The sequence below is a fragment of the Cavia porcellus genome, unplaced genomic scaffold, assembly GCF_034190915.1.
Source record: "Cavia porcellus strain 051 isolate PalLab524CR breed Dunkin Hartley unplaced genomic scaffold, mCavPor4.1 scaffold_13, whole genome shotgun sequence".
NCBI classification, from domain to species: Eukaryota; Metazoa; Chordata; class Mammalia; order Rodentia; family Caviidae; genus Cavia; species Cavia porcellus.
This window is the reverse complement of record NW_026947496.1, coordinates 19,456,468-19,517,415: the sequence shown is the minus strand read 5'-3', so window position 1 is coordinate 19,517,415 and position 60,948 is coordinate 19,456,468. Positions and strand designations below refer to the sequence as shown.

General features: G+C 44.4%; 1 long non-coding RNA gene across 2 annotated transcripts; it reads left to right on the top strand.

The window, feature by feature from the left end:
- The first annotated feature begins 4,595 nt into the window (after positions 1-4,595).
- LOC134478507 (uncharacterized) lies at positions 4,596-24,207 on the top strand. Of its 2 annotated transcripts, none has more exons than XR_010051151.1 (3): positions 4,596-4,733; positions 6,749-6,897; positions 17,313-24,207. It is a non-coding gene; the product is annotated as an uncharacterized LOC134478507 (long non-coding RNA). The 2 variants fall into 2 exon arrangements; XR_010051150.1 differs by lacking the exon at positions 4,596-4,733 and adding an exon at positions 5,898-6,009.
- Positions 24,208-60,948: the final 36,741 nt, after the last annotated feature.

The following is a 60,948-nucleotide window of genomic DNA, read 5'->3' as shown; positions in this document are numbered from 1 at the left end:
TCTTGTCGTACTGAGAGCTGAGCCCTGGGAGTGCTGAGCCACATCTGAGCCCTTGTTATGTTGAGACAAGGTCTCACTAAGTTTCCCACACTGGCCTTGAACTTGTGGAATTGAGTGTCTGGGATTACAGGTGTGTGACACTGTGGCAAGCATTGACTGAATCTTAGAAAATGTAAGTTTAACTGAAGGAAGCATCACAGAAGATTACAGCTAGGAAGTAAAGAACAGGTAGAACTCAGGGGGCAGAAATCACAGTGGTAGCTGGATGTGGTGGCATACGTGTCTGGATTCCCAGCAGCCTGGGAGGCTGAGGAGGAAGATCACAAGACTCTGCCTCAAAATAAAAATTAAAAAAGGGCTAGGGCTAGGGGTCAGTGTGAAGGGCCTGGGTGTGGATTTAGTCCCCAGTACCACAAAAAGAAAAGAATTGGTGATTGCCTGTGATCATAGAAGTAGATTTACAAGAAAAAGAGTTGAGGACTTGATTTGCGATACTGTTATACAACACTATAGGCAGCTGGGCATTGTGATTTAGGTCTGTAATCTCAATACTCTGGGAGGCTGAGGTGGGGATATCTCAACTTCTAGCTTAGCCCAGCCTAGCCTGGCCAACTGATTTATTGTTTTTTTGGGGGGGTACAGGGAATCGAACTCAGGTTCTTGAGCTTGCCAGGCAGGCGCTGTGCCACTGAACTAAATCCCCGGCCCCTAGCCCGGCCAATTTAATGATTTAGTGTCTCAAAACAAAAAATAAAAATGGCAGGGGATACAGCTCAGTGTGATGGCCCTGTGTTTACCTCTGCACCAGAAAATAAATGAATAAACAAATCAATACATACATATTTATCAAAACTCAAATTATATACCTAAATTTGGCTTCTTCGGGGCTGGGGTCATATAGCTCATTAATTGCATGTTTGAGGCCCTAGGTCTGATCACCAGCACTGCAGGGAAAAATAATGTGTGGACTTTATGCAAATAGTACATTAATTCCATCTGATGTGGTGGCCGTGCTTATAACTTTATCTCACTACTGAGAAGCTGAGGGAAGCAGATGGCAAACTTGAGATCAGCTTGGACAATTTAGTGCCCTGTCTCAAAAAATAAAATGGGCTGGGGGTGTAACTCAGTGGTAGAGTGTTTGCCTGTACTGGGGGATATATATATATGTATGTATAGTGCTTAGAAAAAAAATTAAAAGAAGAAAAAAAATTTCAACATTTTTACAACCCAAAGAAAATCATATGACATTTTGGCATTATTCCTTGTAGTTTTTTCAAATGTCATATATGCTGGTTTTGGAACTAGGGTCCCAGTCATACTGCCATGTAATATTTTCTTCCGTTTACAGTGAATATGTTCCATGCTTCCCACGGTTCCGTATCCCATCTGTAGGAATCCCACAGCTTACTTATTGTCGACTTTTTTTTTCCTCCTCTGTCACTGGAGATTGAGCTCAGGGCCTTATATATGCTGGGCAAACACTCTACCCCTGAGCTGCACCCCTGCCCTGTCATTTCTTTTGTGTGTGTGTGTGTGTGTGTGTGTGTGTGTGTGTGGCACTGTGTCAACCAAATGGTGTCTAGGATCCTACCGGAGCCACTGAACTATTACCTTGGGACAAAGTCCCAGAGGTAGAATGAACAGGTCAAAATGAATGAGTGCTGTTATGCTTCTGGATACCTGTGAATATGAACATTGGTCTTGGTGATACAGGAAGATTACGGTGACTGTGCACAGAGTTAGAGCAGTGAGTGCCAGGCCATTTTGCAGCTCTTAAAATGACTTTTTCTGTATTAACCATAAACCCAAATTAACTTCTGGTCCCCAGATCTCTACTTTGCTATGTTGTAACAAGAGGAAAAATGGTAACAATTTAGTTAAAGATCTTCACTGACTTTATTTTCAGATCTAGAATTGGGCAATACTTCATGCCATAAAATAGAATATATAAAATAGCCTATTCAGATAGGCTGAAAATAGAGTTTGGTTTAGAGGCAGAAAAAGGCTGAAGGAAGCAGAAACAAAAAATAATTTTGGGCTGCTTTAGGTCACCTTGGTTTTTGTGAGAGGATTAAGACTGAGGGAACTTCATTATCGTGTCAACTGAAACTTGCCTGTTCGGAAAATTTGGTTGTTATCTCTCTATAGCTAACATTTCAAAAGCTGGATAAGCAGTTTATTTTCACAGTTTGGCCATGTGGAACTTTAGCATGAATGACTCCATTTTGACTTTTAGCCTTTTATGTCGGGGCCCAGAGCAGGAGCCACGTTCAAACAATGGTTTCTGTAACATCTATTTAGTAGTGTCTGTAGCCAGGTGTGGTTGTGCATACCTGTAATCCCAGCTCTTAGCAGGCAGACGTGAGAAGATCGATGTAAGTTTGAGGCCAGTCTAGGCTACATAATGAGTTCAAGGCCAGGCGAACTACATCATGAGACCCTATCTCAAAAAACCCCCCAAACAAACAAACAAACAAACAAACAAATTCCCCTTCTGAGTATTTCCTCAGAGAAATTGAAAATGTCATAGCACAGTGATATATGTGCCCCCATGCTTATAGCAGCACAATTTGTAATAGCTAAATCTTGGAAGCAACCCAAATGCCCATCACCTGCAGAATGGATGAAAAAGATGTGGTATTTTTATGCAATGGAATATAACTCAGCTTTAAAAAGGATAATCTTAGGCTTTTATAGGTAAATGGAGATTATAGGTAAACTCACATAAATGCATGTATCTATATGCATACAGGATAGATAACTATACTACCAATCTGTGTTAATTCATCAAAAAGAACAGTTTGTGCTGTCATTGTTTGATCATTTTTTTATGCTTGGATCTTGTAACCTGACCAACTACTTCTAAAATAACAATATGCAATATAGAGCCGGGTGTGGAGGCTCATGCCTATAATCCCATGCCTATAATCCTTGGGAGGCTGAGGCAGGAAGATCATTATGAGTGCAAAAGTGAGCTCAAGGCCAGTCTGAACTGCATAGAGAGCCTGTCTCAAAAAGACAAAACAAAACAAAACAAACAAACAAAAAAACCAATATGCAATCTATCATTGTGTTGATTTCCTATTTTGTTTGAAATTTTGTATCATTTTTTCTATTTTGCTTTTTAAAATAAAAAAAAATACTGTCTGTAATGGAGTCACATTCACAGGGAGGAAAATTATTCATTGGTATATTTGGGGATTGTTTCAGTGTACTCACAATGTAGCAGAAAATGCTACCCCAGCCAGTATGCTTCAGTTTGTTAGTTACCTAGGTAACAGTTCCTGTTACAGTTCCTGTTACTTTTGTTTCTTAGAAACAGTTGGTCACTCTGATGCATAGCTGGTCACTATGATGCATATTGTAAGAACCAATCCCTAATTGACAAGCCATTCTGCCTCTGTATTTCTTGCTTGCTTATCCCATAGAAGCCCTAGGCAACCAAAGATCAGGGCCTGATATTTTGGGCAAGGTCCCATTCAGTGCCTGCTGACATAAATAAATCTGTCACCAAATCCTGGGTGTTGTTCCAGTGTTTCTCTTTGCTGTAGCAATAACTGATTCCAATCTAATTTTAATTTGCAGCATTAAAAAACATATATATGTCAAAGTTGTTAAATTCACATTCATGAGTCCCTACTTGCTTAAAAGCTCCACTTAGTATTTCAATCTATTCCTCTTTTTATTTGGTACCAGGAATCAAATTCATGACCTCACACTTGGCAAGCAGGTGCTGGGCTGCTGAGCTCTTTCCCTGACCCTCAGTTCCCTTCTCACTGAGATGGACTTACCCCGCCCACGACGGGAAAAGCTGTGACCTTGAACCTGGCCCTTTTTTCTTTGCTTGCTCAGCTTCTCAGCATCAGTCTTTCTGACTCTTGGGACGCCTTCTTCATTATCATCTATAGCACAGGTTATGGGCGAAGCCAGAAAGAGAAAAAGCTGATGTACCTGTGTCACTCTACGTAAGTGTCATCATTTAATTATCCCCACTACCTTTTGGTATGGATATTGTCATTTCTGTTTTATAGATGACATAACTGAGACCTAGAGAATTCAGTAACCAGCTTGTCAGGGAATTGGCTATCTAAATACTAGATCTATCATCTGAAAATATAAAAATGAGTCAGATCTGAGGCTTATTCCCCACCCTAGCAGCCCCGCCTTGGGAAGGTTGAGGGCTGGGTGCGGCAGATAAGGGTAACAGTTTCCAGGAATGGGCCGAGGTAACTGGCTGGGCCGCATGGTGCATCTGGTGGGTGGCAATGGAGAAGGGGTACTGGAGGACTAGTGGGAATCGGCAGTCACGCTCCTGCAGCACACATTGTGCTCCGGCTCCAGCCACACTGTGGGTTCAGTGGGATAGATGGATGTCTGCTTCGTCTCTCTAAGTGAGAAAAGAGAGGTGAGAAAGTGTGGCTCAGTGGTCCAGTGTGTGCTTAGCCTGTGCAAGGCCTGGGTTCCTTCCCTGACACCAATGAAACGAAACCCAAAACAAACTCCCCACTGATTGACTCGTGCAGCAAATGCTGCTGTGTTTCCTTTTGCAAGGGAGGGAGTTTTGTTTAAACCAGGAAGTCAGTGTTGTTGGGGAGGCACTCTAGAACAGTGGTGGTGAACCTGTGGCACTGCTCTGGGCTGCAGTGTCAATGAAAGCTCTTCAGGGTTCTCCATGACTACTCTAGAATACTGTTTGTCTCCAAGAGGGGAAGGGACACACAAGGAGTTTGGTGAGTTCCACACCTCTTTTTTGGAATCTTGAATCCCATATTTTTCTGAGGGAAGGATTAAGTATCAATAACCTATCTGGACAACTTGGGTCTTTGAGGATATGTTTCAAGCGATGTTTGGCTAAATGTTTTTTTGTTTTTTTGATTAATGTCTTTCCCCCACCTTGAGACAAGCGGAGCCTCCAAACTTTCTCATGTGCAATTTCACACAGGAAATGAAAACACTGGTGAGGGCTGCTGAGGGCTAAAGGCAATAAACCCAGGGACTCTGGTCACCCTGGCACCAGCTGCCCTGAGGTTTAGGAGATTAGTATCTTTACTGTGCCTCATGACCTTGGGACCCTCGATTAGGTGCTAAAGTACCAGCAGAAACTTGCCAGCACTACCTTAAACTTAGCAGCATAAAACCCAAGCTTCCTGAGGTAGAGAGATCTGTCCTTATTTTCTCCCTATCTCTTTTCCTATTTTCTCTGTCTAGTACATTAAATAGAAAAAAAGTTCGAAATAACATCTTGGTTTACAATCTCGTCTTTATGAGGATGGGAAGACTATCCAGTGGGGGGTGGGGAAGGGGACAGAGAGACAGAAATAGAAAGAGGAAGACAGATGGAGAGAGAAATTGCATTTCACCAGTAATATTCAGAGTCACTCATCCACGGCTCGTAAATTGTTGAAAAACTTCCTTGAAATTGTTCAGCCTTAAATAATGTTCTGGGTAGTATTATTACAATTGCGGTATTTAAGTTGATTATGAAAATAGGTAACAATATGAAACTGCATGTAGAAGGGACTTGGCATCAATGAGATCTGGACATGAATCCCGGTTCTGCTGTTGACTGGTTCTGTGAACATGGGCGTGGTTGAACCTTTTGGTACAGTGAGGGTGATGGAACCTTACGAGGCTGCTTGATTAATGGAGTGAGATAAGGCATGTGAAAGTATGAAGTGCATATATTTAATTGGCTACTCTACCCACATCAATTCTCTGCGTGGTAGAGAATTTGTTCTAATATGGTCTTTTGCTGCAGCACCAACTCACAGGGAGTTTCTCTGGGTACTTGGTAATCACCGCTGTCCTTAAACAGTATCTGGAATGGATCCACGTCGCACGAATTTTATGGTTTAACAATCAGTGTTTCAGTAAAGTCCAATTGGACAGTGTAAGGAGGAAGGAGGTAAAGGTGCCTTTGTAAATGTAGATAAAACGCAGCTGTTCATGCTGTGTATTCATTCAAGAAAGGAAAAGGGCCCTTCACTCTCACCATCATTCTGTGAGGTAGGTATCAGTTACTTCCATGTTAACAGTTGGAGAAACTGAGGCTGGAAGATCACGTATCCGACGTGATTTAGCTAGTAAGTAGCAGAGCCAAAATTCTAAGTTAGGACTAGTTCTCCTGACTCTGAAACCTTTCCGTTTCTCAGGCTTATGGACACACGGTTCAAACATAACAAGTTAGTGTAGGTGATCCTTATATTTTATTATAAAGGTAAGTGACATTGTTTTGGGGTCAGATGCTAACATTCTTTGTTCAGTCTCTTTGAGTGCAATACTTGGCTTGCAATTTGAGTATGCAAAACAGTTCTGTGGTATAAATTAAAATGGAGGGTTGGGATGTAGCTGAGTGAAAAAGTGCTTACCTGGAATGCATGATACCTTAGGCTAGAGCCTCAGTGCTGAAAAAACGAACAAATAAACAAACCCAACCCTCTCACGCCCCAAATTAAAATGGAGCCCTCATACAATAAGGAAGAAGAAGAAAGTGAATGACATCACTCAGCTAACACCACTATTACCATTCTGGTTCACATAGATTTTTATTTTATTTTATTTTTTATCGGTACCGGGGATCGAACTCACAACCCCTGCTTGCAAGGCAGGTTCTTATGCCGCTGAGCTAAATCCCCAGCCCCAGATTTTTATTTTTCAAAAATTTTCTTTGCTTAAGCGGTAACCTTATTGTGTATAATTGTAAGAGCTGGGAGAAAGAAGAAACTCTTTTCTTATTCCTTTCTAGGTTCGTGGCTGGGGCCAGTATAACAAAAGACGGATCGAAGAGAGAAAAGCATGGACATTTGTTTCATGTCAGTGCTGTGTGACACGAAGGCCTGCAGAAACAGGGATGCCTGTGTATTCTTGTGCTTGGGTCTGATGGAGAGTGGGCAGGTTGGTTGGAATATGATTGGACAGAGTCTGATCTGATGGTAATGAAGGGAGGAGAACGGAGCAAGGCCTGTTTGGTTGGATTCCTCTCGGTGTCCCTGTCTGCCTCAGTCTGGAGAGATAAGGCTGTGTCTTTCCCCTGGGCGCAGGGAGCATCTCTCATGAGAAGGTCTTAGGACCTGCTTGGGGGTGGGGGTGAGGGGAAGGTGGGAGAGGCCTTCGTTCTCCAGCTGAGCGTTCAGGTAACAAGGTGCCATAGCATGTCCCCGGCCACAGCCACACCAAGGAGAAGTGGGATGAGATATATAGATATACAAAATCATATAATGTTTTTAGTTTTCTTTCTTGTTGTTGAGACAGGGTTTTTCTGAGTAGTCCAGGCTAGCCTTGAACTTGTGTTGATCTTTCTGTCTCAGCCTCCTCAGTACCAGGATTACAAGTGTGCACTGTACTGTGCCAAGCTGTTTTTCTTTTTTTTCTTTTTCTTTCTTTCTCTCTTTCTTTCTTTCTTTCTTTCTTTCTTTCTTTCTTTCTTTCTTTCTTTCTTTCTTTCTTTCTTTCTTTCTTTCTCTCTTCCTCTTTCTTTTTTTCCAGTCCTAGAGATGCAACCTAGGCCTCATATTTGCTGGGGCAAGCTCTACCACACCCCCAAACCCATTGTTAACTTCTTGGTCCATGGGTGATTTCAGTTGTGGTGACTGAAACCTTCCTAGTGCTTTCTTTTATTCCACTGTGTGGACTTTACCAAACCACCCACCCTAAGCCCTCTGACCTTCCCTCTGGTGGCTGTCTCTGGACAGTGCCCATACAGCAGGCAAATGGCAGTCTTGGCTCACCAGATACCCTTTCCGTGGCATCTCTACGACCTGGAGGCTGGAATTCTTGCCTGCTCAGTATCATTCCTCTGTGCATTTCCACAGATGTTTCTCTTTTGGAAGCCGTGGAACCGTGCAATGTATATTAGAAAAATTCCATTTCAAATGAATTAAAAATTCAAGAAGATTTGGCTTTCAAAGGATTGGTTTTAACTATCTGAAATGTTTACTTACATGGAACATCTCGTTCCCTGGGAAAGAGGCCTTGCTGCACTCATTCATGAAAATGGAAACAATCCACTGGGTGTGGTAGCCCACATCTGTAATTCCAGCACTCTGGAGGCTGAGGCGGGAGGATCAAGGATTCGAGGCCGGCCTGGGCAACTTGGCAAAACTCTGTCTCAATGGAAAAGGAGAAAGAAAGAAAGAAAGAAAGAAAGACAGACAGACAATGGGAAAATAGAAATGATCAGAGCTTTGTGTTCCAGGGGGAGCTTTGGAATCTTTAAGAGACCAAGTACGGAGTCCTGTTGCAGGCTGGTCTCTTTTCGTTCATCTTCAAGGGTCTTGGGAGGGTTGTGAGAAATATGCGAGATGGTAAATGCAGAACCCTTCTTATAGCATCACTTCTACAACTGCTCAAACAATAGCTTTTGTTTTTTTAGCTAGACCATGCTTAATCAGAGCAAGTACTTCAGAAGATCAGACTGGCCAATGCCCTTTGATAGGAAGCACTGTACTTGGGTCTAAGTGTCTGAAGTGATAATTATTCACTATTTAGTTCTTCTTGGAGTAGTAGTCTTACATTTGTCCTGCAGAACAGACTCGGAAGAGTTAAGCAGAGACACAATTCTTGCACCATTTGGGATTCTTTTTCCCTCTTTGTGCGACATCAAAGTGGCCTGTAGTCCATTTTTCCAGTTCATACATATTGTTGTACTCACAGCAGGGCCGGAGGAGCTGGGTTGGCTGCTTGCTTAGCTGTGACTCCCTTCTAGGCTGGCTTAGGAGGCTGAATGGGTTCTGCTCCTTTAAGGTTTTAATGATAAGGGGGTGGGGGGAGAGAAGACGCTCCCTTCCTTTCTGAACAAGACTTTGTGGAGGCCCCCAGATAATAAATCATTTGTTCCTTCTAAATGCACTCTGGCGTTCACACAGCTCACACTCACATGGCTCCCACTTGAAATTGCTCATCAAGTACAAATAGCTCCCAGCTCGGCTGGTTGAGCGGCTCTCCAGCTTTCTGTGAGTGGAGCCAGGAGGCTTCCGCGTGTGACCAGCCCGGACCTGTGGGTGTAGGAAGCCTGTGCAGCACAGGAAGCAAAATTCAGGGTCTCCTTTTGTCTCCACATTATCCTAGCTGCCTTTCCCTAAACTCAGAATCCCATGCGAGCAGAAAAGCAGCCACGTACTGGATGTGGGCATCCAACCTGTTTGCGCACTGGTGACAGGATCCCAGGACCTGCCTGGGTTCACCCAGAAGTGTCCCTTGTGGGAAAGTTGCTCCACCTGTGGCTCAGCAGGTGTGTCCAGCATTGCAGGCAGGAGGCGCAGCAGGAAGGAACTTGGCTGGAGAAGCTGGGTGGCAGGACCTTGCAGGAGCCCAGTTCTGCGCCTCGTCTATGGGCCTGGCTTAGGATGGCAGAGACTGCCACGTGGCCACGACCAGGCTGGGCTCTCTTTGGCCTGCATCCCTGTTCTTCCCGCTGGCTAGCGCTGTCAGCTGGCTGGCTCTGTGCACTAGGCTCCCCTCTCCATACAGGTGTGCAGCTGGGATAACCAATGATTAATGTGCGTGTCTACCAGGGCCTTCAGGGTAATTTGATTTGCTTGATATCTAGAGTGATCACCCCTCTTTCTTTTCTCCTCCCTTCTTTCCCGGAGTTAGTGGCAGTGTTTACCTTAGTTGGTGTTTTAAGTTGATGAATGACACTTGTTTCTGGGTGTTCATTTCCACTCGAGTTTTAATTAAATCTTGCACACAGCTTCTGTAATTATGGATCTGAGTCTGCCTCTCTCATTTTACCTCTCAAAAGTTTTTCAGCGTTCACAACTTTCTGTAGTTTCTCTCTTCCCCTCCATTAGATCCGTATGCTGATGGCCTGTGGGAGGCTGCTGACACTGTAGCCATTTCCTCTGTTTTGTTTTTTTTTTTTTCGTCTATGATGACAAAAGTCACATCCTGCTCCTGACAAAATCCATCAGGCCAAGAAGGAAAAGATTTCCAGAAAGATGAGCTTGTGCAGGGGGAGCTGTGTGTGCTTTGGGTACTGGGACATTTGCAAAATAACCATACCAATTAGATGATGTGGGACTGCCCAGGAGGCTCTGTATGCGGGTGTGTGGGCATGCAAAGTGTTTGCTTTCTTTTCTTTTTTTCCTCTTCTTTCTTTTCAAAAACAGCTATGTGGAGGAAGAAGCTGCCTGTGTATGTTCCAACTGAAAGAATGCCCACGTGGCCGAGACAGCAAGAGCAATGGATTAATGGAGTAGGAAATAGACGAACTGAACCAACCCTGGGTTACAATCTGCCTGCAAAGTTGAGATAAAATTAGACCAAGTATGCTTGGTTCGATTTATGGTGGGACTGTGATTAGGTCCACGAAGTAAATGGAGCGTGTTTCTGAGGTTTCAAAGATTGGCTAAGTTTCTTCAAGTGTATTATCTACCTCTGTTTGTTTTGGTTTGCCTAAGCACTCTTAGAAAACTCACTCATAAGGAAGCTTATTTTGAATCTAAGAGGAGGAATTATTTTATTTTATTTTTCTTCTAGTGCTTGGGATCCATCTCAGGGCCTGGTACATGATAGGCGTGAGCTCTATGATTGACTGAGCAAGGTGGCACATGCTTATAATCCCAGGACTCTGGAGGCTGAGGCAAGAGGATCACTGGGAGTTCAAGCCAGCCTGGGCTACAAAGTGAGTTCAAGGCCAGCCTGAACTCTGTAGCAAAATCCTGTCTCAAGGAAAGAGAGGGGGGGGGGGGGAGAGAGAGAGAGACAGAGAGAGAGACAGAGACAGAGAGAGAGAGACAGAGAGAGAGACAGAGAGAGACAGAGAGAGAGACAGAGACAGAGACAGAGACAGAGCAAGCTGTACCACTGAGCTACACTCCAAGCCCCAAACTATTTTCATTTCATAGTACTGGAAATTTTAAATTTTGAGACAAAGTTGAGACAAATTTTGAGACTTAAAACACCGGACTAGGATGGAATTTGTGATCCTCCCGCCCCAGCCTTCTTAGTAGCAGGGATTACAAGTGTGCCCTGGTATACTTGGCCAAAAGACATTTTTCTCAAGAAATTGTTGAGAGAAATTTCAGGATAAGAGATGACCCAGAAGCACACTCAAGAGTTTCAACATGGACTTAAGATAATGTTGGATGCAGAGAGGGGATAAATGACATGTGACGTGGTGTTTTCCTGCTCTAAGACAGCATCTAATCTGGGATAGCAAGGCTCACATATGTACCATAGCTAAACAGAGAAAAACTGGTGTTATAAGAGGAGAATACAGTAGAAATCAAGACATTGATTTGATTCTTTCCTCTGCTGGGACCTGGGCCAAGTGATTGTGCAAATGTGACTTTGTCATTGCAAATTAAGAGAGCCCAACAAAATAATGTCTTACAGTTCCATAGAACCTTAATCTTCAGAATCAACACCCTCAGTAAATCTATTGTGTAACCAAGAAACAAAGAGACTGAAGCAGAGGGCACAGGCAAGGAGACAGAGTACAGGAAGGACATGAGTCACCATGAACAGGAACGGCTTTAGGTGGACCCTAGGGGCTGGGGCTGACTGGACTTGGGAAGATGGGCAGCAGACCCAGGAAAGTGTGACAGCAAGGTATCTTGGGAGGACAGTGAGCTGGCCAGGCAGTCAGAGCAGTTGTAGGGGTAGATGGACAGAGCAGTTAGAAAATTGGACTGGGGCAGATAGAGACGTCTTGAATTCCGGTTAAAGGATTTAAAATTTAAGCTTGGAGGCAAAAGGCAGCAGCTGTTGAAGTGTGATGTCACAGAAGGAGGCTGGCCCAGGTGTGTCTGTGGACAGTGTGGAAACGGACAGGCCTTCATGTGGTGGAAGGGCTGGCCTACAGTGGTTATGGATGCTTTGCTTTCCCACAGTCCTTTGCTCTTGGATTTGGCTCTTCCTGTTCAATCCAGGGGGTTGGGTAAGAAGACAAATAATAGCTTCTGAGACAGTTATAATGATTATAGAGTTATAGTAAAGCACACATAATATAGAAGTTAGTATTGTAGGGCTAGAATGTAGCTCAGTGGTGGAGCATTTGCCTAACATGCTTAAGGCCCTGGGTTTAATCCTGACTACTACAAAATAACAAAAGGGAGTAACTTCTTTTGTGTATGTTTGCTGGCAATCAAAGCCAGGGTCTAAGACTGTGCAGCTGCTCTGCCACTGGACTCTATCCGCAGCCCCTCACACGTGGACAATCTCGTGGCATAAATATGCCCACAGCGTTGTGCAACAATCGTCACTGTCCGTTTCCTGAATTTTTTCATCTGGTCAACTGAAAGTTTGTACCGGTTAAATAATGACTCCCCTTTCTGTGTTACTCCCTGCCTCTGGCAACCACTGTTCTATTTTCTGTCTTTATGAATTGGGCTACTCTAGGTACTTCTTAGAAGTAGAGTCATAAAGTATTTGTGTCTGGCTTGTTTCATTTAGTACAATGTCCTGAAGGTTCATTCCTTTTATAGCGCATGACAGGATTTCCTGTGTGTGTGTGTCTGTGTCTGTGTGTGTATCTGTGTGTGTGTTGTGTGTGTGTGTTAGCAGGACTATGGATTGAACCCAGGGTCTTTATCCTGAGTTATCTCCCCAGCCCTTTTTATTTTTTATTTAGAGTCAAGGTTTTGCTGAGTCGCCCAAGCTGGGCTTGAAGTTGTGATCTCCTGCCTTGGTCTCCCAGAGTGAAGGGATCACAGTCATGTGCCATGTTTCCTCTTTAAGGCCGAACAGTACGGTTCCACTGTATGCGTAAACCATGGTTTGCTTACCTATTCTCATTAGACTCTTGGGTGTTACCAGGTTTTGGCTATTGTGAATAATAGTTGGATTTAAATTTGGAATTTGACTGAGAAAAGTCTTGCTTTTTTTGTAGGCATGCAAATATATACACTGATGTTGCTGTTTTGTTTTTGTTTTCCTGCAGAGGACTTTGTGCAGGTGAGGTGCAGTGGACTTGGGTTGGTTAGATGAACGGGACTAGGGTCTGAGAGCTGCACAGGGTGTGGTCCTAGGATCACTTTCCTGACAGCTGTTCTCACAGCCAGTGATCAAGAGGGAGGTCTTGGCTATCCTGGAAGGAAGTAGAGAGCCAGCCCTTGGCCCTCGTAGCTGCCCCTAGGCGTCTCTGCTTCCTCCCCTACGCCACCAAACCTGTTCTTAGAGAAGGGTTTTGTATCTAGCAGAACAAGTACTGCCTGACCCTAAACCAATTTGTTTTCTCCCAGGGATATTTGCATTTTAAATTACATCTCTGGAAGGGACTAAATGTTGACCTTGATCACTGTCAGATGGTGTCCAGTGCTGGAGGACACTGAGAGGAACTGTGTTGGGAGAAAGAGGTGTGGGGAAGTCTTCCCTCCACACCACGACGTCCGACCGCCAGGGTTGAGGAAGAAGAGCGTGTTGGTGCTTTGGGAGCCCCTGCTGTCCCATGAGGAGTCTGCAGCTAGGAGCTGTGCCCTCTGCTTTCCCTTCCTAGAGCTCCTTTGCTAGAAAGAATCAGGCCCTGGGTCTGTGGGGAGCCTCTCATGTTCTAGGCCTGGCTGAGATGGGGCAGTTGAGGGTATGCCTTTCTTGTCTTTGGGAATTCTGCAGATTTCAGCACTGAGGCTGTGTCCCTTACGAGGTTTGAGTGATCTATCTGGGGACATCTCAGGAGTCTGCATGCACAAGTATGGAGGATTTCTTTTCTTCCTTTCTTTCCTATCTCTCTCTCTTTCTTTTTTCCCTGCCTCCCTTCCTCCTTCCCTCCCTCATTTTGGATACTGGGGCTTGAACCCTGGGCCTTCACCCATAACTACATTCCCTGTCTTTAAAAAAAAAATTATATATATATATATCTTCAAGGCAGGACCTGCTAAGTCTCTAAATTGCTCAGACTGAGCTTGAAGTTGAATTGCTCAGACTGAGCTCTTGCCTGAGGCTTCCAGAATGCTGAGATCATGTGGGGTCCTATGGAGAATTTTAGGGAACAGCTTCTGTAAAACTCTGAACACCAATGTAGCTTTCTGAAGGTGAGAATAACCTCCCCAACTTTCCTCCAGCTGCTCAACCCTTGTGTCCAGAGGCTTGTACAATTCCAGGAAGCCTTGCATAGCAATGGTGACAGGGGCTGTGTTTTCTGTGCCTCACCATGGTGGAAAAGAGAGAGAAGGTTGGCTGAGTGGGCAGGTCCTGGCAGGGTCTGCAGGGGATTTTGCAAAGGATCCCTTCTTTTCCAATACCTACTAATGAAGACAGAGTTTGTAATATGGCTATAACAAATCCAGCCAGCCAGTCAGTCAGCAAACATGAAGTATTTATTGTGCACTTGGCATAGAAGGGAGGAAGGTCTATGTTTTCTGCGAGCCCACAGTCATTGAGGAGAAGGGGAGAGAGCGGACAGTGAGTGTCAGAGTGCAGAAGACTATTTCCCTGAGATGGCCATGGTAACTACTCTAAAATATCATTTATTAGTAGGAAGTTTGGGGCACAAACAGATGAAGAGACAACTGCTGTTGAGAAGACAGGGTACTACTTACAGAACCAAGGGAGAGGCCCATGGGAATCGCCCAGGCAAACCCCTGGATCAATCAGGAGTAGCAGAAGTTGGGATGCTCCTGTATGGCTCTCCAGATGTGCAGGGCAGGGCGAGCAGGCAGGCCTCCCTGGGGCTGGCAGGAGGAAGGTTGCCGAGCTTAGGGCCCCGGGGAGGGGCCGAGCTGCTTGGCGTAGGCCTGCAGGACCATGGCTGGACTGTGGTAGAGCAAAACTGGAGGTAGCTGGGGTGTGGGCCCTGGGTTGGTTGGTTTGTATTTGTCTTTCTTCTGCTTTTTGAGACAGGGTCTCACTATGTAGTTCAGGCTGGCCTCGAACTCGAGGTTTGGGGATAGATCCAGTGCCATGGGCATACTGTCATGTGTTCTTCATAGAGCTGCTGTCCTGGCCAGAATCACTGTTCCCAGTCTTAGTCTTGGATGGTTTGTGACCTATAGTAGCCAACCAGGACACAAGATGATAAGATGACACTGGCAGAGATTGGGGGCAACGCAGGATGTCTGGGGTGTAGCTGGGGAGGATGGAGGGGAGGGATATGCCTGGAGACAGATCATAAAGTAATTCCAGAGATTACAAAAGCTCTATTTCGAGAGCTTACTTTAGGTCCAGGCCATGTTTCTAGCACTTTGTGTTGACTCGTTGGATTACTGCAAGGACCCCATGCTGTTAGTTTTGCCCTACTTAGATGAAACCAAGCTCTGGAGGCTGGGAACTCAGGAATGCAGGCAGGGTAGAGCTCAGGACTGGGATTTGGGGGTGAAGTGCAGTGGCAGAGCACTTGTTTACTGTGTGTGAGCCCTAGGCTCCATCCCTAGTGCCACAAAAGGAAAAAAAATTGTGCCTAGAAGTCAGGCTGCCTGACTGAAATCTCAGGATTTTCCCCCCAGGGCTCTGATAGAATCCAGGGCCTTGTACATAGTACATGCTGAGCAAGTACATTCCCGGTTCCTGCCAAGGTACACCCTGAGTCCTAGGTGCATAACTTTGTGTGTGTGGGATTGTGTGAGGGGTGATTAAAACAGGGTCTCTTTGTGTAATTCAGCCTGGACCTGAATTCCCTATGTAGCTCTGGCTTCTTGAATTTGGGGGAATCCTCCTGCCTCAGCCTCTTGAGTGTTGGGATTACAGATGTGTACAACCACGCCCAGCGCTTCCTGTGTACATGCTTTTATTATTTATCTAATTTAGATGCATGCTTTTAATGACTAAATTATGTTGGTGTATTAATGTAACAGCCTCTTTATCGCAGAAATAACAGGATTGTTCATTCACCCATTCAACAACTGTTTACTGACGGCCTTCTTTTTGCTGAACAATGATAAGTGAGTTGAATTTGAAGGAGGAAGAAGGTTTACAACATATATGCACATGAGAAGCCAGGCATGGTGGCAGGGGAGGCTGAGGCAGGAGGATTGCAAGTTTGAGCACCATCTGGGTACTTCAATGACAGTGAAAACCTCTCTCTCTCTTAAATACATACATACATACATACATACATACATACACACATACATAAAAAGAAATAGGGATGTAGCTCAATGTCAAGGCCCCCAGTGTCAATCCCCTGTACCACCACTACTGCCACCAAAAAAGTTATGTGTAATACTAATTAATGTTCTCAGAAAGCAAGAAGGATATGAGAAAACCCGGCCTATTTTATTTTAAAAGCAATGGGATTCACAGGAAGTTGTAAAAAAGCCAAGAAACAGGTCCTGTGCACCTGTTAGCTCTCTTCTTTCGGTGTGTGCTAGTGTTTCACACAGTTGTCCCATGGTATCGACACCATGGAAAGTGACCTCAGTGCCATGGCTGAGCCTCATTCACCCCCCTCTAGTGACCCCTGCACTCTGGGCGAGGCTGTACGTGTAGTCTTAGTCCCTTCCTGTCCCCACCATCATGGCCACGACGCAAGCCTGGCACCGTCAGTGTGGCTGCAGCATAGATAGCGGTGGTGTCCAGGAAGATGCGCGGGAAGGGGCACAAGCAGAGGCTGAATGCTGGAGGATGGGTGCTCTCCCACTGGGGGCGTCAATTTCCTCCTGCAGGTTCCATGAGCTTAACGTGGAAAGTTTTTTTGGGAGAGGAAATGGAGTGCTTCACATTCACCCTGAGGTTTAAGGACTTCTGCAGGCTCTTTCCTAAGTATCAGAAGGGGTTTGTGCGTAGATGTGGGTGGGGTGCAGGTGACAGCCACCTTGACTATGGGTGGCCCTGTGGCAGCCTCTCTTGCCCTCTATTTGGCAACTCTCCCTGGAGCCGTCCTCTGATTATCAGCCCCTCACCACTGCTACTTCCTTCCCTCCGCCCACCCTCTGGCCCATCTGACACTTTGGAACAATAGCAAAGGATTATCGCTTTGGGTTTATAGCACCTGGAATGAAATATGGAGTGCACCTTTATAGTTTGTCTAATTTTCTTCCTGTCGCCAAAACAAAGTGTTAGGAAAGGTAAGTCATTTTGTAGTTGCCACAGCTACTACTGAATACAGATTGGAAAGATGATTTGCTGGAATAAAGTGATCAGATAAAGCTCATGAATTTGTCTCTTAAAAAAATGTGTTGCAAAACGGGAGGGCTGCTGGCTGGTCCTTTGCAGGCGTAGGGTCTGGAGACCTCAGCTTCATTGGGAAGTTTCATTGGCTTGAGACTGTGGATTTAAGAGAACCAAGGAATAATAAGAATTATGTGTGGGGATGTTGCTTAGTGGTAGAGTGATTGCTTAGTACGTACAAGGCCCTGGGTTTGATCTGCAGCACTCAGAAAAAAAAAAAATTACAGGGCCTTTGCATCTGATAAACCCCTCTCCTTTTTCAGGATCTCATTTAATCTGCACAGACAACACAGAGGTGTGTCGGGGAGGGCAGGCACTATATCTTCTCCAATCCATAAATGAGAGGATGAGAGATGAACCTGCAGCTGATAAAGGAGAAGCCAGGCACCTGTCAACTGCTGAGCCACACGATGACCTGTGATTTTGGTGGATGCATTTGATTATACGGGGTCGAACTGATTTTCAGGTGAAAGATGGTTGCCATTTGTTTTGTGGTCATTTTGTGCCGGGGACCCCTTTTTTATGAGGTGGCCTAATTTTGTTTTCTCCTTTAATCCAAGATTTGAGAGCACTTAAACCAGCATTAAGGAAACAACCGTTCTCTAGGGCTGGCTTTTAATCCAACAAGACATGGTTGCAGTGGTTTTCAGTAGCCTGGGGATTGAACTCACAACCTCATGCTTGCCAGGAAGGCACTGTGCCACTGAATCATATCCCTGGCTCCAGGGGCTTCTCTTTTTTTTTTTTTAATTTTTTTTTTTTTTTGTCTTTTTCCTTTTTATTGGTACCGGGGATCAAACTCACGACTGCCTGCTTGCAAGGCAGGTGCTTATGCCGCTGAGCTAAACCTCCAGCCCCAAGGGGCTTCTCTTTTTTGTGCAGCATCTTGTGTGATCCGAGGAGAGAGCTCTGTTTTGTTTTGCTTTGTTTCTCTTATTTCATTTTGTTTTGTTTTATTTTGAGACAAGATCTCCATATGTAGCCCAGGCTGGACTCAAATTTGCAGTGATCCCCCTGCCTCAGCCTCCCATATGCTAGGATTAGAGGTTTGTTCCACAGCTCTGTTTTTTTTCCCACTGTATCTATTATACATTTTGCTCCTTATTAGACTTTTGGTTTCTCACACACCAAAGAAACAATGCGTTATTTACGTATGCATCTTTATTTATTTATTTTTTTTAGTCTTTTTCCTTTTTATCGGTACCAGGGATCGAACTCACGACTGCCTGCTTGCAAGGCAGGTGCTTATGCTGCTGAGCTAAATCCCCAGCCCTGGTGCTCTGTTCTTAATGCTGTGTATTCACTTGGGCCCAGTGGCAAGGTCTAAGTAAGCCATTGCCTGCACCCTGCGGGTTTTAGGTCCGCACGCTTCCGCAGTCCAGCGTAGACATGGAGTCTGTGCTGCAGCAGCTTCTCAGGTGTGGTGGGCACAGCCCTCACAGTGCCCAGGTCCCCTGGCTCCTGAGCTGTCTTCACTGGGTGTCTCTGAGAAGGCTCCAGGCTGCCCTACGACACCACCAGCAAGCCCATCCCCACCCTGAGATGCTCTGCCTCATCCTCCTTGAATGCCAAAGCCCTGGGATGGCTGAGCGGTACACTGCGAGTGGAGGTGGTGGAGGCAGATGTCTGCTGTCTCCACTCTGTGTCCCACTGCAGGTGCCTGGGCTGCAGCTGCTTTCTCAAGACTTGAGTGCAAAGTTCTCTCTGCTCCTTATAGAGCTCCTGGTCTTCTTGGGCCACAGGTAGGCGGGTCAGATTCCTGAGTGACCACAGCGCCCCCAAGGTATTCTGATCAGCCCTTCTGGATGGACAGCTGTGGCCTGCTCACTGGGTGAAGTTCAAGGCTTTTGCACTGGGTAGATTCTTGCCAAGAGTAACCGATAAGGGGACTGTCAGTTACTTACTACCCCTAGCCGGCACTTGCATACTAAAATGTGAGTGACTGATAAAAAGCATTTCGCTATTGTTGATTATCACCACTGTGCCAGCCATGATGCCAGGAGCTCTACTTATGTTATTTCCTCCTGATCCCCACAGCAGCTCTGACGGGGCACAGTTTAACAGCTCATGGGATCAGAGGTCAGTGAAAAGCAGGGAGCAGATACTGCCCGGCGTAAGTGATTCTCTTACTGTGTGTTGGTTCTTCATCTCTGAAATAAAACAGTTAGACCAAATAGTCCTAAATCCTTTCTGACTCTTAAAATTCAGATCTGTCACCTTTCTTAGGAATATGTATTTGCAACCCAACAAAAGTCAACACTCAGTGACCCCAAAGATGGTGTACTAATGATGGGAACGTGTGTATATCTCTCGATTTCTGGGCCAGTAATCTAAGCAGGGATTTGTTTAAAATTGTCACTTAATGTTATTATTTCCTGGTGTGAAGGATGACTACAGGCTCTTGTGCATGCTAGGCAAGTGCTCTCTCTGGTTTATCCCCAGCCCTAGGATATTTTTAAAATATAACTTTAGAAAAAAAAAAAAAAAAAAAACAACAACCCCATCTGGGGCTGGGGTTTTAGCTCAGCGGCATAAAACGCCTGCCTTGCAAGCAGGCAGTCGTGAGTTCGATCCCTGGTACCGATAAAAAGGAAAAAGACAAAAAAAAAAAAAAAAAAAAAACAAAACTTTAGCAGTAGACTCTTCAGACTAGCTTAGAGAATAAGGGAGGCTCACTGGCTGAACTCCAGGAGGCCCAGAGCTGACTACAGGCTTCAGACAGGGCTCTGTAGGTCTACAATTTTCAGGTTTTGCCCCTGATCTTCACCTTTGTTCTCAGGCTAACTTTCTTTGTGTGCAACACAGCACCGTAGCACCAGGGTCCCCTCCACCAAGGGGCAGAAAGCTCCACTGTCAGTCATCACACGGCTTTCCTTCCACACCGATTAGCTCATTGCTGAACATCCATAAGCAAATCCTGATAGTTATTTGGCTTGGCCTAAATTGTCAGCCATGCTTAAACCAATCACCGTGGCAGAGGAGATGGCATTATATGAGTTGATATGTGCAAGCAGGGCCTGCCTCTTGGAGCTGGAGTAGACAGAGTCCTACTCAAGGCTATGTGCAGGATGGCATCCTGGGAGGCAGGCTAGCTGGAAGACAGTGATACTCTGCCCCAGACCTCCTCTGTTTTATGCCTGATAGTGGGGCCGCTGGAAGAGTGTAAGATCGATGGGAACCCCACGGACCCAGGACAGCAGCCTGGCATACAGATGCATACCCACTTTTGGAGGGTGAAGCAATCGGTGAGGCCAGTAACATGGATGCGTCTAAAGCAGTAGTGAGGAGACGGCATTTGGAGCCTGGAGAACTCCACCAATAGAAGACCAGTCCCAGCGCCCACATCCAGAGGCCAAGATGGGCTCCATATCCAGCACATCTCTGGGATGTAACAGGGACACTATCACAGAACTGCAAATACCAGAAGAAAGTAGGTTCTTGCTATAGCTCTAAAGAATCAACCACATCTGGAGGACACCCCTGAGGGAAGGACATCTTTCCTCGTTGAGAGAGGCCTCAATGCTAGTGGTAGAGTTATGTATCATGGAAGGTTGGTGGGTGTCAACACTGGAGACAAAACATTAGAAAAAAGAGAAGATGGAGAATTGCAACACACAGAGGTGGGTGCGACCCCAGATCCCCAGCCCACCCAGGGCAGGCCTGGAACTCAACATGATGAATGAAGTTTGAAGTCAAACACTGGAACTTCCTGAAATGGTAACAATAGAGGTAAAAAAAAAACAAGTGGAAAAGACTATAGAGAGAATGATCTCTCAGATACAAAAAGATATGATGCTTAAAGAAGACACAAATAATAGATGAGCTTAGAAAAAGATAGAAATAAAAAATGCCCAACATAGGAATCCATGAAACAGATCCAAACAGAGATCCAGGAGATTAAAACCTCCATTGCAAGTGTATGCAACAGATTGAATGAAAGAAAGGATAGAACTTCAGATCCTGAAGACAGAATTGCAGCTAATGATCATGAAAATAAAGATATCTTTTTTTTCCCCCTTTGTACTGGTAATTGAACTCAGGACTGCACTTGCCAGGCATCTATATCCCCTGCCTGAAGAATGGTATCTTTAAAATAGCAAGAAACCATGAGAAGTCAATGCAACAGCTACAAGATAAAGTGAAGAATAACACAAGATTGACTGGGTCAATGAGAAAGCTAGAGACAGCACAAATGTCATAACAATCATAAATACATATGCACCTACTACAGGAGCACCTAACTGTATAAGGACAGTTATTTGTAGATATAGAATCAAATAAGCAATAACAGTTGTTATGGGAGACCTTAGTACGCCATGGTCACAGAGAGACAGATCAACTAGACAGAAAACCAGCAAAGAAATACCAGAGCTGAACCAAACCTGCAAACAAATGGACTTAATAGGAAGAAGCCACACCCCAAGGCCCTGCACGTGGAGAGATCCAGTGAGCCCAGCACAGGCCCAGAGAAGAAGACACGTCTCGAAGCCCCACTCAGATTGGGGCAGCATTGGTGAACCATTGCCTCCTGCCTCCTCATCACTGCAGGAACCCCAGATCAGAGGAATCCTGTATCTAGTCCAATCCACTGTAACAGGGGACTGGCAGTCAGTACAGGAATCACCCGGCATGTAGCAGTGGGCTGATTCAGAGGAATGTGGGAAAATGTCAAGATGAAGGAGCAAAACAGAGTCTCCGACCTCAGCCCACCCAGGACAAGTTCAGGAGACACAGACATAGTAGAAATTAGAAGTCAAATACCTGAGATTTCTAAAAGATAGCAACTGAAGTAAAGAAGCAACTTTGTTTTTGTATTGTTTGGTTAATTTTACGTGCTTATGTCTGAGGGTCTGCACAGCTGTTTTGAAGATAACAAGAGGCATTGTGGTAACCATTGTTAATTTCCTGTTATCATATTTTGAAGTCCTGTATCGTTTTCTTTGTTTTGTTTGGTTTTATTCTATTTTGTTTTGTTTGATTGTATTAGGGATGATGGTATGGGCAGATATTGTGAACACAGTGATGCCTTGTGGTAGCCGTTGTTGGTTTCCTGTTATCTTATTTCAAAGTTCTGTATCACTTTCAATGTTTTGTTTTGATTGGCTTTATTCTGTTTGGCTTTATTCTCTTTAAACAAAAGACTATATGTAGAACTTCTCAGTAGTGTGTTGGTCGGGTGAGAATAGGTTATACTGTAGTACAAACAAGTCCAGTGTCTCAGTGGTTCAAACAGTAAATGGGTGCTTCTTTTTGGAGACAAGCTCTTGCTGTGTAGTTCAGGCTAGTTTTGAACACACTGCATAGCCTAGCTAGCCTCAAATTCATGGTGATCCTCCTGCCTCAGCTTCTCGAGTACAGGAATTACAGGCGTGTACCACCATGGCTGGTCTTGCTCATGTTTGATGTGGGCCAACAGGAAAGTTCAGCTCATGAATATCACTCCTGGGATGAGGCTGAAGGCGGCTGTATCTCATTATGTGCCTCGCTAGTCCCCTGGCAGGAAAGAGGGCAGGAGAGGACAGCGCCAGCAGTTAAATGTTCCCGCCTGGAAGACACACAGCGCTCTGCCCTCATTGCACTGGTAAAAGCGAGGCCCGATGGCTGTGCTCCACTTGAGAAAATGCAAACTTCTGGGGTAAACTTCTCCTCTCTGTCTGTTGCTCTCTTCAGGCCTTGAATAGACTGGATGAGGCTCAGCCACGTTGGGGAAGGCGGCTCATGTCACTCAGCCCACTGATGCAAGTGCTAATCTTATCCAGACACACCCTGAAGTAATATTTAATCCAGACCCCCTGTGCTGCAGTCAAATTGAAACTTAGAATTAACCATCAAGGTACAAAGCCTTGAGCAACATCCCGATCATTGGACTTCCAGGAAGGAGTATTTGCCACTGCACCTTGTCCTGGTCCACCTGCACCCCTTTTGCAGTTCAGGAAAGGGCTGGGGTGTAGCTCAGAGGTACAATGACTGCCTGTCTCTCGGGCATGAGGCCCTGGGTCCCACCTCCCGTACAGAAAAATCCCAAATCATATTACCAGAATCTTTTTCTGTTGTTTTCAAGAGAGCGTCTTGCCATGTAGTTGAGGGTAGCTTGAACTCATTGTGCAGCCCGGATACTCCTGCCCCAGCTCCTGAGTGCTGGAGTCCAGGCAGGCACCACCTTGCCTGGCTATCACATGGGCAGAATCTCAGCGAGAGTGAAGCATGTATAAAGCTGAAGACCATTGGCACCAGGGTAAAATAAAAACACAAGTGAAAGATAGGGGCATTTTTTCCCAAAAGATTATTTGAGAGATCATAATCATTTCTGTCTTCTGTCTATATTTTGGGATAGGTGAAGGACAGAATGATGGTCAGTGATTGCCTTCTCAGAGATTGACAGGGTGGATATAAATTAGTTCCTACATAGGGGAGAGTAAAAGGGTAGCTAAGAAAGAGTGAAAATAACTCTTTAAAAATAACTCTTAAGGGGCTGGGGATTTAGCTCAGCGGCATAAGCACCTGCCTTGCAAGCAGGCAGTCGTGAGTTCGATCCCCAGTACCGATAAAAAGAAAAAAAAAAAAAAAAAAAAGAAAGAAAAAGAAAAAAAACCTCTTAAATAGCACACAATAATTACAAAGACATGGTCTAATAAAAAGTACAGTGAATGTTTAACCGATTTATGGCTGGGTGTGATGACACATGCCTGTAATCCCAGCACTAGGGAGGCTGAGACAGGAGGATTGCAGTGAGTTCAAGGCCAGCCTGAACTATATAGCAAGAACTTGTCTCAAAAAATTTTTTGTTATTACAGTGAAACACACTTGCCATTAGTCCCTCTTAAATCCTCCCCCTTGCTTGACTTTGTCCTTGACGCTTTCCTAAAGCAGTTCTAGAAGTTCTCTTTTGTGAGTGTCCTTAGTTGTGCTGCCATCATGGCTACACTGATGTCCTGAATCCATTCAAAACAGTTTTGATGGCCATTTTGACTTTGGGGAAGAGCCAGGAGTCTCACAGGACCAGAGCTGAGAGGAGGGGAGACACTGTGGTGATTTACAAGCCTGCCTTGCTGCTGGTAAATCAGTTGGCAGCAGCTTTCACCATTGTTTTGATCACACCTTTCTTGAGTGTGAAGCCACTCATGAAAGAGGATTTCCAGAACTGCTTCAGAAAGTGACAAGGACGGGTGGGGGTGTGGGGGGGGGTGTGGGGGGGTGGGGAGTGTGAAGGAAGTAAGAGGGAGAATGGCAAAGGAGATTAATGTGTTTTTCATTGTAAAAACTTTTTTTTTTTTTTGGTCTTTTTTGAGATGGGGTCTTGCTATGCTGGCCTTGAGCTCACTTTGTAGCCCAGGCTGGTCTTGAACTTGCAACAATCCTCCTACCTCAGCTTCCCTAGTGCTGGGATTATAGGCATGAGCCACCACGCCGGGCTCTGTAATAACTTTTTAAAATTAAAAACTTTAAAATTTTAATCTTCACCACGTATTTCCATCACACCTCATATACCATGTACTTTATGTAGATTGTTTTATTAAACCATATAATGACCCTGCATGATAAGTATTATTAATTTACTGGCTTTTTTGAAACAGGGCCTCATGTATAGTTCAGGCTGGCCTTGAGCTCACTGTGTAGCCTAGGCCGGCCTTGAATTTGTGGCAATCTTCCTGCCTCAGCCTCCTGAGTGCAGAGATGACAGTATGTGTAACTTGGTTCTTTACTTATTTTTAAATTTTTCTTTGTTGCGGTATTGGAGACTGAATTAAGGGCCTGATACATGCTAAGCAAGTGCTTTCCTGTGTGAAGCTATATTCCCAGTCTTTTTATTTTTCTTTTGAACACAAGATCTCACTAACTTGCCCAAGCTGGCCTTGAACTTGCAGTCCTCCTCCCTGTGCCTTCCGGGTAGCTGAGGTGACAGGCAAGTACCACTGTGCTTGACTCCTAATTTTTAAATTTATTTTATTATTTTTGGTGCTGGAAATTGAAGCTAGGTCCTCATGCATGTGAAGCACTTAATCTATCACAGAGCTGCACTCTTGGCCCTTATTTCTTTTTTATTTATTTTGTTTCTTTTTTTTTTTTGGAGACAGGATCCCACTATGTAGTTCAGGCTGGCCTTGAACTCACTCTGTAGCCCTCAAACTGCGACAATCCTCCTGCCTTAGCCTCCTGAGTGCTGGGATCACAGGCATGTGCCCACCAGGCCCAGCTAGCTCCCCATTCCTTTAGAGAAGATATTCTTACCTCCTCATGGCACTGCCCAATGTGTAATCCCTGTCTTGGCTCCAAGCTTGTAGATCACATACCAGGGCTGAAAGCCTTGCCAAAGGAGGCCAGCTTTTCTGAGCTGTCCACAGCCCTTCCTGCCCTGGCCCCAGGGCTGCAGGTAGGCACCATGCTTTGCCAGAGACACCACACCCCACACCATGGATAATGCAGGGAGAGGGCCCATCTCCGAGGAGCTGCAAGCTGTGTGAGCATCATCTAATTAGCCCATGAACATCCCAGGGAGGTGAGCGGAAGCTCTGCTTCAGCAAAGCCACAGGGGACAAGCACAGCACTGAGGGACAGAGGTATTTTGAGGGCTCTCCGCAGGTAAAGGTACAGCGCCTAGCTGGAGGTGGGAGGTGGAGTGCTGCCAGCAAGTGACAAGACGATTGTACCAGTGACTGGTGATGACATCTGGCCGGCAAGGATGGATGTGCACAGGTCATCGCCAGCACGTGACACACTTGTGAAGTCAATTCAAGAATGGCAAGGGTTGAGATGAGCTGTGAGACCACCTCTGTCTGGTCAGGGTCTAGGGTGGAATAAGATTGAAATTTGCTACCTATGTATGTTCAGGCGAGGGCTTTTTGAAGCATGCATTTCCTGAACTATAAAAACTGGGAAAGCATCACACCTGTAATCCCAGTGTTACGGCCAAATGAGTTAGAAATATGATAGGCAGTCAGATAGGGCTGGGCCCTGGAAAAAAATCAGTGCAGAAGACCAACTGTGGAGGAGACAGACACCTCCTGCTGTGGGCCAGATTTCAAGGCAAAAGATCAAACAAATGCACCCTAAGGATATAACATCAGGGATTGATATTCTAAACAGCTCTCTATCACCCTGAGGAAGCCAGGAGTCACTAACCCAAACCTCTCCAGCCAAAGGCCCTGTTCTATATTCACACTTGCTTACTATGTGACTCGCTTCCCCGTTTGTCCCTGATTTAATCAGTTTTACCTGAGCAGTTACACTCGAAATCTTATTGGTTGGCCATAGTTCTGTCCCACCTCATGCCCACCTTGCAAGTTCCCATTTTTCCCCAACTTGGACCTGCCTCACCTTATGGTTTTTTTCTATAAAAACCTCTGAGAAAAAAGAGTCTTTGGCAACCTACATAGTACCCCTTCTGTCTCTCTGAGACAGACACTTTCCTTCAATAAGTATATTCTACTCTTATTTCTTCCAATAAATATATTCTACTGTTGTTTCTAAAATGCATTCTTTAATTTCAGAGAACATGAACTTGTACTGGACATCTAGTAGATTGGGAGTTTCATTCCCCTATAGCACCAGCACTTGGGAGACTGAGACAGGAGGATCTCTGCCAGTTCAAGCCCAGCCTGGGCTGCACAGAGAGTTCAAGGCCAGCCTGAACATCATAGTGAGACCCTGTTTCAAAAAAGAGAAACAGGAAGTGTGGCACAGAGCAGTTCTTTTCAGACCAGTCCATGGCAAGCTGTGGGAGCCCACAGGAGAAACCTGTGAGCTGAGTCCCAGGCTGATTTCCTTTCTGGGGGTCGTTTCCAACCAAGGGGACCATGTTAGCCTCCCTAACTTATCTGGCTAGGATCTCTGTGATAGCTGTGCTGGCTGCCAGCTCTGTTTCCTGAGCAGGTAGGGGATTGACCTTCCCAGTTAATCCTTTCTCTGGTGTACAGGTTTGGGGAGTGCCTCAGGCAGTTTTGTACCAAAGGAGCGGGTCATCAGGGGACTAATCCAGGAGTGTCTCATGTGGATTAGTGGCTGTGACACTTCCCCTAGAGGCTTTAATTCTTGAACCTCTGTCCCTGTTCTCAAGCTGTGGCTGCTAGGTAGTTGTGGACAGGCAGCTGTCACTCAAAAGATAACTGAGGGCTGCTATGCACTGAGCGTTTATGGTCCTGCCCCTTCCTGGTAAAGGCCTAACTACCAAAGTGATGGGATTTGCAGAAATTAGATTTAGATGAGGTCATGAAGGAGGGATCCTCTTCATAGGGTATGTCCTTTTTTAAGGAGACCCCAGGGAGCTCACTGTATTACATGTGGACATAGTGAGAAGGTGACCTTTTGCAAGTCATGAAGAGAGCCTACACTAGACACTAACTGCCCTGCTTGATTTTGAGCTTTCTAGGCTGCATGACTGTGAGAAGATGGATTTCTGTTGTGTCAGCCACCTGGTTTGGTTCTGATTGAGTATCCCTAATCCCAAAACATCAAATCTGAAATGTTCCCAAATGTGAAAGTCTTTAATCACCAACACGATGCCACAAGCACACAGTTCCACACCATGACACTTTGTTTCATGCACTAACATGAAAAATGCCATAAAGAATCACATGCATCCTGTGGTAACAAGGTATATGTGAAATGTAAATGAGCTTTGTGTTTATATTTGGGTGCCCTTCCCCAAGTATTTTGTTATATATAGGCAAATATTCTAAAATAGGAAAAATTCTGAAACGTTGAACACTTGTGGCTGCAAGCCTTGTGAAACTTATATATAAATCAGGCTTCTTTTCCCCCTTGTGCACTCAAGACAAGTGTACCATTGAGCCACACCCTCAGACCCGAAAGCACTCTGGCTAAAACTCACTCAACCTGAATTTTGTTCTGGAAGCCCAACCTGACATAACAAAGTCCTACCTCTGGTGGCTCATAAAGTGACTTTATTTGAATATGGAGTTGTTGCCAATGTGATTTGTTAAGATGAGGTCATACTGAGTAGGGTGGGCTCCTAATCCAATATGGCTGTGATCTTGTAAGAAGAGAAGGGACAGGGAGAGAGACAAGTACAGAGGGACATGTGAGGCCATGGGAAATGGGCCATGTGGTGACAGGAAGGGGCCAGAGTGATGCATCCCCCAGCCAAAGGTCTGAAGCACTGCTGCCAACACCAGAGCTTAGCAGACATGGGCTGCGGGTGGAGCACAGTGGGAAAGCGCTTGCCTAGCGTGTGCCGGGGCCTGGGTTTGATCCCCAGCACAGGATGGCAAACAGACCAACAAATCAACACTGCATGACTGAGTCTCCCCCAGTGCCTTCAGAGTGAGCAGAGTCCTGCCAACACCTTGATTTTCCGCTTCTAGTCTTCAGGATTGCACAAGGACAGGTTCCTGTTGTTTTAAAGTGTCTGGTTTGGGGACTTTGTTACAGAAGCCTGTCGGGTCTCAGGGTTCTTGATTGTCTTTTCGGGCCGAGGCACCCTCGCCACTGAGGAGAAAGCCAGCTTGGCGCTCTCAGGAAATTTGTGCACTTGAGCTCCCAAGTTCTTTCATTGAGACCAGGCCTGCTGCTGCCAAGTTCACACACAGAAATGTCCAGAGATGGAGGCTTCCCAGGTAGCGGGAAAGCCAAGCCACTTTCCTGGTTAGGGAAAAGACAAGCGTTTCTGTATTAAAAATCACAAGTCCTAGTTTCTCCTTTGTGAATCATCAGGTGACATTTTTATTAGAGGACACTCGGGCTCATCAAGAGGTTGGTCCTATAAATTATCAGAGGGTTTAAGTGCAGGTTGGTCAAAAACTCCACACATTGTGATCCGGGAAGTGCTGGCACTGAAACATCTTTGTTGTCCCCGTCCGTTGCCCACTGGCTCTGGGGAGGGAGAGGTAGACACTTAGAGATCCACTAGTGTCACCTGCCCCCCCTCCCCCCAGTAATTCCCGATCATACGGCCTAAGATCGGTAACTTTGAGGTGTATAAATTTTGGCTTCTGTGAGTCATACGTATGAACAAGCCCAGTGAAATATATCACGTTGCCCAAGCCAGTTGTACCCTGTTATTTAAACCAGTAATTAAGAGTCTTAAAGTTGGCTTTTCTGCAGCCGCCTAACCACCAGCGTTCCCTTCCTGGTTCTGGGTGGAGGAGAGGCACCGTTGGGGGATGTTGGCCCCCAACCTGGCACTATCTGAAGTTAGATCGACTTTCAGAATAAGTAGTCACCTCCAGTGACCTGGAGGCCAGAAGCAACCTCTGGAAGGCTGGTTCAAAGTAGCGCCCAGGGCTGTGCCTCTAGGGAATGCTCTCCGTGCTGGCTGGTGTGTTTCTGCAGCTGGGAGGGGCCGTGGCACTGGCCCAGGAAACGAAGGCTTCTTTCTTTGTGTCAGTTAGTATGCCCTGTTGCCTCAAAGCATCCGGGGTTTTCTGCCTCTCAGTGTTAAGAGCCAGTGCAATTCAGTTGGAGAGATACAGAAAATTGTGAGGAGTAACTAATTTTTCAGTTTGGGCTACAAAATGAAAATGAATGGTCCTAACGGCTTCTGCTTATTAAAAGTGTTCTTGGAGAGGGGGACAGGTGTGTGTAGCTCAGTGGCACAGCACTTACCTAGCGCGGGAGGTCCTGCATTTTATCCCTACCTCCAAAGAACCCAAAAAACTTCTCAGGGTCTGTAGGTGCCCATGCCAACCCAGAGCTGGCATCTCTGTTCAGAACCATTTCTGCTGGGAGTTAATGTGGGTAGATAAAGATTTTCTCCAGAACAGGGAGCCTGCTAGGGTTTTGCTGGTGCAGGCATTTGAAGCATTAGGTGGTTGCTCTATAGGGCCAGCCCTCAGAAAACTCAGAGTGGGTTTAGTAGGATGTGGCTGCAGTGGGCAGGGCCCTGCATCAGGAGCACAAATGAAGACTCTTACTAAGGGTAAGGAAAGAAAATGCACACCGGTGATTATTTTACTTCTGTTTCAGTTATTATAAAAAGTAACAGACACAGAGTAATATATAAAGTATAAATTAGTGTCTATGTGTGTGAGGTTCTGGGTTCTTTGTTTTAAGGTTCAGGAGGCTGGGGACAGGAACTAGATAACTTGGATCTCTTTTCCTCTTCTTGTAAAGCCACTAATGGCCCCATCTCATGACCTCATCCAAGACTAACCACCTCCAAAGCCCCCACCTTCAAACACCTTCAGCAAATGAATTGGGGGATTAAATTTCTAGCATGTAGAATTTTTTGAGGGGGAACACATTCAAGCTGTGACAGTGGTGTGCCTGTTTGCACAGAGGACATTCTATTGACATTCTCTGAGTTCTCTCCCATTGAGAGCTACTGGGAAAGCCTAGACTGGAAATTGAGTCCAAGCCTTCTGACTTCCGAAGGCCAGGACCTGTGCTACGCCCCGTGCCAATTAGATGGTCATAACTGGTCTAGAGCCGTCTGAAGAAAGCTCGGAAGAGGGGGAGACTGATCCCAGCAGGGAATGTCAGAAATTATGGGCTGATGCCTCAAGGATGAGTGGCACATTCTCAGCCATGAGGAAGCAGATGCAGCCAGAACCCCGAAGGAGGCCTGTACGGGTGCAGCTCAAAGTGATGAGAAGCTGGGTCGCAGTTCTGAAGATGAGGGGTGGGCCAAGCCTGACAGCGCTCATGTTGTCAAGGGCCTTGAAGGCCACCCCAAGGGACTTGAGTTTACTTTGTTAAGCAAGGAGTAGTGATTAGAGGGTTTGTAAATTGGAGAAACGTGTCACTAGAACTTTCTCTGGGAAGATGATTCATAAGCAGTCAGAACTGATCAATCAGAATGGATAAGGGTGGTGGGTGAATTGGGAAGCAGAGTGCAGGATGGGGATAAGACTGACACCTGGCAAAACCAGTTAAGGGATGAATGCAGTGGGAAGGTGTCTACTAAGAGTGGAGCCTGGGCAGCAGGAGAGATCTAAAGGGACAAACTCTGTTAGGAGACGGATAGCCTGGACGGGACTGATGAGGAAGCTGGGCCAGCACAACTTCATTGGTTTGCTGTGTAGTTTTTAATTAATATATAATAATTATGGGCTTGGTTTAATGCTCTGCTATGATGCTTTAAAATTCTTGATCATTATTAAGCAAGCCCTCTTCTTTCCAGATTTTCATTTTGCTGTGGGTTCCATAAATTATGAGGCTGGTCCTGGACTAAAGTTTTGGAAAAGGTAGATTGTGAGTGTCCAACCTTTTGGCTTGCATGGGCCACATTGAATGGAGGGGAATTGTCATGGGCCATGTATAAAACATAAGGGGTGGGTGCTCTTTGTAGACAGATTTCTTGTCACCAGAGTGACATCAAAGTGGCACCGAAGGTTGGAAGTGAACCTCTCTGGTGGACATTAAATTGCCTCAATATGCCAAGAGTGTGACTAAGGAGTACTTCACCAAATGTTTGTCTTTGATCACGAGAGGCAGGAGTAGGAACTGCTCAGTGCTTATTAAACAAATGGATCCATTTTCTTGATATGCTAAAAGAGACACAATACTTTGTAATTATGTCAACCATCAGAGGAATACACAAGATGCATAAAACAGTCCCAATTCATCTTCCCTCTGCCCCAAGATAATCACTTAGCTTATTCTGAAGTAGGAAGAGGATCCTCTGCCTCTTGCACTGGGAGATCTTAGGTAATTTAGGAAGATTGTTCTGAATGTAACAAAAATACATTCCCATGCCAATGTAATTAAATGCAGTATAGCAGAAAGGGTGCTAGACTAAGTTAGGGTTCAGGGAGTCAATTCCACCATCAAGGTTTTCCACTGACGTCCTAACCTGAGCCCTTTAGGACCCACTCTGGCCCATTTATACACCACCTTCAAGGTGTCTGATCCCAGCCATCTTTGGCTTGGGTTTTGATACTTTTCTGTCTCTAGGGTCTTGGTGTTTGTGCTATCAGCTTTCCTGACGTCACCACATGACTTTAGGTTGTCCCTCTCCCTGGGCCAACCTTATAGCTTTCCCATAGGAAGTCCATATGAACAATAAATACTTTTTAATAAGAATGGTGTGTATTAATAGGAACCCTGAATTGAGTGCTCACATTGTGCTACTTCAGATGAATACCAGATTAATTCCTTACAACACGCTTACGGGATAGGGTTTAAAATAATATAGCCAAATAGAGTGCTTTCCAGTATGCATGAGACCCTGGGTTTAATCCCTGGATGGAGGAGTAGAGGAGTGGAAATAAATGCTGTTTTAATTTGTAGACACATTCAGCTTCTGTATATAAGTCATTTTATAAGTACAGTGAATGTTGAAGAATATTTTGGCCCAAGAATCTAGTTGTCAGTTTATGAGTGGAATATTTCAGCTTCAAAGCTCCAGATCCCTTTCTGATTCCAAAATATGCAAGTGTACAAGATTTCATTCCAAACAAGTAATAAAAGCAGTGTATCTACAATAAAATCTGGGAATATGAAACAACATCTATGTTCCCCTGAGTTCATTTATTAAGACAAACTCCTTCAATTCACTTTTTTGTTTTTTGAGACAGGTTCTTAGTTCAGACTACTTGAAGTCACCATGTACCCAAGGCTGGCCTCGTACTCATGGTGACACTCTTGCTTTGGCCTCTGGAGTATCTGGGATTATTGACATGTGCCACCATGCCTGGAAAATTCACCTTTAATTGTCAAAAACAATGAGAAGTTGTATATTTTTCAGTTTTAACATCTCCTAAAGATTTAATACATGCAATACGATAACTTATATGTACTGAAAAATCTAGATCTGGGTGGGGCTTCCATAAGCTCAGCACTGTCCCCAAAGAGCCTGTTTATTTCATTCTCTCCTAGCTGCCTCCTGTGGTTCTTCATCCCACAGCTAGCTCATCTCAGAGTCACTGCCCATGACTCCTGGCCTATGTGCTTTCCTCTTTCTTTTGACGACAGGGTCACTCAGAGAAGTAGGAAACTTCCTTCCTAGAAATCCCCAGTGATGTCTTCTTGAAGCTCATTGGCCTGAACCAATCTCTGTGGCCAGGGGCAAGCATCACATACTTCCCTTGTGGGAGGTGATGCTCAATGGCCAGGTTGGAAAGGGAAGGGAAGAGAAGGGAAAGGAAGGGGAAATGTCACTGGTCATGGTCAAATGTCACAAAGTTTTGCTGCAGTGGCTTCCAGGAATACATATTTGCCCCTCATGGATCATCCATTCCTCATAGACTTCCCAGACACAACACACCTAGAGGTGGAGGGTAGGGGGCAGCAAGAGGGGATGGACAGGAAGAGGACAGTAATGCACTGGCAGGGACTGAGCAGTAGTTCTCCAACCAACCCAAAATGTCCTTGGATAGAAAGTGGAAAATCCTGTCCCAACGAGGCTTGCTAAGTCATCTCTGCCCTCAGAGCCTCCTCCTTCCTCGGATGCATAGGGGTCTCTCCTCCAAGTGTGTCTGAGGTTCTCAGACCCAAAGTAATTTTTCTTACGTTTTTCTGAAGCTCCAGCCATGGATTCCAACTGCCCCACACAATGAAGGGTGGCTCCTCCTGACACCATTTCTTTAGGGACCATCATAGCACATACTTGGTTGCCAACAGTGGGGCACTGGCTCTATCACCTGTGAGCAGCTTCTCATGTGCTCACAACTTCCTGCCAACAGACTTTAGTTCCAATAAGGCCACAGCTATTTCATCCTTCAGTGATTCATTCAACTTCATTCATTCACTTATGCATTCCCAGTGTGTGTATTTAATGGGTACTTTCTTTCCATGTGGCAGGCATTATTTTATGCACTGGGGTGACACAGTCAAGTAAAAGTTTTAAAGTTCCCATCATAGCTTTCATAGTAGTGAAGAATAAAGAAAAATATATACTATAAAGTTAGGAAATGATAACTGCTATGGGAAAAAGAAAAGCAGAACCAGGAGCAGAGCTGTGGGGTAGAGGGAGTCGTTACTTGCAGTAAGGCAGGAAGGAGAGTCCTTACTAAGGAAGAGCCAACCCCAGGGGGCCTCACAGAGTTCAGGGCACAGAGGAACCCTGGATGATTAATTAATTGGCTAATGGATCAGATGGACCCACAGCTGGGTCTCTCTCAGCCTGTTCCATTCAGACAAGGCTGAGTACAAACTCTGCAATCTCCAAGAGGGATGAAGGAAGCCATTCCTCCTTGAAATTGAAAGGATAGATAGCAAAGGGGTAAGTGTATAAATACTAGTTTGCTTTTGAATTCTTTGTACATTGACACACAGTCTTGGAGATGTGGTTTTGAGGATCTACCTGCATGTTGGCAAATGAGCGTTTTCTCACCATGGACCCAGACCAGACTGTCTGCCTTCTCCTCGGTCATGGGCTGGCTAGTGAAGGCCACAGAACATGAACGCACCAAACAGTTGTTGACCTACATGTTTATGTGGAGATTAAGACAAGAACAAGTTGTCACTGAAAATAAGTGCTTTCTGTATTTAGAAGATAAGTATTTTTTTCATTGCTAATTAGGGTTGGGCTTACCTACATTGTCATGTTGGTATGTCAGCTCCAATCCAACTGCCTAATCTTTCCCCATCCACTCCTTTGTTACAGTCTGGCTGTAACTCAGACTGCTAGGCCCCCCATTAGAAAACCTTTGAATTTAAAGCTGAGCCTAGAATTTGAGTCCTGTACACAGACATCTCATTTGGTAACACCAAGGACTAGGAAAATGGATGAAGACGGTCTGAATCACATTTTCTAAGACTTAGTCATGGTGTCGTTTTCTCCAGGCAGTATTTCCGAAGTCCATCCCCTCCCCACAAGAACTGAATAATGTTCTTTTCAAGGTGCCCATGTAGGACTTTTATGCATCACTATCCTTTACCCCCCAGTATTGGTGTCTGGGATTTAATTTTAATTTTATTACTACTGCTTGTTAATTCATCTGCCCTTAACCAACTCTCCCCCAGCCAATTAGCTGTTGTAACACAGGGACTGGCCCCACCCGCCTGTGTGTCCTCAGTGTCTTGCCTGGCTCATACTTTGTGAGATGGCATGGAAGACTAATTCTTAAACCACAAAATGAGGTACTTAATGATTTTTAATAAGATTTTTCTGACTCATACAGTTCTGTTAAGACAAGTAGAAACCAACTCCAATGTGTTTTCTTTCCCAACTCCAGAGTTTAAGAAAAACTTAATTGATAGTAAATTTAGGCTTAATAAAATGCTGTCACTGATTGTATTTCTCCCTGAAGAATGAGAAAAGACTGTCATTGTTCAATTTTAATAACAGAATGTGTTTTAGGACATTCCTGTCCCTTGATAATAGACTTGAGAAGTATTGCCTTAATGAATAAGTACTCCAGTATAAATAATATTCTGACCTTAAAATAAAAGCACTGAAGACATCTGAATATCATCTTATGGCTTCCATGGGATTATCATATCTATCTTATAATTTGATTTTAAAAAGAATAATCAGAAAGCCAGATTTGGTGGTGGAGGCCTCTAATCGCAGCCCTCAGGAGCCTGAAGCAGGAGGATCTCAGATTTGAAGCAGTCCTGGGCTATATAGCAAGTTCAAGGCCAGCCTGCACTGCATAGTGAGACTGCCTCCAAACCACATCAAACCAAACAAACCAAAAAAAAAAAAAAAAAAAGTCAAAGATAATTATGATAATTATAATCATTTAAGTGATGAGAGAATGAATTTGATTATTACAACTCACAAATGGAGTAGGTAGAAGAGTTGGGCCATAAACCCATTTTGACTTCAAAACCGTGTGCTGTTGAGAGACGGGTAGCACCGGTGCACGGACTTGGTGTTCCTTCCCATGTCACTGACCGGAAGGCATTTCCATAGTTTTAAAGCAGCTATTTGAGTATCTGTGGGCCCAAGACATCTGGGGGATTGTGAGTCAGGGCCATGAGCTGGGGATTTCAAGTCCTTAGAATCTTGTCTTCAGCATAATTCAGTCTAAACTTGTCATGACCATGTTCTTGTGATATATGGTCTCTGAAGGGCCATGGTGATAGAACTGAGACCCTGGAAGGGCAGGAATTAGCCAAGTACTTATTTCTCATCTCTGGTGACTTTTCTAGTTTTACTCACTCATGGTTGGTTATTTTTCCTGCCTTGTGCAATGAATTTTTTCAGAGACTATGACCAGGCTAATCTCTGAAATGAGCTCAAGCTAAAAATAAACACAGCCTTGGGGGAACATGGTAATTAAAAACAACCTGCAGTAGGATGGTAGCAATCACGGGCCCAACATATCCCATATACCAGCTCCTTGGGGCCAGATGGGTTGCAGGACTTGGAACATCACCCACCAGCCCAGTGGGGTTGCTTGTAGCATTGTGCAATCAGACATCTTACTATTTCTGCAGCCAAAGGATAAATAGGCACATGGAACGAGATCGATTCTATAAGTAGGTTCATGTCAGTTCAGGGCAGGTCAAGCTTTGACACCCAAAGAGTTAGACAATAACGCATGGTTTGGGGAGCTTCTTGAATTTCAGAATTGTGGATAAGAAATAATAGGCTCTTACCTTCTTTATGCCATCCACAGCTCATTTTCTTCTTATTACTCAACGGAGTTGACAATTGCTTATATTAAAACCTTTGGAAAGACAGGTTGGTTACTCTATCATCCTCTGGATGCATCTCAACACAAGAAGGCCCAGTTTTTGAGCCTCAAAATTTTAATAATGAGAATAGGCTTATGAAAGTTTGGCAAATGGCTCATGGAAGTTTAGCAAATTTCTTCTTCTTTCTTTCTTTTCTTCTTCTTTCTTTTTTTTTTTTTTTATCAGTACCAGGGTTTGAACTCATGACCGCCTGCCTGCAAGGCAGGTGTTTATGCTGCTGAGCTAAATCCCCAGCTGAGTTTAGCAAATTTCAAGAAAGGCTGGAATTTTGTGAACTAGAAGGAATCCCTCACTGTGGCAGTTCCAGGGTGACTGTGCACTCTCGGTAAAAGACAGATGGAGGACAAGAGGCCAGCAAGGCAGGCTTTGTGCTTGGAAGTAGTGCTTTTAGCTGGGTGGTAGAAATCTGGGATTATAAAAAAGTAAGGGTTTGGGTCTTAAACAATGAAAATCACTGAACAAACATTTGATCAGAGACTGATGGGATGAAAATGGAATTTAACTGACCCAGTATGGTGGAGCATATCTGTAATCCCAGCACTTGGGGGGCTGAGGCAAGGGCATTGCTGCTAGTTCGAGGTCATGCTGGGTTGTACAGTGAGCAGTGAGGTAAAGATCCCAATATGAAATCATCCTGGATTGGGTGGACCCTAAATCCAACAAAGGAAACTCTTGTAAGAGACAGAAAAAAAGACAGAGACACCTAGGGGAAAGTTCATGGGAACACAGGCAGCCAAGGAACGCCAAGGATCGCTGATGGACAGCAGAAGTTAGGAGAGAGGTGTGGAATGGATTCTCCACCACCGCCATGAAGAGGCTTGCCTTGACGTCAGACCTCCTAGCCTCCTGAGCTGTGAGAATAAGTGTCAAGTTTGTGACAATTTGGGCAACCCCAGGAAATTAATACAGATGCCACTATCAGCTTCAAACAGTATCATTTAGTGGCCTGTGGGGATGTTGAGAAGTAGTGTAGTTTGAAGGTTAGGAGCTCAGGAATGGAGTCCAATAACCTGGGTGTAGTCCTGGCTCTACCTTTTGAGCATCGGTTTCTTCACCTATAAGATGAGGATGATATAATATTAGTACCTGTCTGCTACAGACTGCTTTTCTTTTTTTGTCTTTTGAGACAGGGTCTCCCTATGCAATATAAGTGGGGTATGAGCTCACTTGGTAGCCCAGGTTGGTGCTACCACTCTTGGCTTGATTGTGTGTGTGTGTGTGTGTGTGTGTGTATGTGTATGCTACTGAGGATTGAACGTAGGACCTTCATAATGAGTCCTTGTTCTCTGAGGTGAGAAGGTGCTGTGGTTTGAGTGGCCCCACCAAAACTCACATTGAAATTTAATCTTGACTGTGAGGTGTTAGGGTGTGGGACAGCTGGGACTGTTAGGAGATAATGAGACATGAGGGCATGAATAGATTAGTAGATTGATGGGTTATTGCAGGAGCAGTTTTGTTACAAACACCAGGTTTCTAAGCAGACTTGCTTGGTCTCATCAGAGACTGTGTTTACCCTTCCCACGTCTCCAACCATGTCTTAGGTTGATACAGCATGATGTCCTCCCCAGAAACCAAGAAGCCACCAGTCTCCTGCTCTTGGAATTCAAAATTACAAGCCAAAATAAACCTCTTTTGTTTGTAAATTACTTAGCCTCAAGTATTTTGTTATAGTAACAGAAAACATTCCAAGACAGAGGGCCAGCGCCTTACTTTATGTAAGGGGAAGAAAGCAACCCACTCTCTGGTTTAGGGGCTCAGATTGGTAGCCCTAGCCTTGAAGATGTGTTGCAGCAGCAGCAGCAGCAGCTTCTTCCTCAAAGGCATAGGTCCTCCACAGACCTGCCCCAGCCCAGCATAAGCCCCAGAGGGACAGGATCCTGAGGAAACTGGCTCGGAAAGGGGCCAGTCAGGAGGGAGAAACTAGGACCACAGAAGGCCTGGCCTGAGGCCAGGAGCTTCTTTGGATGGAAAGGAGAGGATGCTAGGGTGGTGAAGAGGTCAGGCCAAGCTCACTGTCTCTGTGACCTGTGTGGACTCATAGTCTACATTCTGTCCACATAATCGGGTCCTGGCAGGGGCTGTCTCATACGTGGCCTTCGAGACTGACACTCCCCGTCTTAGCTTTTAGGACCCTCTTCTTCCCTACACCTCGTTTTACATGACAACTCCTTGAGCTCTCAGTGCTGATTTCTGTAGGCCTGAAGAAAAACACATTTTCTCTTCTCTTCGTTTTGAGTTATCAAAGCACTGAAAGCATTTGATTCAAAAGCAAAACGGGAAAGCAAGCACACGAGGCCCGGTTATGCCCTCCCTGCACAGGACCTCTGTGGTAAAGAACGTAGCTGATTTGTAGGAAGAAAGTAACAGAGATCTTTTAGAACAGATAGAAGAGAAAAGTAGGTCAAAAATTTCAACCTCTCAACCCTGTCCTTGAGCTTTTAAAGCTGTCATTCTCAATGTTTGGTGATGTCTGCAAAACCATGAGCACTGAACTCCACAGCTGGGCAGGGGAAGGTGCTTAGCGTGTGGAACAATACAGGGGATGCTGTGTCTCTATAACGGGAAGCGAGACATAGTTACTTCTATTTCCACTTTTATTTTTCCAAATCAAGGCTGATGGATCAGTAAGTCATACTTTGCCTTTCTGATGGAAGCAGTCACATTGAATGATAAGAGGCTAGATTTTAGAAACAATTTTTGCTGTCTACTTTTCTTTTTGTGTTTCTGAGGATGGAACCCAGGGTCTTGTGCATGCTAGCTGTGCCGCTGAGCTACATCTCTAGTCCTAGAAAAATATTTTATTGAACTGTTTTTTCACTCTGAATCAAAGCTAAAAGAACTAAGGACATTAAAAAAGAAAGTTGGGCATGGTGGTGCATACCTATAATCCTAGTACTCAGGAGGCTGAGGCCAGAAGATCACTGCAGGTTCAAGGCTAGGCTGGGCTATATCATGATTTCAAGCCCAGGCTGAACTATGTAATAAGACCCTGTCTTAAAACAAGCAAAGAGCTAAGGACATAGCCATGTAAACAGTACTGCACTTCTCCCCCAGCAGTGTGGTGAAGTACGTTCTATTTTATTTCTGTAAGTGCTGCAATGAATTACTACGACCCAGGTGGCTTAAAATATCAAGAGTGTATTTTCTCATAGCTTAAGAAGCCAGAAGTACAAAATCAAGGTGTTGGTGGGATTGTGCTCTCTAGAAGGCTCTAGGGTAAGTTCCTTTTCCTTACCTGGATGTTGGTGGCCCCGGGTTTCTTGCTTTGTGGTTGCCTCTGCCTCCATCTGTTTCTCTTTCCTCATCCTTGTGGTCACCTCTTCTGTCTCTTACAAAGATACTTATCTTTGGATTTAGGACCCACCTGGATAAACCAGGATGGTCTCGCCTTGGCTCCTCAGTTTAGATATAGGTACAAAGACCCCTTCCCCTCATGTGGTCACTTTCCCACATCTAGGATGCAGATGTATCCTTTGGGTGCCGTTCTACAGCACCCACAATGAGTAAGCCCTGAGCTGGGCACCTGGGGGTGAGCAGCATTGTACTAGCAGGTCTCCTCTGGTCTTGCAGCAAGGACAAAGAGATGGGACTGTTAGTGCACTGGGTGTGGAGGTGGGTGACCAGGTCTGCGTCCAGAAGCAGGAAAGACTGTGGGGTTGGGTTGGAGGATTGCCGTCTCTCAACAGCCCTGGGAGGAGGTACATTAGCTTGGCTCTTGACGTTCCTCAGAGACTCAGCACACAAAGCCCAGTTTCCGATCTGGTACTCCAGAAGGGAGCAAGAGACTTGAAGAGATGGTGCTTAGTGGGCCAAAGTTAGGTTTTGGGAGTGTGCCCTGGAGGACTGTGGGACTCTGGGCCCCTTCTCTAGTCCCCTTTTGCATCTTGGCTATGAAGTGAGCCGTCCCCCCCCCCCCCCAAGTGCCTGCCTTAGTGAACTGCCTCGCTATGGGTCCCAAAGCCACAGGGCCAACGGACCACCGACTGAAACTTCTACAGATAGGAACCACTTTAGTTTATGTGTCATCAGCAGATTCTCTCAGGTACATGTTATGGTTATAGAAAGCTACAACAAGGAAGGCTGGTGCCTGATCTGGGCCTTCAGAAGGATTGTTGATTTATTTTATTTTAATTAATTTATTCATTTTTGGAGACAGAGTCTGTGTAGCCCAGGCTGGCCTCAAATTTATGATGATCCTCCTGCCTCAGCCTCCCAAATCCTAGGATTATAGGCATGTCCCACCATGCCTGGCTTGATTTGTTTTTATTTCATAAGAAATGTATGTTCAATACTGCTATTTAGAAGTTACAGGTGAAACAAACAAAAAAAAAAAAGAAGCAAAATTAAGTCATTTATATTCCCTTTACTTGGTGATAAATTCTATAAAATCCTTTCAAATTTTTCTGTTTAGGTAAGCATATTTAAAATGTTTTCCAATAAGTGAAATCGGAATATAACATTCCTATGACATAATATTTTGACTTCTCAAGATGCCAAGAACATATTTTATGTGAACTTTATAGCCGCTATTTCAATATTAATCGCTAGATAGTGTTTCACTTAATAGCTATATATACCCATAATTATTTAATCAAAAAAATTTTTTTGAGACAGAGTCTCACTGTGTAGATCAACTGGCCTTGAACTCACTGTGTAGCCCAGGCTGGCCTCATACTCATGAGGATCCTTCTGCCTCAGCCTGTCAAGTGCTAGGACTATACGTGTGTGCCACCATGCCTGTCCTCTTATGGCTTTTGATAGTTATTTCCAAACGGAATCATCAAAGGTCAGGGAGTGGAAAGTCAGTTAGATTAAGATTTCGTGGGCTGGGAGTGTAGCTCAGTCCCAAATACAGGTATTCTATGAAACACTTAACTGTTATTAATACTGGACTGGAGGCTATAAAGTTAACACAGAAATAGGTTCTTGACATCTTGAGAAGTCAGAATATTACATCACAAAATGGGGTGTTATGTTCTGATTTCACTTATTGAAAACTATATTTTACATATGGAGTGCTTGCCTAGCATGCAGTAGGCCTGGGTCTTTTAAAAAAAGATTATTGGAAGGAGTAACATCTACAAGATTCTGTGACTCTGAAATTTTTAGATGTAGGAGGTGCCAAGGCTGTGCAGAAGGGAAAAGGAGACCCCAAGGGGAACCTCCTGCATTTGAAGAGCCCCGAGTCCTGAAGAACTCTCTTGCAGCCACATGGTAATGTGCCTTTGGTGGGACTGGGAGCAGGGCCAGCCAGGAATGCTGTGGCGAAGGTGTGAGATTCCTTGGTTAATGCCTGAGGCTGATCTGGGGTCCAGCAGGGGACCAGTGATGAGGAGGAGAGATTATGCTCAGTGTGGTCATGGTTTCTTCCACCCAGGAATTCTGAGTGTTGCATTGTCACTGTTTCAACTGGGCTAACTGGGCCAACTGGGCCATCTCATGTCTTACACTTGAGTTCTCTAAGTGACAGAACACGACTGCACCAGCCAGTTACCGGTTTGTAGGGACCTTCCTGCTGTGCAGTAACCTCTCTGGCTGCTGCAGCTGTCAAGGTAACACGTGGACCAGTCAAGTATGGTCAGCAGCACAGCAAGGACCCTGGTGTCCTGCATTTTAATTTCCATGTGAGGAACCGCTAGGAGTGGCTGGAATGCGGCAGGACTCAGAAACTTAGTGGCAGTGTGGAGGATTCCCAGTGGGTTCTGGGAATTCCCTGCCCAGGGCAGGAGACCATTTAGGAAGCGCTAATGTGAACCAGCTGTGTGCAAGCACAGTGCTGATATAGGGCAGGGTAGTGGGCGTGGGGAAGACGGAGGTGATGTGAAGATGATCGTGAACATTTATTGAGTGCTTCCGATGTGCCGGGGCCTGTTCTCAGCACTTGACATGGGTAGTAAAGCCAAGTGACAAATCAATATCCCATAAAACACAGTCAGCGCTGGGCAATTATCTCCCATCCTCAGCTTGTTCCTGTTCTTGGATGGGCGCTGATTAAAATCCTGAGCTTTGGGGCAGGGAGGCCCTTTATAACCCACAGTCTTGGGGTGTACCTTCATTTTAGTCCCTCCCATTTTTTGACTTCTGCCTTTGCTGCCTCTCGCCAACTTTCAAATTTGAATTTCTTGCATCTGTCCTTTACACCAGAGGCTGAAGAAACCCGAGAAATGGGTACCCACCTTCTTTGAGCTGATAGTTGTGCACAGCATGTGTTTGTCTTTTTCTTGATGAACTGGAACTGAAAATACTGGTGTTCATTAATCCTGCCTTAACCCAAATGTGTTTGTTCCTGTGTATGTAGGAATTCTAGGGGTCGAACCCAGCTGTGGCCCCAGCTTTTCTTCTATTTTGAGCTGGGGTCTCAGTAAAGTGCTAAGTTGTGGAGGCTAGCCTTGAATTTGTGATCTTCTTGCTGTAGCCTCCCAGAATGCTAGGATTACAGTCATGCAACCCCATACCCAGCATTTTCTTTTTCTTTTGAGACCAGCATCAGGCTCAAGTGACCCACCTCAGCCTCCATAGTAGATGGGCCCAGAGCTGTGTGATGTTCCCCTGGCATACACTTGCATTTAGCACCACTGCAGTTGTTTGAGATCATGCTCCTTTTCTCTTTTTTTGGTGCTGGGGATTGAACTCACAGCCTTGAGCTTGCCAGGCAGGCGCTTCTGCTGCTGAGCTAAATCCCCGGCCCCTGGGATCATGCTTCTCACAGCACCTTATGGATGGGTTATAATGTATTACTTCATTTAAGGGAGACAGAGGTGTTAAGTATTAGACCAGCTTCCTCTGCTGATAGAGCATGACCAGGATGCCAGGTTGGTGGCCTGCTCTAAGCTAGTTACTGTACCCCAGAGAGTACTTGTTGCTGCTTGGCATGCTTCCTGGATACAATCCCTAATGGCAAGGCGTACATACACTCTATCTCTCTGCTTCCCTTTTTCGATTCTTTCAATGTGCTTAGGTTTTGACTAAGGGATGACTTTTATTTTGTATAGAGGATTGAACTCATGACTTTGCATTTGCCAGGCAGGTACTTGTGCCACTGAGCTAATATTCCTGTTCTCTAAGGATGACTTCTACTTCTGGTCCTATTTAATTTTCTCCAGTCTGCTAACATGTTTTTTGTTCTCTTTCCTTTTTATAGTCTAGACTGCATGTTCCAACATGTCTACTCCAGCTGTTTTTAAAAAAATTTATTTTATTTTATTTTGAAGAGAATAAAACCAAATGTGACAAAACAAAATAGAGTCAGTCAAAACAAAAGGATGGACATAGTACATGACGTAAAAACAAAATACAAGGTGATCAACAATGGTTACCATAATGCCTCTTGTTATTTTCAAAAGAATTGCCCATATTATCAGGTACAATAAAATTGAACAAAACAGCACAGAACAAAATCAATGAAAACAAAACATTGGAGACATTATAGGACTTCAAAAGAGGATAGTAGTCAAACCAGAATTGGTATCATAGTGAATCTTAATGTCTTTAAAGTAGTTGTCTATATCTTCAGACTTGATACTATCAAACAAAACAGAATTGAATAAAATCAGTCAAAACCAGACAGTGAAAGCAACAAAGGGTTTTAAATCAAGTTAATAGGTAATCAAAAATGGTTACCATAATATATCCTGCTATCTTTGGAATAGCTACCCATGTCATCAAATCTAATACAAGAAGACAAACTGGAACAGAATAAAACCAAACTGAACAGAATGATGAAAACTGTATGGGTTTCAAATCATGATACAAGATTAACAATGTCCTCTGCCTTCCCTTTTTAGACAGTTCCTCCCCTTTCACAGGGTGCATTGTACATTTTGCATCCCACTAACTCCTTTACTTTTTAAATTAGGGGAGCAGCCTACTATTCACCTAAGTGATTCTGAACCTTTTTATCCCTGAAAAAACTTTAGAGACTTTTTTTTTTTACCGGTATCGGGGATTGAACTCATGACAGTGTGCTTGCAAGGCAGGTGCTTATGTCGCTGAGCTAAATCCCCAGCCTCTGTCTCCCAGCTATTAATGTTCAAGTTAGAGTTTTATAAATGTTACTGTTATCATACTTTTCCTATATCCTTATACCACCTGTATTATTGTTTGCTTCTCTTAGTTATTTCATAATTGTAAAATAAATGTGCTTAACAAAAAGAATATACCCACCTCTTAGAACATGGCTAGACACCATGAGAAGATTAATAATTTTGTTATACGCACTCTAGATAAGGTGTTTTGTTTTGTTTTTTGAGACAGAGTCTTGCTATATACTTTAGACTGGGCTTGAACTAACTATATAGCCCAGGCTGGCCTTAGACTTGCAATGATCCTCCTGCCTCAGCCTCTTGACTGCTGGGATCATAGACATGTGTCACTGTGCTGGCTCTGTGATTCACTTTTAAATTGTTGAACAAAAATGTAATTATAGATGAACAGAAACTGAAATATATAACCAGCAGTTGAATTTCTGTTGGGATATGGACGTTTATTGTAATATTGTTTCTGTTTTTTAAAGAAATCTAAAAACTTTCAAAATAGAAAATAAAAACTAAAAAAGCCTTTTGGGTTAATATAAATGGAAAATTTCTACCTCTTGTCATACAGAGATGATGACTCAAATACATTGAAAAGAAAACTGTCTTTACATCCCAGCAAGGTATCATTGACTTTAAAGGGCACTGGAAATAAAGGGGGTTAGTAAGTGTTAAAAAAAAATCAAATCTCAACCTAAGAATTCCCCTTAATGATTAAAAGGGAATTGAAGAGGAAATAACTCTTTCGTTACATGTTGCAGTGTTATTTAATGCTGTGTCTTTGCACCTCCCAAATCACCACAGGATCCGTGCTCCAGTTAGTGAAATGTGGCGCCAACCACTGTCTGCTTTTTCTTTCCCTTACATTTGCCCTTCAAAGGACTCATCTGGGGTCCTACCCACTACTCATCCTCAGAATCATAGATATTTGGGTTACTTTGTTTTGTTTTTGATACTGGGGCTCGAACTCTTGACTTTGCGTTTGCCAGGCAGGCGCTTGTGCTGTTGAGCTAAAGCCCCAGCTCTTCCTAGGCTATTTGGAAATGAGAGGAAACACATGAATCCACCAGGGTTGGATGCAGGAAGCTGAAGCTATCTAAAAAGTTTAAGTAGCAAGTGATTGAATGCAGGGAGTGAGATGCTGCTGAACTTGTAAAGATGTAAAGGAGTAGAACTCAAGGCATCACTGGACTTCTGTCACAATGTGAGGATTCAATCTGGGACCTCACACAGGCTATGCATGTGCTCCAGCACTGAGCCACACCCTCTTTCTGGACTTTTGGAGTCTCAGTCACGCTTGAAATTCCACTGGATAGGATTGCTCCTGCTCTTGCCATCTTCTAGTGCATGCCTCCAAGCAGTCGCACAGACAATGTAAGGTGCTGTGAGTCTGTCAGCCTCTTCTTCCTTCACCTTTCCCGAGTCCCACTGGCAGGGCTTCTATCACACCCAAAGTCCCATTGCAAAAGTCTGAACCTGGGCGTGGTGGTGCATGCCTGTAATCCAAGCACTCAGGAGGTTGAGACAGGAGGATCGTTGCAAGTTTGAGGCCAATCTAGGCTACAAAGTGATTTCAGGGCAAGCCAAAACTACATAGTGAGATCCTGTCTCAAAAAGAGGGGAAAAAAAAAAAGACCGAGAGAGAGAGAGCGGGAGAGAGGGAGAATGAAAAAGAGAGAGAAAAAGAGAGGCACTAATAAATGGGACTTGTTTAGTAACAATTTAAATTTTGTATCAGACATACTGGATAAACATCAGTTTGGGGGATTACACATCATATACAACAAATTGAAGTTGTGGTTTCTTATGATAAATAATATAGGCTATCAATCTTTCAGTCTCTCTGATATGGATGGGGCATACGCGGGAGTTGGAATTCTATCTTGAGTATGCAAATAACATCATGGTGGCCTGAGTAGCCTCAAGTTTAAGGTCCATGAGGCCATCTGTGGTCACAACTCTTTTCTGCTCACTGTCCTTTCAAATGTCCCTTCATTGCTATCTTCATTAGATTGTGTGTGTTTGGAAAAATTATTTTTAAAAATCCACTCAGGTCAGGTTTGTAATTTTTAGCATTCCATTCCTATGGTGTCTAAATTCAGCCACCAAAAATTAGAAACATTAAATGTATAACAGATAAAGTCTAAACACCATGACTTTATTCCCACCAGCTATTCCATAGATTGAATATTTAATAGATTTAATACATAGAATGTATTAAATTCTGCTAAGGCAGAATTTGAAAATCCATTTAGAAAAAAAAATCCATTGAAAATTTCAAGTTTTTCCAGTACATGGAAAAACTATATCTTTATCTATAAAGAACAGAACTACCAGTTCGATTCAGTCAACTGCAAACAACTGAACTGTTTGTGGAACCAGTAGAATCCTGGTGGAAATAAAGGCAGAGGAGTGGAAAGACAATTCTGTAAAAAGTATTCCCCAATAAAAATAGTTGTCATACAAGTATGCCTTAGAATTCATCAGTTTTAGTGGTATCAACGTCTTTGTTCCCTCTTTGTTCTTTTTCTTTTATAGATTGCTGTGCCCTGTAAGGGAATTGTTATGATTAGGATAGGTGTCCCATCAAAGGCCCATGCAATAAAGGCTGCCATGGTGTGGTTAGGGATGGAGGAACCCATTGATTGATTGACAGATAGATTGACTGTGGTACTGGGAATTATACCCAGGGCCTTTGCACTGAGCTATATCCTCAGACCTTCTTCTCCTCCTCCTCTTTCCTCCTCCTCCTCCTCCTCCTCCTCCTTGTTCCTCTTCTTTCAATTTTGGATTTTGACACAGCATCTCTCTAAGTCACTAAGTGCCAAGGCTGGGCTCCAACTTTCCTCCCTCCTGTTTCAGCCTCCCAGAGTGCTAGGATTACACATGGGTACCAGCACACCCAGTTTGAGATGGTGAACCCCTTAAGAGGCGGGGCTTAGTGGGTGCTCCTCCCGACACTGGGGAGGTGGTGCCTTTGAAGGAACTTGTGGGACACCAGTCTCCTCTTCCTCTTTTTTTGTTCCCTGGTTATGAGGTAAACACTTTGCTCCACCATGTGCTCCAGGCTATAATGTGCAGCCTTTCTACAGGGCCAAAGCAAAAGGGCCAATCAGAGATAGGTCAGATCCTCCAAAACTAGAATCAAAATGTACTTTTTCTCTTCTCAAGTTGATTTATCTCAGGCATTTGTTATAGTAACAGAAAGCGTATGAACACAGGAGGGGGTTTTCCGATGAACCGCCATTGAGTCCGCATCTCCTCCCTCCTCACTGGGTGGATCTGTCCACCTAATGAGGCCGCAAGGTCAAGTGTGAGGTGATTTTGGTGTCTGTCCAAACCTCATCAGCTCCACGTGAGGATTTTCTTTGGCTCACCAGTAGTAGGATAGAAAATATCGATCATTATTATGTTTTATGAAAACATATACTCTCTTTACAAATGTTAGCCCTGAAAATGAAATGGTACTACTGCATGGAGCGACTCCCTTGCTGTGTCTTTACATGATATCTAATTCCTGTACTTAGAACTAATAACATTAAGAAGAAAAATTCCTCAGGAGTTTGGTGGCTGGTTTCTTGCAAGAAAAGATCACTTTGCTATCAAGATATCAATTTGACACAATCAGGTTAGTCTGTCGTTTCTCTCAAGCCAAACACAAAAATAGAAAACAAAATAATTGAGGTAAAGAATGTTATCACTACTTATTACAGTTAATGGAGAGGAGGCCGTGGACCTGGCAGAGAGAACACTCTGAAATCCTGGCCTAAGGAAGAGAACATTAGCTTCTGGAAATGAAGCTCGGGGAACGGAATGGATGGGAGCAGCTGTAATGCATCCTCCTCTGTGATCAGGAGATAGCTTACTTATGAAATTAAAGTGCCAGGAAGCAACAACCCTAAAATGTAACTAATGTCAGATAAGATGCAATCTTGGAAATTGTAATGTGCCCATCGTGATGTAATGGAATGGCAGGAGCTTTCTCGGCTGATAAGGAATATTGAAAAAGGTGCCAGACGGAGAGTGACAAACTCCATTCCTCCTGCAGTGACCCAAGGTGCTCAGGCCCTGACCATCCACTGAAGCGGCCTTTTCTGTTGGTAGCCAGACTGCTGCATGGTGAAGGGTGGATCAAGTGACCTCAGCCAGAAGCTGTTCCCGAGGACTTTCTGCTCCTCCAAAGCCAGGCTTGTGCTCTGCCAGCAGTCCCACTGCCTTAATTAGATTTCCCAAATTAATTCACTACTGGGATTAGGAAGCGCAGCGTGCAGAAGCAGGACTGGAAAGAAGATGGTCAGAATCTGATCTTGCCACATGTACAATTTGGGAACAGCTGGATTCTTTTTTTTCCAATCATATTTTATTAGTACATTTTATTTATTTTTAATCAGATTTTATTGGTACATTTTAGGTATACGTAATGATCACATTCATCATAGAGGATTTGTACCTGGACAGTTAGCTTCTTTCTCCTCTCGTAACCCACTGTCTCAGTTGCAAACTGAGATGGTGACATTTCCCATGTGGAGTTTTTGTGATGCATATACCAGGTGACATCTTTGACAGCACAGAGTCCTCACTCCAGTCCATGGACCTGAGGAGCCCAGGGAGGCTGGCATTTTTCTCTGCGTGAGGCAACAAGTGTGTACTGTTTTAGTCCATCCTTTCTCTCCTCACTGCACTTAGGCATCAGATGTTTATGTGGTGGGATTTGAAACCTTGGAGACAGTAGCCTTGCCTGCAGGCGACCCTGTGAGACTTGATAGGATGGCCAAAGGTGGACTTCACTCTTCGGCTGACTCCTCCTGCAAGCTTTTGAGGGGCATATTGGCTCTTTCTCTGCACTTTCCTGGAATTCTGTGCACCCTTGCAGCAGCAGAAGAATAGGCGAGGATGACAGCACTGATTCTGAAGCCCAGGTGTCTGCGCTGGAATTCTTGACACGTACTTGTGACCAGTTATTCAACCCTCTCTGCACAATGGGGACACTCACTTTGCTCACCTTGTGGGGTGGCTTCGTGGATGAAACCTGTGTGTGTGTGTGTGTGTGTGTGTGTGTGTGTGTGTGTAGCTTTCAACCTGGCCCAGAGCATAGAATGTGCTGTGTAAGAGTTAGTTATGAATGTAATAAGTTGAAGCACATGAAATTAATGCTTTTTTTATTGTGGAATTAAAGTACTGTGTCACAACAAGCCCTTCAAATATTTATTTTTGAATTTGGAGGCGGGTTGTCACTAAATCACTAAGTCACCCAGTCTGGGCTTGAGTGAAGCTGGTGATCCTCCTAGCTCAGCCTCATGGGGACTGCAGGTGTGCACCAACATTCCTTGCAATTCTGCTTATCGAGGGTGTAAAGGATCTGATACTGGCAACTTCGTTTGGTTCAACCTGATCCCTGCTGCTTCGTGTTGCATCTCTTTGCTGAAGCTTTGTCTTCTTGTTGGGGTAGCTGGTAGTGCCCAATAGCTTGATGGGTGTGTGTGCTTCTGCCCTGCTCAGGTGACTTTGGTGCCAAGATCAAGGTATCTTGACACTCAGTGGCAGAGTGTTCAGCATGTGTCCAACCTCCAGCAGTGCCCCGCACCCAACAAATGAACTAAAGGTCAAGGTCCGAGTGGCTTTTCTAGGGCCAGTTTAGCACTAGCATAAGCAAGTAGTAGTTGCTGTGTTATGTATGCCCAGTACAGTCTCATGGACAGGGCAGTGGTTAGGACAGACAGGCCAGCTGACAGGGTTCTTCTGCTGCCTGGAGGAGAAGAATCTCTGGATGGCTGAGCTGCCAGAGAGATTGGCCCTGGCAGGAGGCCAGATCACCAAGCAGGGCTGTCACCTGAGTACCGGATCCTCTCTGCTCCCTGTCAGCTGCCTGATGGCTGCTCACCGAGGGCAGATGCTATCTCCACCAGGATCACCCTGACCTTGTGTAGTTTGTAAAGGTTCATGGTCAGGATTGTTAAGATATCACTCTGATTTGGGTATCCAGCCTGGCCCTTCCTCTCATTTATTGTACTACTGTCCAGACCTTTACTTGCCAGCCTAGACAAATTGATGGATAACTATTAAAATATAATAAAAGTCAAGCTTAAATTGGAAATCTGTTCTATCAGGGCAGGACACATAACATAGAATTTTTCATACAGACTCTGAGGAACTACCAGCTATGATATGATGTTTGTCATGGACAGGGGGAAACGACACTGTCACTCAGTGGGCTCAGCTTCTTTGTTTGAAATTCCAATATTTGTCTCCAAAGGAAAAGAATGTCTTCTTTACTGTGTGTGTCTGTAGTGCTAAGTGCTGCCTTTAACACAAAATACATGATTGAGCCAGGTGTGGAGGTGCACACCTGTAATCCCAGCACTCTGGGAGACTGAGGCAGGAAGATCTACTTAGAAACTTAGAGAGACTCTGTCTAAAAATAAAAATAAAAAAGAGCTGGAATGTGACTCAGTGTGGAGGCTCTGGGTTCAATCTCTAACACTGCAAAAAAGAAATTAAAAAAAGAGAAATGTCCTGTGTTCTCTGATACTTATAGCCTAGAATGAGTGAACTTTGGATTTAGATTTTTAGAATTGTCAAATGACAAGCCTATAATAATTCCACTTTAAGGATTGTAATTGGCGTGTGTGTGTGTGTGTGTGTGTGTGTGTGTGTGTGTGTGTGTGTGTGTATGACACTGGGGATTGAGTCCAGAGGCTCACGCATGCTTGACATTGCTCTGTCACTGAAGTACATCCCTACCCCTTTTTATTTTTTATTTTGAGACAGTGTATTGGTCAGCTTTCCCATTGCTGGGATGCAATACCCAGTGCCCACAATTTAAAGGAGGAGAGCTTTCATTGGCTCACAGTTTCAGTCTGTGATCAGCTGGCTCCGAGGCAAAGACATTATGGGGAGAGACGTGGAGCAGCAAATATGCTCAGTTCCTGGTGACCCGAAGCAGAACAGGGGAGCAGTGCTGGAGTGGGAAAGACAAAGGACCACAGCTGTGCCTCCGTGATATTCCCAGCATACCCAGAAGTGTGTTCCGCCAAACTGATAGGATCCCAAAGCCAATCAAGCTGACAGTCCACCTTAACCATTATGGACAGGGTCTCACTGACTTGCCAAGGCTGGCCTTGAACTTTCAATCCCCTTGCTTCAGCCTCCTAAGTAGCTGGATATAGATGTACATCACTGCGCTGACTGTAATTGGTTTTATTTGTGATTCAAAAATCAGGAAACATTCTGTTTCATCAAATAGAATGGATGTTCTGATGGACTAATCAAGGAGGTTGATTTTATAAGCTGAAGGAAGTAGAAGCTGAGAGCAAAACGTAGATTGGTTCATCGTTTCAAAGTTACTTTCCTCATAAAGGTTGCAGTAGAGGGAATTTCTTTATCCTGGTGGCTACAATGGGCTTGTTTGAGGATTTTGGTTCTTATCTCCTTCCTGATTTCTCAGAAGGTCGACAAGCACCTTACCTTGAACTTGGTAATGCAGGGCTTTAGCATGCTTCAATATTGGTTTGGTCTGGTGGGCCTAATAACAGGGATTGAGTACAAACCAATGGGTTTCTATAAATTTTATTTAAGAGAGATTAATAAAATAATTAATGCGATGGGGTACACCAATCAGCTTTCTTGCCCTGGAACACAATAAAGGAGGAGGGGTTTAAGTTGGCTTACAGTTTCAAGTGATTCTGCTGGCTACAAGGCAGAAACACCATGGCGGAAGGGCCTAGTGGAGCAAAAATGCTTATTCACAGCAGCAGGGCAGCAGAGCAGGGGGCACTGCCAGAGAGGAAGGGGCAGGGGACCATGTATAGACTGCCAAGGTCAAGCTTCCATGACCTACTCAGATACACGCAGAAGTGTGCTCTGCCAAGCCCTGGGAGGCTCCCGATGTAATCAAGTTGACAATCCAATTTAGCTGTCATGTGCAGAGGAAGGGCAGGAAAACAGAGCAAATCAAAACTAGTCTCTGGGGCTGGGGATTTAGCACAGAAGTAGAGTACTTACCTAGCAGATTTGGTCCTCAGGAAAAAAAAAAGGGTTAACTGCCAACCTATGAGAATAACAATACATGCATTAAGTTCATTCTGTTTGTCATTCTCAGCTGCAGTATAGTAATACTGTATATGGTTATATTTGTCTTTAGATTTTAGCTCCAGAATGCATTTGCAATACTCAATATTTTAATGTTTTAATGTTATTGTTATAATAGGTGAGAATTAAATCTGGGTCTTGCACATGCTGAGCTTCTTGTTTCCACTCACTGCGTATCACCCTCAGCCAATCCGTTTATTTTTTTTAAGCACGTAGGGATTTAAGATAGTTGTTTTCCCTAAAATTCATACATTGAGCCCTGACCCTCAGTGTAACTGCATTTGGAAATGGAGTCTCCAAGGAGGAAATGGGGGTCAAATAAATAAGCAGAGAAGGCTGTGGGGCTGACCTGACAGGTCTAATGTCCTTAGAAGAGGGAGAGACCCCAGGGTGGTCTGCGCACAGAGGAAGGTCACATGAGGTCGTAGCACAAGGGGAGCCACCTTCAAGTAAAGAAGAGGACTCTTGCCCAACTGACCCTCCCTGCATCCTGATCTCAGACCTGATCTGTGAGAAACTGAATTTCTGTGGTTTAAGCCATCCAATCTATAGCATTTTGTTATAGCAGGCTAAGCGGACTAATGCAGAGCAGTTTTAATTTTTCCTTTAGTGCAGATTTAGAAATAAATAAATATTTACGACTTTGTTCTTGTTCATGTGTGTGTGTGTTTGAGACATTGTCTTGATGTGGAGTTCAAACTGGCCTTAAACTCGCACAGCGATCATCCTGCTTTCGTTCTGAGTGCTGAGATTATAGGCATGCACCACCACAACTAGTTTATGATCTCTCTCTCTGTCTCTCTGTGTCTCTCTCTCTCTGTCTCCGTCTCTCTCTCTCTCTCTCTCTCTCTCTCTCTCTCTCTCTCTCTGGTATAGGGCATTGAACTTGAGATCACCAGGCAGATACTGTGCCACTGGGCTATATCCCCAGCGCCCAAGATCTCTTTTTATCTGCAGGATTTGCTGAATTTTGAAGGGTATTTGCTAGTATCCTTAAAGTTACTCACTCAAATATCACATGCAACTCAAAACCTTCGTAAGAAATGCTAACATTTCCCTCTGGTTTCTACAATCTCTTTAAGAGTCTTTCATAACACATATGTTTGAGAATAAAGATGCAATTTCTGCATCTTGTATGTATTTTCAGTGGTGTGTAATTCATGCTGATTTAATGCATGAGCACAGCTTTTATTTATCCAGCATGCTGGGGGATCAGGGACGGACACAGGGGAGTGCTAGGTGAATAATGGGTTGGTACTCAAATGACATCTGTTCCCCAAAGTCAGCAGCCCAGTCCCACTGCAGGCATTGAGGGGGGCCCCACATACCACCTCATCTACCCAGCTTCTCTTCATTTAGTCCTCATACGTATTATACATATTTATATAATGCTGTATCCCACCAGTGTTGGCTGAATTGAATTATGTAAATGTGTGCTCACTCATAGTATAAGATGACACTGGTGGGGATCGCAGCCACCAGTCCCTTGCTGTCTCACATGAACCTCTTCTAAGAAATTTCAGACTGTAAGGTACCTGGAGAATTCATGGCTTTCATTTCTTGTTGGGGAAAAAATATTTACATGCAGGCATGTGGAATTTCATTTGTCATGACATACGTGTGGGAGGTGTTCTCAGAAAGGTGTTTTCAAAAAGTGCAGTGTCATCTGCCATTGGTCTTAGTTTGGGATCCCCAGAGTGTACAGGGAAAATAAACAGACCATGTTTAATGACTTCTTTAACAGTGCTGGGAGTTCTTTCCTGGTTCCCCAGAAAATGTGCATATGTATTTTTCTCTTTGCTTCTCTCTCTCTCTCTGGTCTTTTTTGAAGCAGGGTTTCACTATATGGTTTAGGCTGGCCTTGAACGCACTTTGTAGCCCAGCCTGGCCTTGAACTGGAGGTGACCCTCCTGCCTCAGCCTTCTGAGTGCTGGGATTACAGGTGTGCCCCACCGCACCCCACCCTTCTCCTCCTTTGTCTTCTCTTTTAAACACTGTTTTATTTACCTCTTATAAAATAAAAATTTGGTTGAATTGTCAGTCAAGTTCAAGGAGAAATGTGTTGTCCTGTTGGCAGGAGATGGCCGTTGATGTGAGCTGTCAGGGAAACTTTCTGTCGCTCATCACCTGCCATGGTTGAGGAGCAAGAAGAAAGCATGAGTAGGGGCCAAGAGAAAACATCCCCCTATGCTAAGGTTTTCTGGAGTGAACTGACGATAGACAGATCCTTAGGAGAAGAAGTACATGAATGCATTAATGAGGCCTTGAGAGAATTACAGGAGGGTGATTACCCACTAACCCAATGAAATTGGATGTATGTGCCGTCTATCAGAGACAAGAGAAATAGGTGGATACAGGCAATTTTGAGGGTGGTAAATGATTATTAGGGAGAATGAATGGAACAGGGAGATAGAAATTAACTCATAAATGATTCCCTTTGGTATTGGAAGAATCGTGAGAGACCTCCATCGCACTGTGAGGCGAGCCTGTGCAGGTGTGGTTACGCGAGTGTCTTTTGATGCCTGGAGAGGGTGACTGTGCTCTTTTTGGGGTGTCCAGTCTTGAGGCAGAGAGAAAAGATCCTCTCTGTGCCTGCAGGAAGGAGAGGATCAGTGGAAGAGGCAGATGATGGGGAACGTCAGAGCAGCCTTGATTTTAAGACAGTTTCTCCAGCTTAGCAGGTCAGAACCCCCCTGCTTCAGAGTATCATTTTCTGACCGCCAGCAGCATACACAACTTCTCCTCAAACTTTAGGGAAGATTCTTTCTTGCTGTTGGCCTGGCTTCCCCTGCTCAGGCTGGTGAGTGGAGGAAAACTGTGGCAGAACTATTTTCATAAGAGTGTGAGCTACTTAAATTAGGGAAAAAGAATGGCTCAGAGTGCAAATCCTGGAGCAAAGGCCGGGAGGAGAGGAGGAGAACTGGGATTGCGGTACGTTTTGCTTCATGCATTTTGCCTCCTTAACATGTCTCCTTTCCTTCTTGCCTCCCTGAGCCCTTTCTGCCTTCTGAAAAGAAGTCTAAGAACAGATTAAGTCTCTCTTCAGTTATCTTGGGAAGTTGGACGGGTGCGGACTCTGTTGGGACAGTAAGGGGATGGCCTGCTAGCACTCTGAGTGTGTGCGTCCCCGCACTCACCCCAGGCACAGCTTGTTGCTCAGATGTCATTTTGCCCTTGATTTGCACAGTTCCGAGCACACAGCAGGTGTCTAATAAGTGTCTGTTAACTCAGTCCCTCTGCTTGGCGGGGAGGGCTGTATTCCTGTCAGAGGGAAAATATTCTTATGCCCAGGAGAGAAGATGATATAGAACAAAATACCCAGCGCTAAAAACCATGGGTGGGACAGCAGGGAAGAAAAGGCAGATTTAGTGGACTGGATCCTCGAGCTCCTTCTCTTCCAGGGAGGAAACCATCAAAAATCAAATTAAGATCAGAGGCTGCTTGATGAATATAGAAACCAAGCAAAGGAAATTGGATTTCCTAGAGGGTGTGTTTTCATCACATGGCGACTGTGGGTGAAACATCGTCCTTCAGCAAGGAATATGTTTGCCCAGTGGACTGGATGTTTGTGTTGGCCGGCTGGGTTCTGTTCTGGTCAGTGCTGGAAAAACACCTAGTGTCTGGCCCTCTGGCTCTTTCTGGGTTCCCCTGGAACGGCTGGCTTTCTGTTTGCACTTGTCATTACAACACTCCCTCCCTGCTTGCACACTCTTCTCACGTTACACGTCCATGTCTGCAGTGGATTTTACATGTGTTCACATTTCTGCTCCCCGGGACAGTGGGCCACTTGTCACCTCGTCACAACCTAAGGGTCTCCCTTCCAATGAAAGAGGGCTTGTTAGCCTCCCTCTAGGAGCTAATGGTCTGCCTAAAGCTCATATTAGGGCTGATCTTTCTTTGAAAATACAGCTCTCTGGTTCTCTAAGTAGCTTAAGATGAATTCCTCCTATCCATCTGTCTGTCTGTCTATCTATGTATACATGGCTGGGGCTGTGACTGCATGGTATGGCATAAGCTTTGTGTGTATGAGGTCTTGCATACAAGTTCAGTCCCCAGTACCATGCCACATGTGCTCTTGTACACGCACACACACGTATATATAAAACACATACACATTTGAAGATGCTTTTATTTGGAAATCATTACTGGCTCATGTGCACTTGTAAGAAATGGCACAGTTATCCCCTTTACTGTTGTCTGATTTCCCCCAGAAGGGACATGTTCCAAAGTACAGCACAATCACAACCAGGACATTGACAGTGAAGCAGTCAAAGGAGAGAATATTCCTACCACCACACGGGTCCCCCTGTTGCCCTTTATGGTCACACTGGCTTTCTTCTCGCCCTTGTCTTTAACTCCTAGCATCCGCTAATCTCTTCTCCCTTCCTCCCTCCATCCTTCCCTTTCCCTCCCTCCTCCTCCTCTCCTATCCTCCCCTTTCTCCTTTCTTTTCCTTTCTTTCTCTCTCTCTTTTACCCCTGTGGTACTAAGGATTGAGCCCAGAGCCTCTTAATTCCCCAGTTCCATTTTTACTTTGAGACAGGGTCTTTCCCAGCAGCCCAGGCTGGACTTGAATGTACAGTCCTCCGGACTCAGCCTCCTAGAGTACTGGGGTTACAAATTTGTGCCACCACTCCTGGCTTGAATTAATTTTTGTATAAGATGTGAGTCTTAGGCTGTGGGTCAGTTTGTTTGTCTATGGATGTCCAGTTGGTCCAGCACTGTTCGTTGAAAACGTTATCTTTCTGTCATTGAACTGCTTTTTCACCTTGTCAAAAATCACCTGGATGCCAGGTGTGGTGCACATGTGTGTAATCCCAGCACTCGGGAGGCTGAGGCAGGAAGGTCACTATGAGTTCAAGTGATATTTGTGCGAGTCTATTTAGGGTGTCTGTATTGCTCTACCATACATGTGTCTATCCTGTAATTCCACACAGTTTTCATTATTATAAGTGTGTAATAAGTCTTGAATTAAAGTAGACTAATTTATCTTTCTTCATTATTTTGAAAGCTATTTTTAGCTACTGTAGTTTCTTTTCATTTATGTTTAAATTTTATATAGTCTTGTCTATTTCTACAAAAATACCTTCCTGCCATTTTAATAAGATTTGTACTAAACATGTATGTCAATAGCAACAAAATAAAAAGGAAAAAGAAAGAAGAGAGAGAGAGAGAGAGATAAGAGTTTGGGGTGGGCTGAGAGGCAGAAGCCGAGGCAGGAGGGTCACTTGGGTCTAGAAGATCGAGACTAGCCTGGGAAGCACAGTGATAGCCTTGAAAAAAAACCAAAAAACACATTTTGTTCTATTTATACCTGTTTTATTTTTTTAAAGTATAAATAGTGTCATACTTAGAATCTTTTTTTTTGAGACAGTGTCTTACTGTGTAGCTCAGGCTGGCCTTGAACTCACTGTGTAGCCCAGATTCACTATGTAGCCCAGGTTGGCTTCAAACTCATGGCAATCTTTCTGCCTCAGCCTCCCAAGTGCTGGGATTATAGTTAAGCATCACTACGCCCAGTTTATATTTAAAAATCTTTATTCCTGTATTCATTGCTCACGTAGAGAGATATAATTGATTTTTTTGTTTGTTTTTTGAAACAGCATCTTGGTATGTAGTCCAAGCTGGCCACAAATAATCCTTCTGCCTCAGCAATCCTCCTGTCTCAGCCTCCTGAGTACTGGAATTACAGGTGTGTGCCACCATGCCCCACTAGAACTGATTTTTATATGTTTATCTTGTTATATTTTTCAACCTTGCAAAACTTATTCTGTTCTGTTTGGTGTAGATTCCTTGGGATTTCTGTTTAAGCAGCTATTATCATCTGCAAATACAGATAGTTTTATTTCTTTATTTCTAATATGTATGTGCTTTATATACTTTTAAAAAAAATCTTCTTGCAAAGGATAGGATTTCCAGCTCGGTGCTGAATGAAAGTAGCAACAGTGAACCGAGTTTCTTGCTTTGCTCTTGATCTTAGAGGGGAAATGTTCACATTTTTACCTTTAAAATCTGTATAGGCTCTTTTGTAGATGTTCTTTGTCAAGTTGAAGAATCTGACTTTGTTACTATTGTTTTTGAGAGTTTTAATCATAAGTGATGTTGAATTTTGTCAAATGCTTTTTCTACCTGGTCATATGATTTTTCTTCTTTATCCTGTTAGTATGGTAGATTTTATTGATTGACCTTCAAATGCTAAAGTAGCTTTACAACCCTGAAAGAAATCCAACTTGGTTATAGTAAATAATTCTTTTTTTATATTGTTGGATTCTGTTTACTGATATTTTGTTAGGAATATTTGCGTCTATATTAATGAGTGATATTAGCCTGTGGTTTTCTTTTTTTTTAATAGTATCTTTGTTTAGTTTGGATATTAAGGTAATAGCATCATAAAATGAATTATAAGGGAGTATTTCTTTTCTATTTTCTGGAAAAGATTATATGGAATTAGTGTTAATTTCTCCTTTAAACATTTTGAACAATTCGTCAATGCAATAATCTGGATCTGCCTCTCCTCTTTTCTTTCTTTCTTTCTTTCTTTCTTTCTTTCTTTCTTTCTTTCTTTCTTTCTTTCGGTACCAGGGATCAAGCTCACAACCACGTGCTTGCCAGGCAAGTGCTTTGAGCCGTTGAGCTAAACCTCTGGCCCTTCTTTCCTCATATTTAATAATGAATTTTTTTGAAAGTATTTTTTGAGGCAGTCTCGATGATGCCCCCTATAGCTCCAGCTATTCAGGAGTCTGAAGCAGGAGAATCTCAAATTTGAGGCCAGCTTGGGTAATTTAGTGAGATCTTGTCTCAAAATAAAATACAAAGGAGGCTGAGTGCAGAGTTCTTGCGTAGCATGTTAAAGGCCCTGGATTTGAATCCTAGTGCTGCCCCTCCCCACCTTGAGTATTTAAAAAAGTAGCTCACCAGTAACATGATTAGTTAACTTTATTTTACTTTTTGATCAATGAATTTTAAAGGACAAAACCACAAATCTCCCGGATGAAACATACTTTTGAAGTTTTGTCTACAGAAGACACAATTGCCTTCCACGAGGGTGGAAGTTCTCAGGCAAAGCTTCGTGTAGCATTAGGGCCTTCTCTATTCGCACAGCAGCAGGGTGATGTGAGATGTGTGTGTCTGTCCAGGTCGAGACCCGAGTGTGAATGTTAGGTCAGCTCCCTGCCTGACACGCACGGCTGTGTGTCAGCATCACCGGGGTCTGTCACCTGCTATCTGTGTGACATCCAGCCTCATCCCTGAAAGGCGATGGTGAGTGGGGCTAGGGAGTGCCTCCCTGTGATCCCCGTAACCGTGGAGGCCACGCTAGAAGACCTGTAGTGGGAACCGCCCTGGGCCATGTAATCAGACCCCTGAACATTGTTTTGAAGTTAATGAAGCTTGTGGGGTAAAAATGCGGAAAGTCCTCATAGTTGAGGCAAAAAGACCATTTTAAAGCACAGGGTGTGGTCAGATTCCTTGTTGAGCGAGCTAGTTGGCCACCCTGGCCAATTTAATCAGAACCTGTCTCAAAAATGGGAAAAAAAATAAAAGCTTTTGAGGATATAGTTCAGTGTAGAGACCCTGGTTCAATCCCCAATACTGCCAAAAAAAGAAAAAAGAAAAAAATACACGGGGAGACAACTGGACAGTGTTGTGGGTAGAATGCCGGGAGTTGAACCCAAGCCTTTTCACTGAGCTACACTCCCATCCATTTTTTATTTTTGTTTATTTATTTTTTAATTTTTTGAAAGGGGACTTTGCTGATTACTGGGTTGCCCAGGCTGGGCTTGACCTTGCCATCCTCCTGCCTCAGCCTTCCAGAGTGCTGGGATTGCAGGTGTACACCAGCACACCCGGCTGGCCAGTTTTCTTGCAGGTGTTATTTGGAGCTAAGCAAGTGCTTCAGGATTTTGTTGTTGGGTGTATTATTTTACTAAAGTGATGGAAGTGGCTCCTTTTAGTTTAGTCTTTAGTTGGCCCCACTATTTATTTAGCATTTGTTTCCTCCTGCCTTCTCTGGGTGGCGGGGTGCATGCCCTTGTGCCCATCCAGTCTCACTTCTCTAGGGTGCGAGGGAAAGGGCCTCAGCAACCCGTCTTTCTCTGAAGCACAGGGGCGCAGAGCAGGGTCCTTCACCTCAGCGATGCCTGAGAAGGGGCCACCCTGGCCTCACTCACTGCACGCAGCACTCTCTTCCTATGGATGTGACAATCAGAAGTGTCTCCGGACAGTGCCAAATGTTTCC